The sequence below is a fragment of the Arachis ipaensis genome, chromosome B8, assembly GCF_059453495.1.
Source record: "Arachis ipaensis isolate K30076 ecotype BB chromosome B8, ASM5945349v1, whole genome shotgun sequence".
In the NCBI taxonomy this organism is placed as follows: domain Eukaryota; kingdom Viridiplantae; phylum Streptophyta; class Magnoliopsida; order Fabales; family Fabaceae; genus Arachis; species Arachis ipaensis.
In genome coordinates, this window is record NC_142443.1 from 17864174 (window position 1) to 17936262 (window position 72089).

General features: G+C 34.0%; 4 protein-coding genes and 1 pseudogene across 4 annotated transcripts; 1 reads left to right on the plus strand and 4 right to left on the minus strand.

Moving 5' to 3' along the window:
• Window positions 1-284: 284 nt before the first annotated feature.
• LOC107610607 (uncharacterized) lies at window positions 285-1900 on the minus strand. The gene is made up of 4 exons (XM_088495394.1): window positions 1897-1900; window positions 1052-1813; window positions 840-936; window positions 285-729 (listed from the first exon to the last, which is right to left on the minus strand). The coding sequence occupies exons 1-4, from the start codon at window positions 1898-1900 to the stop codon at window positions 285-287; spliced, it is 1308 nt and encodes a 435-aa protein (XP_088351520.1).
• A 25316-nt stretch (window positions 1901-27216) lies between these two features.
• On the plus strand, window positions 27217-30967 carry LOC107610610 (putative sesquiterpene synthase). Its single transcript, XM_088495395.1, has 7 exons — window positions 27217-27360; window positions 27860-28142; window positions 28545-28620; window positions 28720-28938; window positions 29509-29650; window positions 29749-29943; window positions 30845-30967. Exons 1-7 carry the CDS (start codon window positions 27217-27219, stop codon window positions 30965-30967), a joined length of 1182 nt encoding a protein of 393 aa, XP_088351521.1.
• Window positions 30968-59195: 28228 nt separating this feature from the next.
• On the minus strand, window positions 59196-62483 carry LOC107612626 (uncharacterized). The gene is made up of 6 exons (XM_088497289.1): window positions 62217-62483; window positions 60232-60623; window positions 59881-60116; window positions 59589-59804; window positions 59392-59484; window positions 59196-59292 (listed from the first exon to the last, which is right to left on the minus strand). The coding sequence occupies exons 2-5, from the start codon at window positions 60602-60604 to the stop codon at window positions 59455-59457; spliced, it is 855 nt and encodes a 284-aa protein (XP_088353415.1). The 5' UTR covers window positions 60605-60623; window positions 62217-62483; the 3' UTR covers window positions 59196-59292; window positions 59392-59454.
• A 1214-nt stretch (window positions 62484-63697) lies between these two features.
• Window positions 63698-65344, minus strand: LOC107612629 (uncharacterized). Its single transcript, XM_021109005.2, has 4 exons — window positions 65273-65344; window positions 65080-65181; window positions 64056-64149; window positions 63698-63951 (listed from the first exon to the last, which is right to left on the minus strand). Exons 1-4 carry the CDS (start codon window positions 65342-65344, stop codon window positions 63698-63700), a joined length of 522 nt encoding a protein of 173 aa, XP_020964664.1.
• Window positions 65345-65792: 448 nt separating this feature from the next.
• Window positions 65793-69332, minus strand: LOC148547341 (uncharacterized; annotated as a pseudogene).
• Window positions 69333-72089: the final 2757 nt, after the last annotated feature.

Consider the following 72089-nt stretch of genomic DNA (forward strand, 5'->3'; position numbering starts at 1 on the left):
CATTCTGCACTACTAAGTACCTTGGTGGAATGCTGGAGGCCGGAGACTCACACATTTCATCTTCCAGTCGGTGAAGTGACAGTGACGCTGGAAGATGTAACCTATATTCATGGCCTCCCGATTAATGGGGATCCCGTTATGGGTAGGTCAGACAGCAATCACCAACTTTTGGTGGAGAACTGCATTGCGTGTTTCGTTCAGGAGCCCGGCCCGCAAGATCACGTGCAGGGGAAGGTTAATCTTGCATGGGTTCGGCGGTGCAGAGACATCAAGCCATGTGACACTCAGTCGAAGTATCGTTGCACAAGGTTAACAGTGTAAATGGAACCATCTTGCATTTCGCGAACCTCAAACATCTCCTTCCGCCTGTCGAACTGGTTGACCACAATATTTCCTGTATGTCGAAAGCTTTCTTCAACTCTCTTCGTTGCAAATTCTGAATACGTGAATCCATTGCGGACACGCTCATGAGCCTCGGCGCTCTTTCGAGTAAACAATTCATTCAGCTGATAGAAAGTAGATCTAACAATGGCAGTCACAGGAAGGTTGCGTGCACCCTTTAGGACAAAATTTATGCACTCTACCAAGTTTGTCGTCATATGTCTCCAACGATGACCCCCATCGAATGCCAACACCCATCTCTTAACACCGATGTCATCGCACCATTGAGTATATGTCTCACCCCGCTTTTTAAGCCTCTGGTAGTTTTTTTTGTACTCCTGTTCCGTCCTAGAATAGCCCGTTCAACAATTCATTTAATCTTAAGCAGAAACCACAAAATTACTATACCATAACAGCAAAATGAAATACCTGTGTTAACCACCAGTTTATGCAAATACGGAGCCTTGAACCTCCTTAAAAAGTTAGACCCGATGTGCTTGATGCAGTACATGTGCCACACTCTTGGTGGTGACCATGCACCATTACTGCGAGCAACTGCAGCGTCAATAGAGGTATGGAGGTCAGAAAAAATGCCCATGCCATCAATCGTAACAACATATCTCTGCAAATTGATAAAAAAAAAAAAACTCCCACGCATCTGCCATCTCACCCTCGACTATCGCAAATGCAATGGGCACAATATTTTGGTTCCCATCTTGTGCAACCGCAACCAGAAGTGCACCTTTATATTTACCATAAAGGTGCGTGCCATCAACCTGCACCAGTAGCTTGAAGTGTCTGAATGCTATAATACATGGATAGAAGCTCCAAAAAATGCGGTGCAGTACTCTTACACCTTGAACCTCCTCACTCTCACGGTAAACAAGGAGCATTTTAATTTGCACACGAGACCTTGGCATCTTTACAATCATTGCTTTCGACCATATTGGTAGAGTCTGGTAAGAAACTTCCCAATCATCGAAAACTTTTGCGACAGATTTCTCCTTTGCCATCCAAGCTTTGCGGTAACTTACAGTGTAGTTGAACCTGGATTGAACTTTAGCAATAATAGACTTCACCTTTATCGACGGGTCTGCTTCGACCAACGGTCTAATAGCCTCTGCAATTGTGTCTGAGTCCAACTTGGCATGATCTTGTGAAATTGTTCCCATGGTGCACGTGTGTTTGCCATTATATCTTCTGATCTCCCAACAAGCTTTCTTTCGAATCAAGCTAGCTCGGATAAGCGAATCACAACCTGCACCATAACCCTTGCATTTCGCATAGAATGTCTGCGGCTCAGACTCATACACAGTGTAATCAAGTCCTCTAGAGATAGTGTAGCTTTTGATTGCAGATATCATCGACTCTCTCGAACCAAATTCCATTCCGACACTAAACTCACCATCTTCTGCCGCAGCGTTCCCTTCACCTACGACATGCGCACCACCATCAGTCAGACAAGGCAAATAAAATAAACACCGTAGGTAACTTGAATTAATAATCATAACATACCCATGTTCGCATACTCAGGAAATACTGGGACATGCATGGCTTCGAGATCTAGAGTCCGCATAAAAAATGGAACACCAAACGGATGCTGGCTTACAATTGCATCCCTTCATTCTACACTGCTGGATTGCCTGCTAAGTCTCCATCATCATTTTCATCATCGAATTCATAGTTGGCTTCGAACTCCTCTTCACTGTCATTATTATCTTCTTCCCAATCTATATCCCTGAGCTCATCAACATTGACCTCCTCGCGAACCGCACCCGACCCCGACTGCTGTTTGAACTCAACGTATAGCTCTATCATCGGCATGTGAAATCGAGTTTGTTGATAAATATATAACATCTGCTGCATGCTGCCATCGTCAGTGATGGGAATCATTTGAAACTGTATCAGCCCACCAAATACTTGTATAAGATTCTTGTATAAATGTTGCTCACCCTTTTCGAAATGTGGCTTTGAATGTTATTATAAAGCCCATTTTACAACTCTACAAAACTCATAGTACATGGAATAGCAAATGACAACGAACATTCACAAACAAAAGTCACTCCTTAATATGTGTTTGGTATAATTGAACCGTTATAATACACTCGCAATTTACAATACTTTCCATAACTTCAACCTCACCTAATCCGACTTTTTTGACACAACTTACTACCAAAAAAATTTTAAACTACCACATATGTGCAAGAAAGAAGAATAGGAGGAGTAGAAGTGGAGTGAGGCATTTTGAACGAGTGTTGCTTTGTATTTATAGGGAGGACTCTCGAATAAAATATTTTTTTATACAAAATGTAACCTGCGTTTTATGTTTTCCACAAAAAAAATCTGACATCTTCAAAACGCAACCCGCGTTTTGGGTCTTCTAAAAATAAAGCTAGCGCAAAAAAGAAAACGCATCCTGCATTTTGTTATGTCCAAAAAAAAAATAAAAAAATGCCCATCACTAAACACAGACTGCATTTGGGCTTCAACAAATAAAAAAAAATTAAAAAGCTTCCAACAAACAAAATGCACCCTGCGTTTGTTTTATATGTTGAAAAAAAATCAAAAAATAAAGAAAAAGTAAAACGCAGGCTGCGTTTTGAACTGACACCATAGCAGTGAAAATGTTGTCCATACGTTCATTTTAATGCATTTCACCAATGTGTTTTCCATAACGAAAAAAATGAGCCAAAAAAAGATCACACCTTTCCAGGATCATTCAAATAAATATAATATATAGTAGGGGTTAGTTTGAAATTATTTTTGATAGAGCATAAGGACATCAATCCCATGCCCAAAGCACCATCGTATATTACTATTTATTTACTATCACAGAAATCGTCTTTGCAAACGACACATGTGCTTGTGGAATAATTTATTAGCAGCCACTAAGATATAAAGACTTCTAAAACGTCCTTTTTCAAGATAATTTTTTAGTTAAAATTTAATATATATATATATATATATATATATATATATATATATATATATATAATTGATTAAATTGTGTTATTTTTATCAAAATTAGATCAGATAAATTGATTTGGCCAAAAAATCGGTGAACTAAATCTTAAACCGGTCTAAATTAATATTTTTTTTTATAAAAAATGGGTATAATACTCTTATTATAGAAAATAACTAAAATATTCTTATTATACATTTATATATATATATAGCTGAATTCTATTATACCCTTTGTAAAGTAACATGTAACTTACCCTGTGTGATGTGTCACTTTTTAATTGGTTATTAGGTTAATCATGGTTAGACTATTTTATAATTAAATTAGTTTTTAAAATGGGTAATTATCACTACAACATTTTGGGTCTATATGGCCACGTTTTTTTTGTCACAGTAAAAAACCATGACCATAAACCCTCTATAGTCACGATTTTTTACCGTGACAAAAAAAAAAGCTATGATCACAGTTTTTAGAAAAAGAGTGACCATAGAGTACCTATGGTCATGGTTTTTTAAAAAAGAGTAGTCTAAAATGGTCTATGGTCACGGCTTTGGGGGTGACCTAAAGGGGTCTATAGTCATAGTTTTTCAAAAAAATGTGACCTAAAAAGGTCTATGGTCACAGTTTTGTGGGTGACTTAAAGGGGTCTATGATCACGGTTTTAGAGAGTGGCCTAAAAGCGTCTATGGTCACAGTTTTGGGGGAGACCTAAAGGGGTCTATGGTCACAATTTTTTACAGTGACCAAAAAGGGTCTATGGTCACAGTTTTTCAAAAAAGGGTGACCTAAAAGGGTCTATGGTCACAATTTTGAGGGGTGACCTAAAGGGTCTATGATCACGGTTTTGAGGAGTGGCCTAAAAGGGTCTATGGGCACAATTTTGGGAGGTGACCTAAAGGGGTCCATGGTCACGGTTTTGGGAGTGACCTAAAAGGGTCTATGGTCACGATTTTTCGAAAGATACACGACTTGGTCACGTTAGTCCTTCCGTCAGTTGGACGATGACGTGTCATGTTAAGTGCCACGTGGCAGATCAGTGACACATGGCACGCCACCTGGCAGGCCAGTGACACGTGGCATCACTTGACATATAAAAAAGTTTTTTATAATCAAAATAGTCCTTGAAAGTCCAATCATAAATCATTTTCATCCCTCAAATTCTAAAAATTAGTCAAACTAGTCCTTAATAGGATCCTCTTAAGAGCACTATTCATAAACAACGATTCCGAAGGTTCATCTCCTAAAAATTCAGTATCAATAGCAGCATTAGCCATCAAAAGGTGAAGTTAAAAAATTGAACTCCGAGCTGAAACACTACTACATAATAATATCTACCCATTCAATCAATCCAAATCAAAACACCATTACATTTCAACAGAAAATCCTGCTATTTCTGAGGAAGAGTGGAAGTTACAGACCATCTATTTGTAAAAAGTACTGACTGAAAATGGATATTGATCCTCTTATCCGCACTCTGCACTCTGCACTCCGCACAATGCTTTCGGTGGCAGTTTCTTCTTATCCGCACTCGGTGCCCTTTCACTTTCACTTCTCCACTTACTTCACTTCTCAGCCTCAACACTCATAGGTGTATAACATTGTAACTTTTCAAGGTAAGTAAACTGCTAACTAAACACCTCAGTAAGACAAGCTTTAGAGAAAAAAGGTGGATTCTAGAACAACATTTAGATGTGAAACAAGTGACTATGAAGTATGAACTTAATTGAAGTGACAAATGTTAACCTTAGAAATCTTGATATAATTGAAGGGTTGTTAACTGATCATACCATATTTGAACAAGTCTTGAGGGAGTGGCTGGAAATTGCTGGCAATGGCATATATAATTCCGAGTACAGCAGCAGTTGTGATGTGATGCTGCCAAAATAATTAACTCAGAACCAAAGTTATAAAAGCAAATAAGTGAGAGGTAGGTATTTGGTATTAGCATACCCCTGATCTAAAAAGAGTAACTCTGCTTTCTCATCCATACTAAGCACCTCAGGTCGAATTCCCAGATATGGAAGAGCTGTGGCCTCAACCAAACCTGTCAAAACAAAACTGCCTGGGAATAAATTGGTGGATTAAAATTAAAATCCTATTATTAGGATGTGGTTAGTTCCACGATAAGGTTTTGAAAACACACCCTAATCCACAAGCGAGAGAGGTTAGTGTAACGGTTTGCCATTCCCAAGGTACCTCCCATCGGCTGAGAAGAGGCCAATTGGTATTGGGTTTGTTAGGTGCGTTGAAGAAGCAAACAGAATGAAGATTCCGTGGAGTAGGTGGAGAAGTGAAAGTGAAAGGGCGCCGATGAGTGTTGAGGCTGAGAAGTGAAGGGGAGTGGAAGAGGGAGGAAGAGAGAGAAGAAGAAGAATCTGCCACCGAAAGCATTGTGCGGAGTGCGGAGTGCGGATAAGAGGATCAACTGCCAGCCGCAGCCGAGGGAACCTCTGATGCTGTGATTGGGATTGAGCCGGAGAACGAGCTGCCCAGAGCATGTGCCGTCGAGAAAGGGTGCGAAGAAGGCGGCGATGAGGTGAAGGTCTTTGGTGGTAGCAGCTGCAAAGTGGAGGAGGTTGTGGACGAAATTGTGGTTGGAGAAGGAGCTAAATTGGGGGAAGGTGAAGAAGAACCTTGCATTGATGAATTGCAATGTTTGGGAATTGAAGATGATGCAAAGAAGAATAAGAAGAAAAACTGTGAAGAAGAAGAGAAGAACGGCGACGTTTCAAGGCTAGGAGAGCCTTCTACCAAAACGGTGTCGTCTTGGTTGTCTGCCACGTTGGCAGTTAACGGCCCACGTCAGTGGCCGTTTGCCAACTCAGCTACGGAGATGACGGAAGGACTAACGTGACCAAGTCGTGTATCTTTCGAGGACGATTTTGATTAATTTTATCTTTCGAGAACCAAAATGGAGATCGGGGTATCTTTCAGGGACGATTTTGACTATTAACTCTATAACAAAAGTATGGTATTTGACCTTTTCAAAAAAAATTTCCAATATATTTAAAAAATAAACTATGGACTTTTCGAATCTTTTTATAAAAACTTCAGAGGACGATGACAATCTAGTGCTAAGCTTGTTCTAGGATTCTTTTTATTTCCAAATTGCAGTATAAAACTCTATAATCGTGGCTGCTCGCAGCAATAATAATTAGGGCTACATATTCGAATTTCCTACCAAACAAATTTAAATTAAAATATAGAGTAGTAAATCATTGAAAATGTACTCGAAAAATTCAAGTGTCTAAAAAAATAATTTTAAAAGGTAGAAAAAAAGGTAAAAGAGCTATAAAAAATTTGAAAATTTTGACAAAAAAAATAATGAATTAATCATCAAATAACTGTTTTCATTGATTAAAAATACTGCATAATATCTTATAAAATTTACATATAAACATTGTACTTGTCATGTCAATACTTTTTTTTCAACAAAGACAGAGTTATTTATATTTAGTTTTTTTCAATATCTAAAATTTTCGTAAGTTCTTTTTAATTTTTATCTTTCAAAATTATTTTTGTTAGTCGTAAATTTTTGGAGGAATTTTTTATAGTTTCTTCCTAAATTATTCTAATAATTATTTGTGTGTTCTATTCTATCAATTTTAAGTTTTTTTTTATGAAAAGTAGTTTTATAATATAGTGTAAAATCTTCTATGACTTAAAAATTTAGAATTTGACCTTTGTTAATATAAAAAAAAAAATCAGCATAAGACTAATAAAAAAATCTCAAAAGTATTTACACAATTTCAAGAGATACTTACTTAAAAAAATATATTAACTAAAAATATAACCATTTATATCAATTTTTTGTTATCAATTCAATTTTAAAAAGAATGGATTCATGATACAAATATATTACATTCAGCTTTCCACTTGTAATATTTTAATCTGCATTTCAATTGGGTATTTATAATATTTAGGACTGTGGTATATTTGTGATATTTAAATCCCGTTTACTTTATCTTTAGTTTACTAATTGTATGTTTTCTGCCCAAATATCAATTGCAAAAAGAAATTCTTTATCTATCAGAATACAAAATTAAAGAGGGGATAACAAAAGTTTGGCATTCTCCGTCATTTCATTAATTACTAACACAAGGGTAGAGTATACGTAGTACAAAAGCAAGTATAAAGAATTAAACTAAATTAAAGCGGTAGTATTTTGTAAGTATAATTATATCTGAACAAAAATACAGAAACATTAAATTGAGAGAGAAATAAAATAAAAAAACAATACTTCACATTTTTTAATCATTGAGATTTTATTGAGATTTTTTAATCATTGTTTAAGATATAGTTTTTGTTTGGAGAACGATATTGTCGACACTTTTGAATTTGATAATACCACGTCTTTCTTATGTATATTTTAAATTATTATTTATTTTATTAATTTATTTTTATGATAATTTAAAAATAATATATAATAAAAAAATAATGATATTATGACAGAATGTACTCTACACTTTTTTATATATTATCTTGCGCCAGTAGTAGCCAGCTACATACATATATTAATAAATATAATAAAAATGCTATTCGTATACTAAAATTTTAGTCAACACTATTTATGCAAAGACTGATTATTAGTTTGATATCTTCCAGACTGAAGTCCCGACAATGTGTGACTAGATCAATAGGATGAAGTATGACAAGTGGACTCATCACTAAAATGAGGGTCGTAGATTCAGCCATATAACTACAAATATTCTGAGTCTGTTAATTCGGTGCTCAAAGGTGTCAGAAACTTTTTAGTTTGCTCTTTGGTAAAGTTAACTTATAGGAGATTGGCAAAACTCTTTGTTCTTAAGAGAAGAGAGGCTGAGATACAGTTGGTAACAGATCAACAATTTTGTCAATCACTTGTGAAAATAATAAAGACAAACCTAAAGGTATCGAGATGTTTCATGATGACACTATATGATACAAATAATTCAGAATTTAACGTAGCCGAGACTATTTCAACAGATAATTTCTCACACGGTATTTACAGAGTCTTGTTGAAAAATCAAACTTGCGATTACGGGTATTTTCAGGTCTTTCATTATCTATATCACTATGCAGTTACTTGTTGTTTCATATTTCCACCTGAGTTACGTAACATATGTCCATGAGGTTTTTTAGATCTTTTATATTTTTATTTTTATTTTTCAGATAGGATATTTCTTGCATTGAAGAGTAAAGTATCGTTTTTGTCCCCAAGGTTTGGGGTAAGTCCCAAACGTTTGGGGTAAGTCCCAAAGTTATCCCTAACGTTTTAATCATTCTATTTAAGTCTCTAACGTTTTAAAATTGACTCAATGTTGTCCTGCCTTTAGGGATCCGTTAACAGAATTATTGATGGTGGGACAAAATTGAGACGATTTTGAAACGTTAGGGACTTAAATAGAATGAAAACGTTAGGGACAAAAACGATACATAAAAATAAATTTTAATTTAATTTTATCTTTCAATAATATTAATTTTTTTACTGTATATAGTATTCAATTATTTTTTAATTGCATCTAAATAAATTACACTTAATCACATTACTTTCATTTTAAATAAATTTATTTTTTTATAATTTTAAAGAATTTTGATACATTAGAGACAAAAGGTATAATTTATATTTTATTGTATATATATTATTTTTTTTCTTTTCTGCAAGTTTATATACTAATCATTCTACAAACATTTCATGATAACTAAAAATCTTTAAGAGTAAAATTATAAAAAAATTAATTTATTTAAAATGAAAGTAATATGATTAAGTGTAATTTACTTAGATGTGATTAAAAAATAATTGAATACTATGTATAGTAAAAAATGATATTATTGAAAGATAAAATTTAAATTTATTTCTATATATCATTTTTGTCCCCAACGTTTTCATCCTATTTAAGTTTCTAAAGTTTCAAAATCGTCTCAATTTTGTCCCGCCGTTAATTCTATTAACGGATCCCTAATGGCAAGATACACAACTAGAAAATGGATTAATACAGACAGATTTACAGACAGATTTAGTCTTTATTACAGACGAATTTTTGGTTACCGACGAAATTACCGATGGATTTTGTCCCTCTGTAAAAACCCCGTCGGAAATTATTTACCGACAAATTTTTTTTCCGTCGGAAAATTACAGACGGATTTTTACCAGTTACCGACGGATTTTCCCTCTGTAAATTCTCCATCCATTTCCTGAAGGCGACGAACTTTCAGACGGATTTTTTGTCTGTAATTACAGACAGATTTTTAGACGGATTTTTTGTCTGTAATTACAGACGGATTTTCTGACAGATTTTTCGTCTGTAATTTAAACCTTGAAAAATCATCTCACACTCTGATTACAGACAGAAAATCTGTCTTTAAATCTGTCAGTAAGGTAAAATAGAATTTTTTTAGATTTTTTCATTGCAAAATAAACTTGTTTTCAAATAAAATAAATATAAATTTAAAATACTATAATAAACAAGCAAGTCAATATAATTCAAAACATAAAGAAAATGTATTGATACATCAACTATAATTCTCAATGTATTTTTCAACCATACTAAAAGCTGTGTTATTCTCCATACTAAAACAGAAATTGGAAAATGCCAAAAATCTCCATATCAGTTTAGACCTCAGTTACAACAATCTCTCAAGTGAAAACTCAGCTTCTCTTGGGAATCTATTGAAATTAGATGCACTTGATCTTTCCCACAATCAACTCACTGGAGAAGTCCCTCTATGAGTTGGTGACATGAGCAGCTTGGGAGTGCTTGATCTCTCCTACAACCACCTTCAAGAAAAATTGGAGAATTTTAAATGAGTTTAGAAGAGAGACAAAATAACTGAAACAGATCCCTACATCGGGAACACAAAATAGCATGAACAATAGAGAATTTTAAATGAGTTTAGAAATTAAAAGCCATGGTTAATTGGTTTTTCCAGATAAGCTAGGCTTCAATTCAAATGATGATCATATACTAATACCTAGAGCTAGTAAGCTACTAATGTTGTCAAATTGTCTCTGATATTTACGGTGCATGCCGGCCGGACAAGTCGAACTCAGACAAGTGCATTGCTGTTGCCGAAGATTTGCATGGATTGGTACAAGTCTTGAACCAACTCCATAGGCAGCAGGACAAGACCATTGTTCTCCAGCAGCTGACTGGCAGATGCAGGATTCTCTTCAAGAAGTTTCCCCATCATCTCTTCAAGTGGTTCATTCAGCTTCTGCTGGTCAATATAATGCCCATAACCCTGCTAATCAAACAAAACAAGATATTCAGTCCATGAATTTGGCACTCTGGAGGGGCAGATATTTGATATTTCTATGGGGCAGAATTTGGGCTAGCACATGAATTCATAATGATTTTGTGTACATTATTATCTTCTAAGGTTAAGGACAAGACATATACCTCATGGAAAACCAGTGGTATAGCAGTTGATTCAGCTTGTAGTCTACTTCCACTTAGTTCCTGTAAGGAACATATGCTATGTTTTAATTTTCAAGTTGACAAATCAAGTTAAGTCTATATACTTGACCAAACCCGTTGTTAGTAAACACTGCAAAATGGTCCTTTGCTTTAATTTAATGTTCTCCACTTTGGTCTGATGGTATGGCCCCAATTTATTATTTTTCCTAAATGAAGGATAATTCTTTCAAGGGGAAAGAAATCACTGAACCTCATTTTGTGTTCACATGCAGCCAAACTTCTAGTTTGTTCATTCTGACATCATGTTAATGCATTTGATATGATAGTACGATAATAATTATAAGCAAAACTGTTATATATGTATGAGAATGATTGAGGCTGAGAAAATTGAGACAATCCAGAGTTAATAGGTACCTTTAATTGAAGCTGCAAATATTTAACATGGTCGATAATGTCGTCCAGTATATAAGCTTGACTACCCTACAGATTAAAAATCAATTGTCCATAGAAATGTGATGGCATTAAATATATATGATCAGCCAAAGTATTACTCACAGATAAGAATGGTAAGATATTTTTGAAAGACCCGTTTTGTTTTCATGCATGCAAGAATCAAGATGTTATACTTTCCAAGATTATCTATTCAATGTTAGGAGTATTCCATGTTCTTAAAGCAGAACCTACCAATAAAGGATGATAGATTAATACATACCATGTCAATGTTTCTGCAAATACTTGCAACACTTGAAAGAGTTTTTGTTTACATTTTTAAAATTAGTTTAAGGAGTCAAAGGGAACATCACACTGATTAATGTTGCATTGACAACTTACTACAAATTACCTCTGCTTGATTTGGAAGCAAGTCGTGTAGTGCTTTCAGAATATCAGCAATCCATGGAGCTGGTTCATTGTCACATCTAACGAACAAATATCTAGAACCATACTGCCAGATGAAATGGCATCTAAAACACACAGGCACCAAATAAGTAAAAGTGAAACTAATAGGATTTCGAGCAGAGCCAAGATCTAGAACCATACTGCCAGAATGATCTACAAGATCAAATTCTGTAGATGCATCATTTGCAACATTATTATCATCCAATGGCCAGCAAACATCAGGACTCTTCTGAGACTTGAGAAGTCTCATCACAGGGCGATATATCAAGAAAGCAACCTATGTCCAGGAAAATAACAAGCAATAAAAAATAAACAAGTTCAAGCATAATAAATTAATAAATGTTGCAGGTGAAGGGATATAAACAGTTTTCGTGATAAAATCAAGCAGTAGTTATCATGAAATCATGCCCTAAGTTTACAAGACAAAAGTATATAGAATGAGAACACAGACCTCAGGGTCCAGGTGGTAAAGGTGGACCAGGTCATTAAGCGATGGAATGAGTGCAGCATAATTTCAATTTTTTAGGAAAGTATGAAAACCTGCAATAAAACAAGCTCAATTCCTTGCTCAACAAATATCATTTGCTCATGAAAACATTCCCCATCTAGTCCCTTTGGAGAATAAGTCAAATACGTCATAATGTTCTACACTACAAGAATCAAGTCGAATCACTACATGTTAAGGAAGAGAGCATATTATAACTCTGAGCAATAAAACTGAAGTGAAGACAGCAACCAATACCTGCTACCATTATGTGGCACCATTGATTTGCATGCTTGATCATCTCCGGTGCAACCATTTGCAATTGACACTAGACCTGCCACTGATGGTAGTGCCAAACTTCAAAGAGTCACTAGACCTTGAAGATAATGCCACCCATGAAAAGGACAGACCTACTAGGGAGGAGAGACTATTTCTTCCTGATTTGCATATAGAACAAAGCCCACAATATGCCACAAATTTATTACTTTGACATTTCTAGTAATTAATCGCTAACTAGCATACAAGTCTATAGAAAAAAAATCAACTGCTCATGGCTAGTCACATTACTTAAAGGAGTTCAAAATGGAAATTAGAATGTATTTACCTGCTCCATTTCGTAAATTAGAATGTTGCCAATCCATTACTGAGTTAATTTTGGCTCTTCTAGACAGCTCAGTTGGATACCTGATGAATCAAAATGGAAGATGTTATAATTTATTAAGTTATTTATTCTAATCTCTGTCACCCTAATCTGTCCTTTCAATGAACATACAGAAATGAGGGAAATGAACCCAAAATCGTGTTTTACTAATGGACAAAGTAATGGTTCAATTGTGAAATCTACAAGTTCCCAAGTAATGAGTACTCTATAAAGATTGGAACAATAGCAGTTCATCAGGTCACAAGAAGCATATGAGATGGTTCTACTAACAAATAGAGATAGATAGATAGATAAGTACCCATGGAAGTTAGTAGCACAACAAAGAATAAAATCAAATGCAGCAGAAACCCACCATCATTATTGCTGCTTCATTGACAAGGTTTCTTATATCTGCTCCTGAGAATCCAACAGTTCAAAAGACAAGCTGTTGATGTAAGAAATCAATGTATGAGTTCAATGGAAAAGAGAGAAGTGAATTTGAATAGATAAGCAATATACCTTTTCAAAATCAACATCCTCTGCAAGTTGCTTTCCAGAACTATGCACACCAAAAATTTAGACTCTTTGCTTGGCATCAGGCAAACCAATGTACAGTCTTTGATCAATTAAGTAATCAAGAACTGTCATTGAGTTGAGGAAGAGAAGAGGCTTCAATTCACAAAAATTATATGAACATGAAAATGCAGTGTCTGAAGAGAAAATTTGAAAAAAAGAAAACAGTAAGAATTGAAGTAGAAGATGATGATGGAGAAGGAAGAATACCTCTTCCTTATGTCTGATAATTAAATTATGGCTCAACATTTGAAGTTAATGGAATAAATATTAGAATAATAAATTTAAAAAAATAAAATTCTGCAAACATAAAACCTAAATAAACTCCATTTATTCTACTTTTAAATTTTGGCAAAGTGAAATTGGCCTAACATAACATCCCTCATTCCCTCCAAACTTAAAGGTATTAGATCCTTTAAGCTGTAGTGTTTTTCTTTTCTTCCCCCAATTTGATTACTCCGTTAACACTTTCCAAATTCTTTTTCTCTTTATGATAAATTTTAACTGAAAAAAGCTTCGAGATAAAAATAGATAAAAAGTATTGGTTCATTAAATACTGATCATTGAAGCTTCTTATAGCTATGTAAAGTTATATTAACTATGAAGTACCCTTTGCAACAAAAGATAAGAAATTTGAAGTAGGAAGAGCGTGAGGAACAAACCTTGAAATTGGGTGACTGAAGTTCTTGCTCTAATTGTGCAAGCCTAACTCTACTATTCGCCAATTGCTGCACATATGCCTATTGAAAAACCAACACATATCAATCATTCAATGGTTGGGGGCTTAAGTTTAGGTTCAATTGAGCAATCTAACATATCAGGTTGGGAGCAATTAATTTACTTTCTTCCTCAATGTTTATATAAAAATGTAAAAATCAGTACTACCAATGAAACAGAAATTGAAATAGTAAGCACAAGCAGTAGCACACAAACAATGAAACAAACCTTCTGATCCTCATGTTTAAGCTTAGTTTGATCATTGGAGTCTACAACTACAAGTTCCCCATTCTCAGTCCTATTATTTGATAAATAGGAGAGTGAGTGAGTGAGAGATAAGGTATATTTGATAAATAAGAGAGTGAGTGAGTGAGAGATAAGAGAGTGAGAAAGAGAGTAACTTGAGGTTAAATCAAAGGCATGATGATAGTGCTGTTGTTGAAAGACAAGAGCAACGGCAAGATCAGAATCAATTAAACGCGTTGTTGTCTTTGGAGTTGTGTTAGTGTCATCTTCCCTGTTTCAAAAACACTGAAAAGAATGAGTTATCTGTCTGTAATTCAGCAGATTCAGACAAGGACAAAAAGGAGGAGCCAAAATCAAGTCATAACAAGAACAGGAAGGAACAAGAATATGCATGCAAACTCCAGATAAAATATCTCAGCAATTCAAATATATAGTTCATAAACAAACTTCATTCTATACTACAATCATAAAAATTATGTTTCAGATTACACAAATTACAGGAATATACAAAATTCATACCTTAGAATTTAGAAACTCCGTTCTCTGCAGCAGCAACAGCTGATTTGCAAATATAAGAGCTCTCCTCGATCGTATTCTTTGATTTTCAACTTCAATCAAAATAGGGAAGGGATAGGATTAGGGCTAGGGATCATGAAATCGGAACAGAATCACAATGGAAGGGTTAGGGCTAGGGATGAGAAGGAGGCGGAGGCATACCTGAACTAACAGCGATGATAAGAGACGATGACAAACCTCCGACGAGGAGAGAAGAAGCAGCGTGAGAGTGGCAGCGGAGGGAGCTCGTAAGACAAGAGCACGGCCGAGAGAGCTCGTGTGACGACGAAAGGAGCAACCGCATTAAGAGCGGTAGTGGAAGGAGCTCGTGCGTCGCGAGCGGCGGCGGCGGCGACAGTGGAGGAAGTCACATCTTCAATGGAGAGAGAGAAAGCATTGGAGTAATTCAAGGAGAACGGGGAAAAAAGTGAACTGAGGGATTGGGAGTAAAGTGACCCATCTCTTTATTTTAATATTTCCGACGGAAAAGTTTAAATTACAGACAGATTTTCTGTCTATAATAATTTAATAAAATGCAGCATTTTTGTTCATTTAATTACAAACAGATTTTTTGTCTGTACTTATTTTTCACGAAAAAAAATTAATTTTTCCGACAGAATTATCGATGGATTCTCTTTTCCATCTGTAATTTAGGCTAATTCATTTTTTTTGTTTTCCGACAAAAAATTCCTCTGAAATTCCGTCTGTATTTCTGTGGATAAAATTCGTCTGAAATATCCGCCTGTAATAACTAATTTTTTAGTAGTGATAACATTGAGTCAGTTTTAAAACGTTATGAACTTAAATAGGACGATTAAAACGGCAGAAACAACTTTAAAACTTACCCCAAATATTGAGGGTAAAAACGATACTTTACTCTTTCATTGAATAATCTCTTCTGGAGTGCTTTGAAATCATATGTTTTCAATACGATTGTGGAATGCTCGATGAAAACAAAGGTTTTCATGAATGATGTCGGTGGAGACTCAAACTTAGTATTGCAACATGTTAAACAAGCCATAAGCTTTCATTAATTACACTTATTATTAGTTTATTAATAATTATTTTAATTAATAATCACTTTAATTAATTAAATAACTTCCTATTATATATACTTGCAATTTTCTAATTAAATAACTGGTTTTATTTCAGTTTTTGATTTTTTTTCTTTAATTTTATGGTTGAAATTGATTGATAAATCGAATGATTTGAAAAAAAGTTTAAAATTACATATTAAAATTTATTTAAATATTTTTTAATTTGCAAAAAGAATTTATCATAGTTTAGTGGTTTGAATTAACTAGTTTATAAGATTAAAAATAATTAATATCAATCAAGATAATACAATTAAATTCCTCCATTCAAAATTGAACAACTCATAAAGGATATACAATTCTCTAATTGAGGAATGGCTAGAGAATTCACTCACTTTTTAACAAGACAAAATAAAAAGGAATCTTGTTTGGTACATAGCTGTCCACTTGGCCACACATTTTTCACATTTGAAAATGGGCATCCAGCTAGGGACATTATTAACTCATCTCCCTTTATTTGCATGCATGAGTGAACCATATTCTATATATAGTTATTGGTTCTTAACTCATTATTATCGTTGATTAACTAGTACCATACATGTCTTTTTTGGCTTCGGTTCCAGTGATGCCTTCGACTCAACATGCCCCTTCTAACTCAAAGCGGCGCTATGTAAATTTTGCTCCTAGCATTTGGCATGATACTTTCTTGAAATATGCTAATTCCGAATCTTTGGTATGTTATTTAATTTTGTATATGCATATATACATATATGATAAAATATGAGTATTGATATATCTATATTATCGTGGTATATCTTTTTGAATTTTTACATATATTCAAAATATGGATTAGTATCTGATCTAATACTTCTATGCAACAGACTCAAAATAATGCTTGGATAAGTGTTGTATTAGAAGGGTGTAAAGTGAATAAATTATAAGTAGTTTTAAGTTTAACAAGAATAATAATCCCTAGTTATATAGAAGTAGTTATTTATAATTTTTTTTGTTATTAAAGTTATCTATAATCCTAGATGGTATTTCTAACGGAAAAGAAAAAAAAAATTTACAGGCAAAACCATGTGTGAGATAGCCCAAGAACAATTATAAATTGAATTTTGTTATACATTTAAATATTTTTATCAACCAAATCTAATTAAATTGACTCAAACCCAATAAAAATTATTCATACAAAGTGCGCATGAATCACGCACTTCTTCTTACCATGATTTTTTCTCATTGTCGTTTTTCTATTGTTACTGCTATTGTTGCGTCTTTTTTTTTATATTTCTTCTCCTTTTACTATTGTTGCAGCATTTTTTATTTTCTTCTTTGTTTAATTTTTTATTTTTTTATTTTTATTTTTTAAGGGGGTAAAAACAAAAAAAATTATGAAAAGATGAAATAAGAAGGAGAAAATGAAAAAGAAAAAGAAGAAGATGATAACGATGATGAAGAAGAGGAAGCGAGGAGTTTCAAATTGTATAGAATTTATTAAAAAAATAGCATTAAAACTTTTTAAGTATGATATAAAAAATTTCTTAATAGTGATACAAAAAATTTCTTAACTAATTAGAAATTATCAAAACAAAAATAGCACCAAAATATTTCAACCGTGACACCGAAATTTCTCTCGGCATATCTTTTTCTTATGCTTCTTTTTCTTCATATTTTATCTTCTTTTTCTTTCTTTCAACATATTCTTCATTTTTTTCCATGTTTTGTTATTGATATAAATTTTTTTCTATATCTTCTTATATTTTACTTCAAAAATGAATGATTTTATTTAAATAAAATTATTTTAAAGTTGAATTATATACTCCTAAATCTTAAACAATAAATTGTCTAGCAATGTAGCATGAAGATCAACTCAAGTGATGTGTTTATCATGGAAAAATTTATGTGTTATATATAACAAAATTTTCATTACCATTTTTATTTTATTTTTGTATTTTATATAAAAATTTTAATATTTTTTTATTATCATCATCATTATTATTTTTTTAATTCTTTTCTTTCATAAAATTTTTAAAATACACAAACAAAAAAAGATAAATAAAAATAATAAAATAAATTAGAAGAAGAAGAAAATGATGTGGACGATGACGTTGATGATAATAAAAAAAGAGGAGAACGATATGAAAAAAGAAGAAAAAAAAAAGAAAGTATGAGAAGGAGGATGAAAGCAAATGAAAAAGAAAAAAAAAAAAAAATATATATATATATATATATATATATATATATATATATATATATATATATATATATATATTATGATTTAATTAGATTTGATCACATAAAAACTTTGATAGTTTAAAATTATTATTATAAATTAAGTTATAATGATAGTAATATTCAAATTCAATTCAATTCACTCCAAATAGAAAGACCAATACAAATGCAGCAATTTAAATTGAATAATCTCATTTTTATAAATCATATAAGATGAAACAAACTTTGGATCTAATTTTTAGAATCAATTTAATCAAATTTGTAAGACTCCTAAATTTTTAAAAGTTATTAATAAATTATTTATGATTTATTTAAGACTATATTTTTAGAGATTTTTATATAAAAGTTGAGTAAACCCTTATTTATTATTTAGAGTTCTTATAACTAAAAAAATAATGAATAGTTTGTATGCTTTAATTTTAATATATAGATTTTTAACCTTATTTTATAAATAAAAGAGAATTAATTTACTTATCTCTAATTTTTACTAAATTAGTATTTAACTGAAAATTATTTAAAAAATTACTAATTAAAAGGTATTTTTAAAGATGGATATTTTATATTTAATTTGATTTCTATTATTATCCTACTTTTTATTTAAATCATAAATAGCTTGTTTCATAAAACTTTATTCAACCGTAAGAAAATTATTTGAATGCTTTAATGCTGATGCTTTGGAAATATAAACAAGACACAGCACTTCATTTTATTTAATAATTGTTATGATAACTAGATTTAGCAATTCTAGTTCTGATTTTAACTAAGAAAAGATTGGGAGTTAATTATCACTTACTTCTTCCCTTTTCCTTTTCACGCTAAACAGCTTTAAACCCTTTCTCATTCTCTCTGCATTTCACTGACTCATAAACAAAACAAGCACACTCACATGCACGGAGAAGAAATCTAAGAAAGAGAGGCAGCGTCGATGGAAGAGGAAGACGCGCTAGAACTGGTAGGTTGCGCTGCTGCTGTCGCCGCGATCTACCCAGCCGTCGTCGCCGTTATGTGGGGCCGCCGCCATCCCTGAGCTTGCCACCGTTGCCCTTGTTGCCGAGCAAAAGGGAAAAAAAAGCCACGCGGCAGAAGAGAGAAGGAGGGAAGCTCACCGCGTCACAGTCGTCGCTCCCACCATGTCGCGCCGCCGCAGGTCCACCTTGGAGCCTCCGTCGAAGCAGAGCCGCGAAGAGAGACGAGTTCGCGTAGGGAAGAGAGAAATGCGTCCGAGAGAGAGAACGAGCACGAGAGGAAGGAGACAGCCGTTCTCATCACTGCTAGAGGTTCCACCGCCGTTGTTGGTGCCAACCGAAGTCACCGCCGCCTTTGCAAGCTTTTTCCCAGCTGTTTTGGTTCTGTTCCTGCTGCAACTCGCCAATGTTCCTACTCATTTCTGACATTTGTTCAGCCTTTGCCAGAGCTCGCCGTCGCCGGAGAAACACTTCTAAAACTTCTCAGATCCGCTGGTAACACTACCTTAGTACCAATCTGGTTTTTGGCTTTTCCTTTCTTGAATTTGTCTTGCTTCTATTTTGTTCCGTTGTTTTGATTATGAGCTTTTGCTTTAACTTGGAATTTCCAGTACCATTCTTGTTGCGCTCTGATCGATTTGAATCCACCGCTTTTCTTGGTGTTGTGGTCATTGTCGTTATAACGGGGAGTTCATGTTGTTGCTACTGTTGCAGTTCCAGTTGCTGCAGTTTCAATTTCTGAGTTTCAATACTAAGGTAGGGGTTTTCTTAAAACTTATCTTATATTACAGAGTTGTTATAAATAGATATTACTGGAAAAAACATACTTCTGTGATTATGTTTGTCTTGTGGATGTGGTTGTTTGCTGGACTGAGTTACTGGTTGCTTGATTGATTGAGTGGTGTACGGTTGTAACTAAGAAATTGATTTGAAAGGTTATTTAGTTAATTATTATGAAAGGTGGTTTCGTTTTGGTTTTGAAGTTAATTTGATAATGTAAATGAATCGGCTTTGGAAATGATTTGAGATATGAAAAATGAATTGATTTTGGAAGCTGGTTTGATTTTAAAAAAGATTTATTATTGACATTGATTCGATTTGAAAATAATTTGATATTGGAACCGGTTGAATTTTGGAAAGTGATTGGGATTTGGAAATGGTTGAGAAAGAGTTTGAGAAATATTTGGATGGGACCCGAAAAGGGTGGCAGAGTCCGAGTTTTAGAAGAAATGCTGCCGAAATTTTATAAAATTGGAAGTTTTGTTTGAAGTAATTATTTAAAAAGATTTGGTTTTAAACGTTATATGTTTTAATATTGATTTATTTAAAAGAAGGAATTATGTCTTGAATTGGAATCGTTAATGAACGGAATGGAAAGAAGGATGATGAGGATTTTCTTTGAAATATGGTTTCTGATAGAAATTGAAAATGAGATTTGAGTTGATGAATGATGATAATGTTGAGAATGTTGAGATATGATCTTTGAATTATTCATATGGCTTATAAACTTAATTTTATCTGAGATACGAGGTTCCCTGGATAAAGTACCATGGCTTGCCACTACGTGTACCAGGTTGAAAACTCGATACTCTGTTGACCCTACGACGTAAGTGTGACCGGGCACTATATAAATTCCCGGGAATGTTACCCCCATTGAGCAATATTGATTATTTGAGAAAAAGCTATGCATAGACTCTTGGGGATGCACGTCGGGGGACAGTCTAAGGACAATTCAGACCTGTCGGGTTGGCTGGATAACCGACAGATGAGACTCATCAGCCATAGGACAGGCATGCATCATATGCATTTGTATGCTTTGTTTGAGTTTGAACTTGTTTTGGTTTGCCTAATTGTTAAACTGTTCTTAACTGCTACTTGAACTATTTGCTGTAACTGCTACCTACTTGTGTTTTCCTTGTTTGTCTTGCCTGTGTTTGTCCTGGCGTGCTACGTTTGAGAATGAACTTTGGTGCTGAATTAATGACTGTGTTATTTGATTGCGTGGTGGGTTTCTGATTGAGATTTTCTTATAAGAAAGGAAAGGTTTTGGATTTCTGAAAGATTGAACATTATTTCTTTGAAAAGGTTCTGAACAATTACCTATTGGCTTTTAAAAGATTCATAAGGCAATGATAGTCACTGAGCTTGAAAACAATTTTCTTGTTAAATATCTTCTTATGACAACTTTGAAACTCTGTGGTGAGACCATGTGGTTAGGTTCTCACCTCCCTACAGTTTTACCTTTTCAGGAACTAGATGAAGAGGCATTAAGAAGAGTTATACTGCGTTTGGTTTATATGCTGTTGTGTTAATTAGATTATTTTCTTCCATCGTCTTTGTTATTACAATTTTGTAAGAGGGATAGGAGTTATATATATAAGAAGTCTTGTATATGAATCTATACCTGCTTGTTGTTTTAAGATAAAATATTTATTTCCGGTTTTCAAAAAAATCAGCGATACAGTGTCGAGTCACAGGCTTCTATTTTAATATTAAGTATATAAAGTAGTCATAATACTTCTTGCTATCAGAGTGGCGCAGCCGGAAGCGTAACACTCTGGTAGTGAGGGTGTTACAAAATTCAAATCATAAAATATCACATAATATACTATTTTCAAGAATAATGTCTTTTCCTTTTTCTTATGTATGTTCAATTCATTACAAAATTTGTGTTAAACATGTATGAACTTTTATAAATATAAAAAGAGTTAGTTTTAGCACCTATTATATTTATAAATTTAATCAGAAAATTAATTTTTTTTAGCTAATATTTATCAGTAAAATTTTTGGATATTGCTCTTTTATGATAAATCCTAAATTTTAAAATTTTAATCTTCAAGGTTAAATTTTAAATTTTAAATTTTAAATATTATTTTTTTAAAAAAATAAATATTAAAAATAATTTTTAATAAAAATTAACTACTGTTAACTATTTTTTAAATTTAGTAATTATCTACATCCAAGCAATTTTACATTTAAGTTGATCTAAGTGATTTGAGTTTATGCATTTTTTTTCCGTTCCCCCCCCCCCTTACACTGCTGCTTCTTCTTCTTCTTGTTTTTTATTCACGCTTCTTCTTCTTCTTCACCCCGAATGCTACGTCTTCTTCTTCTTCTCCTACTTTTTTTTATTATTTTTTAATTTCGTTACCGTCGTTACCAACAACACCTCTTTTTCCACTACTAAAAAAATTACTTTTAGCAACCATTTATTTTGCTTTTAGCGGCAATAAAAATAGTCGCTAATACATTTACTGGCAATTAAACATTAGCCGTCTTATGCTTTGCCGCTAAAAGGTTTTAGCGGCAATTATAACATTTGCCGGTAAAGACCTTTTTAATGGCCGCAAAAAGTATATAACTTTTAGCGGCCATTTTCTTGGCAATTTATATGGCCACAAAAAATAATTCTAAGATTGCAATATTATTCACTTTTAGTGGCTATTACTATTGGCGCCAAAACCCATTTTACCGGCAATTTATATGGCCACTAAAAATATTATAATATTATTCACCTTTAGTTGCCATTACTATTGCACTAAAACCTTAATAATTTTTTAGTCATATTATATTCATTTTCTTAGAAGTAATGAACTATCTTTTTTCTAGAATTTTAAAATTATTTTTGCCAATAATTATTATTATTGTGCATAATATAAATATATTGAAATTAATTACTACAAAATAAAATTTTTTTATTAAATTTAAAATATTGATACACAAATTTCTCTTGAAAAGTAATAAATCATACAAATCTAAACAACAAAAAATATTACTAACCTATAACTATGTTATATCAATGTAGCAATACGAGTGTATGTTAGCAATGATCTAAAGTTGTAACTTTAAAAGTAGCCTGGTTTTCGGTTTTCACAATTGATCTAATCATCTAAGAGTTTAAAAGTAAATGAGGAAGAAAAATCATGAATCATAAATATACTAAAAAATTCAAAACCATAAACCTTTGACTGCTCTTCAAAAAATTGATAACTTGACATTATTTTTGCCTTGACACCAATGACACGGTTCTCCTAGCTTTGAAGTTGGTCTTTGCTTTTGCTTATTTGATGCGACAATTTTTTTCTCTTGAATTTACTGAATAGTTATCAAAATGAATTGGCACTTTGTTCGAACCGCAACTCACAGCTACTCACAGCACTATCATCCCATTCTTCTTGAACAACTTGCTAGCCCCTGTAACAAAATAAAGAAATATCAAATCAAATAAAAAAACTTCATTTATTTTATAATCTTTGTGCATATTAGAGTCAAGGCTGCTAAGATATTATAATAATCTATGTGAATGAATTGAAGGATTTATCTTAAAAAAGACAAATAAATAAAATTAGGATAGTCAAGATGAAAATATTATTTGAAATTTGGAATTGATTCTTCATTACTAGTCTCTTCCAATCAGAAGTTTCTTACGTGCAATTCCTAGATAGAGTGCATGTTTCTGAGAAACAGTTAAGATCAAAGAGATTATGGGAAGTTCCACACCCTTGGCTCAACCTTCTAATAATCCCAAGGACTCACATTCATGACTTTGCTCAAGAGGTCTTTGGCAATATCCTCAAAGACATAAGCAATAGCCCTGATCTTGCTGGTATTACCAATTCATAATCATAATTGCAGTTTGAAGCAGCATACCATTAAAGGGAAGCTCCCATTCTTGAATAATGAAAGTGCCTTTGTATGATCATGTTGTGCTTTGTCTCCCTGTATGGACACAACCTTCCAACCTCTGAAAAGAATTTATCATGTCACAAGTAGCTAATGTCAACAACAAATACTACATGTGTACACACACAGTATACCCTTGTTGAAGCATCCTTTCAACTCGTGTGGTTTTCATTTTGTACAAAACAAAAATCAATACTCGATTTCTGATAAAAGATACACACTCTTATCAATATGTAGAACAAAATAGTTAAGTCTGAAGATATCAACTATCAATATGCTTCATGGTAACTCGTCCTTTTTAGGCTACAAAAATACATGTATATGTTCATTGAAAACCAAATGAACACTGGAAAATGTTAGGAATTAAGGATAGCAACAACTTGATCCAATCTATTAACTATTCACTGCTTCCTGGGAAGATATCTCTAGTTCTAAGGATTAATTATCATGGAGAGAGACCTCTGAGATTTGTGGTATTTTTCCGGTAAAGCAACCAGTCGCTTATCACGCGCACGGTCATCCAAGACCTATGAATGCAACAACATTTTTTTGCTAGTCAACAAAGGCATTTAAAACAAACAAATGTAGACTAGATTTGGTCAATACAGACCTCAACTATCTGCATGACATCATGATTCGCGGCTAAGTTTTCTGAACCTACAACAAACGGACTCCACACCACAAGACTTACCAGCATCACACATAACATCTGAAATTTACAATACAAATATATTGAACTCATCATAGTATATCTTGTCTGAAAATTTATGTTTAAAATCAATAGTAGAGTGATAAGTAGCCAATATAAGAATTAATCACCTAGATTTGTTTATATTTTCTATTTTCAGCATCTGATCTTTGTCTTAGTATATCTTGAGATAATTATACTAATCAAACAAATTTCAAAAGACATTGGTTAAGGCTTCCAATAAAATGAATAGGTAAGACCTTAATATTTATTCCAAATGCAGACTTTTATGTTCAAATACTAACTGATGTCCATAGTACTTTTTTAGGATTTTGCAAACAAATATTAAAAGTAAAACTGTTATAATGAAAAAATATATATTTAAAACTTCTAAGGATAGGTACATTTATTTATTTATTTTAAAATCCTTCCACTTTTAATTTTGTTAGCAAAAAGACCGTCGTTAGCAAAAGCTCTATAGTTTTCTCTAATAAGTCCATTTAAGAATAATAATAATTAAATAAAAAAATATTAATTATTAAGCTTATTCTTATTTGGTACATGATACAAACAACTAATTCAACACATATAAAAATATTATTTAACAATCATGCTTGGTGTATGTGAAGATTTAAGAAATAAACGTACCTTGAGGTGATCTTGAGGTTGGTAGCATGCAAAAATCAACGAGGTTTCTCTGATGTGGAACCAGCTCCCTTCTTCTGCAACTCAAGGGGAAAAAAGACACATTTGAAACAAATTGATTATTGCAAAATAACTAACAAGAATACTTATTTGAGTTTTTTGACATTGTGAAATTTCTTTGAGTAAACTATTTACTGAATTTAGGAATAATATATCCTAATTTTGATAGGTTGATCGATTTCAGATTTAGTAATTTTTTTTGTTAAAATTAAAGAAATGATTTCCCTTGAAATGATTCCCTCACGCTGGCCTTCTAATCACTTCTACTATATAGCTGCGACTTCATTGCCTCTAAATATTAATATTGAACAAAGATTGGGCCAGATTTAAGCATACTTTATTAGATTAGGTTCAACAAAGAAAGCAAATTACATTATTAGAAAATGTATTTGGAAACAAAGAGGTATAGAAAAGAATTCACCATTAGTAGTTCCATGAGGAAGGCTCCCACTAGAAGTTCTTGTAACCTTTTCCTTCCCTTTTTGCTTTCGGACACAGAAGAAAAGAGCAAGTATCAAAATAACAGCCACCAATATTGAACCTATAATAATGCCTATAATAGCCCCTGTGGTCAAGCCATTATTGCTATCAGAACTTTCATTATCAGAAACCCATGTTTTGTTATGGGAACCAGATCCAGAGCGACGGTGACTATTGTGAGACCTGCTGGGTGGAGGAAATTACAGGGTGGATACCAGGACTGTGATGAATTTCAAAGAAGTTTGAAATATCAAAGGAAAAAATGATATCGCCAAAAAAAATCAAATTACCAAAATCTGAAACCGATAACGTCATTGGGCGAAGAAAACACTCGAAACTTTGATTCTAAATCAATGAATTACGAGTTCAACCTACAATAAGTGCATGCGATAGGAATCGGAACTAAGAAAAGCGGAATCCAATGTGGGAGAAAAATTAACTCAAATAAAACTAAAAATTGATAAGAGATATGGGAAAAGGATGCAATAGAACACAAATTGGGACCACAAAAATCAGAATTGAGAGAGAATTAACTCATACCTGATTACTAGAGCGCAATTGAGTTCAATCGAAATCAGCACAACCTTGTCCGAGAAAAAGGATTTAGAGCGTGATTAAAATTAAGATAAAAACTGGAAAGAGATTTGAGCGATGAAGAACCTGGAATGATGGAGAGCGAGAGCGAGAGCGAAATCGAGAAGAAGAAGAAGGAGAAGAATATTGGTGTGCGGTTCTCACTTCTCATTAAGAATAAGGCACTGAGAGTTGTTATGTGTGAGGAGAGTGGCGAGGCAGAGAGTCATGTTTTTGAGTTTCACGGTTTAGGGTCCTTTTATTTATTTATTTATTTTTGTTATTTTTAAAATTTTAGCTTTCTTTTAGTGGCAATAGATGAAATGGCCATTATAATTTATAGTATTAATAGTAAATATATAATTGCCACTAATCAATAGTTTTAAAAAGAGAAATTGTGGCAATAATATTATTGCCGCTAAAAATTTGTCGCTAAAAATCTTTTTTCTTGTAGTGTTCTTTCTCCTCCTCCTCCTCCTATTGGAATTTCGTCTCTTCCTTCCTTTTTATCATTCTCCTCCATCATCATCGTTATCATCATTGTCTTCTTTTAATATGTATTGTTGTTATCAAATTATCATCGAATTCGAATTTATATAATGGACAATTTTCGGTTCATTTGGTATTATACAATGGTTTCGTTTTGAGCTAATTTTCAGTTTATTTGAGATGCAAGTGTTTCTAAATTCGAATTTATATAATGGACAATTTTTGGTTCATTTGATATTATACAATCGTTTCATTTTAATAATATTTTCGGTTCATTCAAGACGCAGGTGTTTCTGAATTTGAATTTATATAATGAACCATTTTCAGTTTATTTGGTATTATACAATGGTTTTATTTTGATAATATTTTTGGTTCATTCGATCACCACAGAGAATCAGAATCAATAAAAATGATAGCAAAATGTTAGTATTGTTGGTGATGATGATAATGATGACGGAGGAGGAAGAAAAAAATGAAGGAGAAAATAAAAGAAATTCAAATAAAAAATAAACATGAGGAGGAAGAGAAGGAGATGGATGTGGTATGATGGTGGTGAGAATGGCAATAACGAAGAAAAGATGAAGAAAAAAGAGGAGGAGGAGGAAGAAGAAGACGACGAAGTCCTGCAGCGTAAACTAAATGACTTAGATGAACTTGTATATAGAATTGTTTGGATGTGTAGTGAGACTCTTTTTAATTTTAGTCTTTTAATGTTTTATAACAACAAAAATAATGTAAATTTGTTGATAACATTTATCAAATAATACTACTTTTTTATTTTTCTTGATTTAAAATACGGTTTACTAAAATTTGGCCTCCCCTTTAATTTATCAACAGGGTGGGCAGGTCGGGGTAATTTCTTAAAAAAAAAAAAGACATCGTTTTCTTTACTTTATAAAATTGAAAACTTAAAAAACTTATTTATCGATCCTGAATCGAATTATTATATACTTAATTGAAACATAAAGCATTATTTGTACCAGTTTGATTTATATTAGATTAAATCAAATCCACAAATTCTGCAATAAATTATCATATAATAATCTTGATTGGGTTGATCATATATAGAGACATTAGATGAGTGACATACTCTAATTTGTTAATTTTTCAATCTTTTAAACTAACATATATATATTAAATCAAAAACATTTACAGGGAGTCAACGAAACCATGAAACAAGAAGTTCAAATGCATAAAAAGAAGGTGAAGATGTATTTGTCTTCTAATGACAATAATATCTTACAAAAGTTATGTTTAATAGATTCAATTCAACATTTAAGTATATCTTATCATTTTGAACATGAAATTGATGAAATATTAGCCCAAATCCACAATGATTTTACCAACAATAATGGCCTTGTTACAAAAGAGTGTGACCTTCACTTTATTGCATTACTTTTCCGTTTATTTCGACAAAAGGGATATTTCATTTCATCAGGTATGTCTAAAACTCATTTTTCTATCTTATATATAATTATATTACCAAAAAAATATCATACCAATTGTTAATTATGGATTCACACTAGTTAGTATATATGTGAATTACATAGATGTTTTCAACAAATTCAAGAATAGAAGGGGAGAATTCGATGAAATAACTGATGTTCAAGGAATGTGAAGCTTGTATGAAGCTGCACAATTAAAAGTTCATGGAGAAGATATATTAGAGGAAGCACATGAATTCACATACAATAAACTTAAGTCTATCACCAATCAACTGAGTCCATCTCTTGCTAATCAAGTCAATCAAAGCTTAGTACAACCTTTTCAAAAGGCAATTCCAAGAATAATGGCAAGGTCATATATGTCTTTTTACGAAAAAGTTCTACGCATGATGAAGTTCTTCTAAAGTTTGCAAAACTAGATTTCAATATGCTCCAGAAATGGTATCAGAAAGAAGTTGATAGTGTTATCAAGTAAGTATTTTATATTTAGTTAAACACTTCTTATTAGAATTCTTTTTTTAAAGAGAAGTTCCTATAATCAACAAGATATAACTTTTTGTACGATTACAGGTGGTGGGAAAAGTTAAAATTTTCGAAAATGGTCCCTTATGCAAGAGAGAGGATGGCTGAGTTATACTTCTGGCCATTTGCTATGAACTCTGAGCCTAAATATACTACTTTTAGAAGGGTGGTGGCCAAAATGGTTCAATGGATGACTATATTTGATGATACTTATGATGTCTATGGAACAATCGAAGAACTTGAGCTCCTCACACAGACTATCCAAAGGTTTTTTATTTTACTGAACTAAGAATTGGCCAATTTTACATTATGCTACATATCTAAATTAAAAAGGACCTATACATGTGTAGCATCCACTAGCAGAATAATTATAAAAACTTTTAAAATAGTATTAACTCATAAGAATAAAGTCTGATAAATTAAACTAGTATCTTAACATATATTGGGTGAATACTAAGAAAAAAATTTCAGCAACAAAAGTACATAGACCAAATAATACTCAAAAGAAAAGAGATAAGTATAACCAAGAGTTTATGATCAAATAGAAAGGGAAAAACAGGTAAGAAGCAAAAACACCGTCAACTTCCAAGTTACACTTGAAATTGGCAAAGAAATTTGTATTATTGCTAGAAAGGAGGAAGAAGAAGCATTTCCAAAATTAGGAATTAAGAGTCATACCAGTCATAATGTCAACATACATGTGCCTTTTTTTATCTTATAGATTTCAATTACATAATTCCTCAATTGAAAAATAGTCCTCTTTTATCATTATCTTGATAATTCAATTCCATGATCATGTTTCTTTCTTAATTAGTTTTTAACCCTTTTGTGTTTCAGATGGGATATTAGTTACATTGCATCTCTTCCAGAGTGCTTTAAGGCAATTTTTAATGTAATTGTAGAACTTGTTGATGAAATAATAGAGTTAAGTGCTGGGAGTGGGGAATCAGACTTGGTGTTGCAATGTCTCAAACAAGCTGTAGACTTTATTCCTGACTTTTTTAATTTTAAATTAATTATTATATTCATTAATCATCATTTTAATGAAGTTATATTCATTAATTAATTTATCTGCAGCTGTCTCATTATGTACAAGGTTACATTGACGAAGCAAGATGGTGCCATGAGGGATATATTCCAACATATGATGAGCGTAAGGTTATTGGTGCTGCTACTACACCATATCAAATGCTTACAATAATGTTTATTGCTTTGGGAGAATTTGCAACCAAAGAAACTCTTCATTGGATTTCTAATAATATTCCACTTATTGTACAAGCTTCATCACTTGTTTCGAGACTGACAAATGATTTAGCTTCACATAAGCTATATGATAGATATATAATTATTTATATACTTCTTCTTATTAGTTTAAATTAAAAAAAATTATTAATATGGTGTTAGAACTTTTATGATAAAAAAATATAGAATTTGATTTTTATTGTCCTTAAAAAATAATATAAAATAAATAAAAGAAAAAAAAGAATCTATACAAAAAATTTTTAAATAAAATCCAAAATCAAAAATACTTTTATTAAAAAATCGCATTAAAAAAGTTGTTTCATGACATATATATATATATATAATTTTAACTACATATATATATATATATATATATAAGAGAAGAGAGCTTCTCATAAAATTATTTATTTTGGTAAAATAATATGAATTATTATATATTTAAAATATGTTTTTTAACGCAAGAGTTTCTTTTATCAATTATGAAATAACTTTTCATAGATGGTTATATTACTATTAATAAAGTTTAATTTTAATCAGTTATATAATTGAAGTATTGATAATTTTATAAGGGTGTAAAGAAGCAACTACTAGTTGTAATAAAAAAAACTTAATAATTAAGTTTGACTTTTTTATTTATTAACTTTCACATAATAGTATGATAATATAATTAAGTTAATAGATATAAATTAAATCCATTTACTAAGATATTATTAGTTTATGTTTAGGTGTTAAATAATGTGAAATATTTTCTAAATCATGGGCCTATATTATTATTTCCCTAAATAATTGAATCAATAATAATTTAACAAAGTCATGATTAATTCTACACTCACTGAAACACACACATATATATAGTTGGTTTATTTTAATAATTTTTGACAATGATATGCATAAATCAACTTTTAATTTGGATTTGATCAATTGTTTGTAGTTTGAGCAGCAAAGAGAACATGGTGCTTCGGCCGTAGAATGTTACATGAAGCAATATGGCTTTTCACAAGAGGAGGCCTATGAATTCATAAAAAAGATATCAATAATTGTTGGAAGGATATGAATGAAGAGTACCTCAAATTAATTGACAATATTCCAAGGCCAGTCCTTGATTGCATTGTTAACAAGGCACGCGTATGTGAGTTTTTATATTCGAACTTTGAGGATAAAATTACAAATTGTGCAATCATGAAAGACCACATTGTGGCACTACTTTTGGATCCCGTGTTCGTGTAGCAGTTTATGGTCCAAATAAACTTTTGAGTGTTTGGCCTTAATTATATGTATGTTGTTCTGGTTCTGTTGTTATTGTTTGTTTGTATTGTCTTGTAATTAAGGATACCAAATTCTTTGTCAACGGTTAGTTTTTTATCGAGTTAAATTTAAAAGTGATTTACACACTTAATAATTTTCGAAATCCTAATTACATCAGTAATAATGTGTTTGAGATCATTAAAAATGTGTATTACTTTAGTTTCAGATTCTTTATTTGTAAATAGCTTTCTAATGTGATTTGATGACATAAATTTTTAGTAACACATTACACTATAGTTTAATCATATATAATAATGTAATAATGAATTTATGAGTAACATATGACATGCTTGTGATAATATCATATTTCATAATTTTATTTGCCTGCATGTTAGTTTGGTGTCGTGTGGTAATATAATTTAGGTGATTGCTATACTATTTAAAAGTATTTGTCTAACTTACTAAAAATAATTAAAAATTAATATTTAATATTTAAAAATATAAAAATAAATAATTATTAAATATTTAAAATTTATTATAAAAAATAAGTTAAACAAAAATTAAACACCAAATAATAGATATTATAAAATTTACCTGTAATTTATCCATAAGTCATCTAGTAGGATTTGGCTCCTCTGAAGTTGTTCATTTATTTTAGAAGAAAAAGTAACGTAATCTAAACCCTTAATAATATGGATTTGGCTCCTCTGAAATTGTTCATTTACTTTAGAAGAAAAAGTAACGTAATTTAAACCCTTAATAATATAAATGGTTCTAATTCTCTTAGATAAATAAATACATTAAATGTAGACTCTTTAATAGAATTCGTTGAAAATCGTGCGACAACTGCAGCAACTTCCAAGACTGCGTAATTTCTTCTTTTTATTTATCTTCTCTCTCTTTTATTTAGTTTTTTCTTTCTTTTTCTTCAACAAAAAAATATTTTCGATTCTATTATTTCACAACATTTAATTTTCTTTTTATGTTTTATTATCATGTTCTTCTATGATATTATTATTGTTTTGGTTATTTTTTTCTTTTTTATTTTTGTCTTCTGTAACTTACATTTAAAGTTTTGTCATGAAAGAGATTAACAGTGATCACTAATAATTTTTCATCTTTTTTAAATCTTGAACAATTTTTTGAAAAATCTGATAAAAAGTATAAAATAAATTAATTTAAAATGGATCAAGAAATGTTTTTTTTTTTATTTTAATAATAAAAAATACTCATATAAATGTACTCAATCTTTTTTAGATAAATGTACTCAATTTTTTTTGTTTATACTTGAAATAAGAATGTAACTGAGAACAAATTAAAGAATGTTTAGAGTAACTAATGATATGATGTTGATTTAATAGATCTCTAATAAATTGATATTGATATACATTAAATTAATTTATTTATATTTTTATGTGTTGTTATGTGTTTATGATGCTTGTTTCATGTCTAATGTTATAGTTTAAATTTAAATGTGTGAATGGTTAAAGAAAATATAGTAACTAAATGATAGAATGAAATTATTTTTTTTGTTGAAAAAAAAAGAAAAAACTAAATAAAAGAGAGAGAAGATAAATAAAAAGAAGAAATCACGCGGTCTTGGAAGTTGCTGCAGTATTTTCAACGAATCCTATTAAACAGTCTACATTTAATGTATTTATTTATCTAAGAGAATCAGAACCATTTATATTATTAAGGATTTAGATTGCGTTACTTTTTTCTCTGAAGTAAATGAACAACTTTAGAGGAGCCAAATCCCATCTAGTATGTTAGTGTTGCAGATGTACTAAATTGATCACTGACTTTACATTAAGTAATTCATTTTAGTCATTGAATTGAATGTCATAAACCTAATCAATTCCTAATGATGACATGTCACCATGTCATATTTTTCTATACTTTTTCATATAAGAAATTGATGATTTGTGCTTAAATATTGCATTATTTTGTGCTTAAAAGGTATATTTCCTTGATCTTTTAATTTTATAAATCTTGAAGGAAATAAGGAGAAAAAGAAGCAAAAAAGCACAAAATAAGCTAAAAAGGAGAAAAAAAGAGCTTTGGGGCACACTTTGAAGTTGGAGCACACTTTGGAGGCTTAGGCCACGCTTTTAAAAGCGTGGCCCATGACCAAATCAAGGAAGAGAAGCGTGGCCCAAAGGAAGAAAAGCGTGGCTCAAAACAAGAAGCAAGAACACAAAGCTCTTGCCAAGAGCTTAGAGCTCTTGTGGAGAGCTTTACTTCAAATAATCAAAAGCCAAGCTCTTGCCAAGAGCTTAAAAGCTCTTGCCAAGAGCTTTATCAAAAGCACATGGAAGAAGGAAGCAAGGCAAGCTCACATGCAAAGCTCTTGCCAAGAACTTTGCCCAAGAGCTTTTTCGGGCTGCTTCAAGGAAAAATCAAGGGAAAAAGAGCTCAACAATGCACTCACCAAGGCTTGAACCCAAGACCAAGGGGGAGGGAGGCAAGAATTTTCGCTAAGTTAAAATCTGAGCGTTCACAGCATGACCATGCCTCCTTCAAAAGGCTATAACTTGAGCTACAGATGTCCGATTGATGTGCTTTCAGTTGCGTTGGAAAGCTGACATTCAGAGCTTTCCAACGACATATGGTAATCCATATTTGGCATGAAATTGAGGTACGAGTGAAAGGCATCTTTAAGAACCAAAAATAAGCAAAAATGAATCAAAGTGGCTTCACCAGGATTCGAAGAGGGAGACCAAGGGAAGCAAGGAAGTAGCGCTCTCCTCATGAAGATGTAAGAAAAAGGGCTCACAAAATGCTTCCATCATGGTTCGAACATGGAGTTTCTCTCCAAAACAAAGGGGTGCTTCTAATAGAGCTCTTACGGAGAGCTTTGCCCTGGGAGTGTGACCTATGGTACAAAAATCAAATTAATTCAATCCTGCACCAAAATTTAAAAGCCCATGGACATCACTTCAAGGCACAAGAACAAGTTAGCTTAGGAATTTATTTTTAATTGTAATTTGTTTAGAATTTTATTTTTTATTTTTATTTTCATTTTGTGAAAAGCCTATAAAAAGGCATTTGCTTCATTTCGTTAGGAAGCCAGCCCCATTAGAGAGCATAGAGGTTGGCTCCACTAGAGAGCATTAGGATTAGAGAGCTCTCTCTTCTAGTTTTTCTTTCTTTGAATTTGAATCTTGGATTGAGGAGTGAAGGAATTTTGTTTCCCTCTTGGTCTAAGATTTCTCTTGGTTGTTCTTCTGCATAATTTCAGAGAATTAAAGAAGTGAATCTGAGTTTTCATTTATTGCTTCCATCTTTAATTTTCCTGCATCTTGTTCTCTGTTGGATCTAGGAAGGGAGTGAGATCTAGACTTGTTTTCTAGTCTCTTGATTCCATGAGATCTTCAATTTTATTTTGCAATTGAGTTGAGCTCTTGGCTGCTCTTCTGTTTTTACTGTTTCATTGAAATTGTTAATTCCTCTTTGAGATTTCAGATTGCTGATTTACTTTTCTGCTGCAATTTCCTTCTCTGTGATTTTTGCTTTCTGTTCTCATTGTTCTCAAATTACTTTCCTGTACTTTTGTTCATCTACACTTTACATTTGAGCTACTGTGATCTGAATTTAAATTTTCTTGCACTTTAAATTTCCTGTTACTTGTTCTCAAGATCTCTTCAATTGCTTGCTCTATTGCTCTCTTTAATTTCCAGCACCCCAGCCCCCTTTTATATTTCATGCAATTTACATTTCTTGTCATTTAAGTTTCTGCAATTTACATTTCTTGCTCTTTAAGATTTTGCTCATTTACTTTCTGCAACTTTTAATTCACTGCCATTTACTTTCTGTTGGCTACATTCCATCAAATTTCACTTCAATGTTAGCTTGACTAAACTAATCACCCACTAAAGTTGCTTGATCCATCAATCCCTGTGGGATCGACCTCACTCTAAGTGAGTTATTACTACTTGATGTGACCCTGTATACTTGCTGGTGAGTTTGGTGTTTGGAATTTATTTTCCAAATTATCCATCACCTAATTTTAACAAGACAAAATAAAAAAGAATCTTGTTTGGTACATAGCTGTCACTATGCCACGCATAATTCAACTTTCGCTTTTTAAATTTAATCAAATGTGTAGTTTGAATAACAAAGGAAACATGTTGCTTCCGCAGTAGAAAGTTGCTTGAAGTAATATGACAGAAGAGGAGGCCTATGAATTCATTAAAAAGGATATCAGTGACTCTTGGAAGGATATGTACAAAGAGTATCTCAAGTTAACCGAAGAAATCCCAAGACCCATCCTTGATTGCATTGTTAATTTGGCACGCATATGTGAGTTTCTATATGCAAACTTTGAAGATATAAATACACCAACTGTGAACTTCTGAACGATCACATCATGGCACTGTTTTTGGACCCATCGTCGTTGTTGGGAATAATACACCATTTTCCCTTGAGAAAACACCTTTGACAGAGAAATAAAATAGACACAATCACAACACAAGAATTTAACGTGGAAACTCTAATTACCGGAGAAAAAACTACGGCCGTTGTCAAATGACAACCAGAGAATATCACTATGTGAAAATTATTACAACACATAGACTTCTTTCTCTCACCGGCACCCCAGTACACCCACACTCTTTCAAAGCAAATATCTAACTACACCTCATAACACTCTCTAATCAAAGAGTACAGAGGAAAAGAAAAAATCAGATACAAGCTTAAAGTGTTTCTAACTGGTGCAAAAACAAATAGAGAACTTAGCCTCATATTTATAGCCTAGGCCACCCACTCCATTTGCTATCATGAGCAATGTGGGACTAATTCAACCAAATCCTAACAATCTCCACCTTGATTGAAATAGTCACACATCTTCAACTTCCATTGTCAACACCGACAATTCTTTGCTGCCATTGTCTATACCGACAATCATAGTTCAGAGAACTATCATACTCCACCATGAAAGTATACTCACTTGGAATTAGACCACTCCAAGCATTTCACCTTGGTACAGATCGAAACCTTGCTGAAAATTCATGATGCAACTTTCAAATTGGCTTTTCCTGGAAGTTCTTCAGCCATCGACCTAACTCCGCCACACACCTTGCATCTCAACGCCAACCAATGCCCGTGTGCAATTGTGGACCCGATTGCCACAACTCATCCTTATCCATGGCAGTGCGGTAATACCATGAGGATACTTCTTGTCTTCTAGAGAACATCATCTTCTCTCATAGAGAGAGCAACCAGAGATCTTCTCCTTCAACGCCTTGTGCAAACCTGATTGTATCAACACATCCTTGACTTGTATTTGCCACAAGCCAAAATTGATTCTTCCATCAAATTTCTCTATTTCAAGCTTCACAGCACTTGAATATCCTGACATTGTTGCAACCGTATACTGGAATAGTATAACTCAACCGTGCACTAGGAAGGGTCCCCAGGAAAGAGAGGTGGGTCACAATGGACACACTTAAATACCAAGTCTTTCCTTAGCCAGAACCTTTCCAAACTGCACTCTCACAGTGTCACACTGCCTTCCAGCAACAACAACAGCAACCAAAGATCAACCTCAAGTCACAGGACAAAATTCTTTTCTGATGTGGAAGGTCAGACTAAGCTGCAACCACAGAGCATACTAAGAATAAATCCCACCAAACCGAAGCTCTGATACCACTTGTTGGGAATAATACACCATTCCCCCTTGAGAAAACACCTTTGACAGAGAAATAAAATAGACACAATCACAACACAAGAATTTAACATGGAAACTCCAATTACCGGAGAAAAAACTACGGCCGTTGTCAAAAGACAACCAGAGAATATCATTATGTGAAAATTGTTACAACACATAGACTTCTTTCTCTCACCGGTACCCCAGTACACCCACACTCTCTCAAAGCAAATATCTAACTACACCTCATAACACTCTCTAATCAAAGAGTACAGAGGAAAAAAAAATCAGATACAAGCTTAAAGTGTTTCTGACTGGTGCAAAAATAAATAGAGAACTTAGCCTCATATTTATAGCCTAGGCCACCCACTCCATTTGCTATCATGAGCAATGTGGGACTAATTCAACCAAATCCTAACAGTCGTGTAGCAGTTTCCTCAAGAAATAAATCGTTTAACATTTGTTCTAAATAAATAACTCCGACAAATTTTAGAGTTGGGCTCAAATTTTAAAATAATTCTTAAAGTTAATAATTATTTAAATTTGGCTTTAAAATTATTTTCTGAAATTTATAATAATTTCTAAAATAATTTCTATTTATTTTTACTATTGGAGACCACTGAAATAACGTTATTTTATATTTATTTTTTTTTTAAAAAATCTGAACCTCTCCTCCTTTCTTTTCTTTTTTTTTTCCTTTCCTTTTCTTTTCTTTCTTTCTAAATTATATTTAATTCACAAATTTATCTCTACTATTCAATTGTAACACACTAACACTGAAGATTCAAGTACAATAATTAAATCAAATTGACTAAAACTTGTGATGATTATGAAAAAAATAGCACATGCAAGATTCACATGAATAAAACAAAATTTACCTCATCATGGAATAGAGCCTGAAAATTAGAAACATTGCAGAAAGCTAAAAGTGCATCATTTTATTCCTTATTTATTGGGAGAGAAGGCAATAAAACCTCACAAAAAAAGTCATAACTTGCATTTGAAAGAAAGATAAGTCATAGCTGTAACCTTTCATTCTTCTGTTATCTCTTTTTAGAAGAGGGTGACAATTCTTTCTATCTTTCGTTATTTCTCTTTGTGAATTAACAAATTATTATTTTTTTTTTGAGTTACTTAAACAGTTATAAAATACTACTTTTTATTAGCAGCGATTACGGAAAGAGAAAGGGATAGGGAGACTGGAGATGGGTTGGAGAAGGAGAAGGAAAACGTGAAAGAGAAAGAGAGAAAAAAACTAAAAAAGGGTTGGAAAAGGGGAAATGGACCGTGGAAGAAAAAGAGAAAGGAGAACTGGAAACGGAAAAGAGAAAGAGGAGTAGTAAAAGGAAAAGTGAAAGGAAAACTGAAAAAAGTTGGAGAAGAAGAAAGGGAGTATAAAAGGGAAAGAAAAAAGGGATTAGGAAAGGGGGTGATTTTCTTTTATTTTTTAAAATAAATATAAAACGACGTCGTTTTTAGTGTTTTAATGAACTGAAAACGTTTTGAAAACTAGTAGGAGTCTCGGAGTACAAATTTAGGGATAAAATTAAATAACTATTAACTTTAAGGACCACTTTAAGATTTGAGTGTAATTTTAAAAACTACTTTAACACTTAATTCCAAATTTTATTATAATATAATTAAGAAACTGAGACTAAAATCTTTTGTCTCGATCTCATTATATTGCGTCTGACATATATGTTGTTTAATTTCTCTTTGTTGATTGTTTGTGTTATACTATATTGTTTGCTATTTGCAATAAGTTAAGTAAGGTTATACTTTGTTCTTTGTTGTTTAATTATTTTTCTTAGTGTTTTGAAGCTTCTAATATACTCCAAGATTAGCCGTTAATGAGATCATTTTTCTTGTTCTAGAAAAAGATCACACCTTTTCAGAGTCTTTTAAATAAATATAATATAAAATAAGAGTAAGTTTGAAATTATTTTTGATAGGGAATAAGGACATCAATTCCATGCCCAAAGCACCATCGTATATTACTATTTATTATCACAAAAATCGTCTTTGCAAACGACGCATGTGCTTGTGGAATAATTTATTAACCATCTCAAAATGGAGGATTAACTACCAAAAATATTCTCACATTATTTAAATATTGACAAAAATATATTTAAATTCTATTATCGACAAAAAATACCTTTAAATAATTTAAAAATACAACAAAAAAATCTAATAGTAAATATATATTTTCAAAAAAATATATATTTAGAAAAAATTACTAAATTTTAATAATAATAATATCTTATTTTTTGAATTTTTTAAGATATTTTTTAAAAATATATACTTACGGTTAAATATTTTTATCATATTTTTAAATTATTTAAAAATATTTTTTTATAATAAAATTCGAATATATTTTTATCCGTGTTTAAATAATTCAAAAGCATTTTTGTTGATTAACCCTAAAATAAAAGTGCACCAAAACCACCATATAGTCGAATTCATTAATTGGATCCCGGCCCATATAACAAAAGTCTTGTATTTGACCTTTTCAAAAAAAAAATTTCAATATATTTAAAAAAATAAACTATGGACTTTTCGAATCTTATTATAAAAGTTGAGAGGATGATGACATTATGACAATCTAGTGCCAAGCTTGCCCTATGATTCTTGTTATTTCCAAATTGCAGTATAAAACTCTATAATCGTGGCTGCTCGCGCAATAATAATTAGGGCTATATATTTGGATTTCCTACCAAACAAATTTAAATTAAAATAGAGAATAAATCATTGAAAATGTACTCAAAAAATTCAGGTGTCTAAAAAGGTAATTTTAAAAGGTAAAAGAAAAGGTTAAAGAGCTATAAAAAATTTGAAAATTTTGACAAAAATAATAAATTAATCATCAAATAACTGTTTTTATTGATTAAAAATACTGCATAATATCTTATAAAATTGACATATAAACATTGTACTTGTCATCTCAATACTTTTTATTCAACAATGACAGAGTTATTTATAATTAGTTTCTTTTTTTAATATCTAAAATTTTCATAATTTATTTTTAAATTTTATCTTTTAAAATTATTTTTGGTAGTCGTAAATTTTTGGAGGAATTTTTCATAGTTTCTTTTTAAATTATTAAAATATAATTATCATGGGTTCTATTCTATTAATTTTAAGGTTTTACGAGAAATAATTTTATAATATAATATAAAATCTTCTATGACTTAAAACTTTAGAATTTGACTTTTGTTAATTAAAAAAAATTAAAGTATAAGACTAATAAAAAAATTTCAAAAATATTCATACAATTTCAAAAAAAATACTTACTTAAAAAATATACTAACTAGAGATATAATTATTTTTATAATTTTTTTTATTAATTTAAAATTTTAAAAAGAATGAATTCATGATACAAATATATTACGTTCAGCTTCCCATTGTAACATTTTAGTTAGTCTGCATTTCAATTGGGTACTTATAATATTTAGTGCTGTGGTATACTTGTGATATTTAAATCCCGTTTACTTTATCTTTAGTTTACTAATTGTATGTGTTCTATCCGAATATCAAATTATCAATTGCGGAAACAAATTCTTTATCTATTAGAATACAAACAAATATAGGATTTTGCTAAGTAGATAATAGTTTTTGTGAATAATGTGAATAATGGGTTCTAAAATTGATCCAATAAAATAAAAATACATTACACTCCTAAATTATCTATCTAAATATTAATATTAAGATAACTATTTGCATTTCTAGTGAATTGAACATCTGATATATTCATTATTCACATTGTTTAATATTTTCATTGTCTACCTATACTTTTATATTTCAATATATTAAAGAGGGAATAACAAAAGTTTGGTATTCTCCATCATTTCATTAATTACTAACGCAAGGGTAGAGTAGTACAAAAGCAAGTATAAATAATTAAACCAAATTAAAGCTATATGTGAAGGTATCAGAAACCTTTCAGAGATGAAGAAAGAAAAATAAGTTAAGAGAGAAAAGAAGAAAACAGAAGATTCTAGAAGAGGACTTTCATTATTGTAATTGAAAGAGTGACTAAAAATCAAGTCACTTACACATAGGGGTGGCAATGGATAGGGTAGGGTAGGGTTTGAATCCAACCCTAACCCTACCCGCGGGTTGAGATTTTTATATAAACTCAACCATATCCTACCCGTGGGTTGAGAATATCCCAACCCTAACCCTACCCGCTCTTAACCCGCGGGTATCCGACCCTACCCACGGGTTACAAAAAATATACAACATTATTATATAACTTGATGATAATTTAAAATAGAACTGATTTTTATGTAAAAAAAAATATTAAATTATCAATTAATGATTTTCTTTTAGTGGTTAAGCATCTTTTGCATTTAGTGAGAGGTCTTTGATTCAACATCCGCTTAAAACATATTTTTATATAAATATATAATATAAACATATATAGAGTGCGAGTTGGTCGGGTAGGGTTGAGGCTTAACCCGCACCCTACCCGACCCGCACGAGAACCCTACCCGCATCCTACCCTACCCGCTGCGGATCGGGTTGGCAACCCTACCTGATCAGGTGGGGTCAAATTGGGTACCCACGGGTAGGGTACATATTGCCACCCCTACTTACACAGACTTCATGTCTTATATAGCAATTCTAATAGCTAATAAGAAACCAGCTAACTTCTAACAAAATAACTACTTTGCCAGCTCAACTGATTAGCATAAGCATAACTATCATTTATCCCTAACATCCCCCTCAAACTGAGGAGGGTTGCGAAACCAGCCTCAATTTGGTCCTGAAATGAACAAAGGCATCATGGGATAAGGACTTTGTAAGTACATCAGCAATTTGATCAAAAGAAGAAATGTGCACATAACTACAAGAAAAATCACTTTTAGCGGCCATTTATTTTGCTTTTAGCGGCAATAAAAATAGCCACTAATACATTTACCGGCAATTAAACATTAGCCGTCTTATGCTTTGCCGCTAAAAGGCTTTAGCGGCAATTATAACATTTGCCGGTAATGACCTTTTTAATGGCCGCAAAAAGTATATAATTTTTAGTGGCTATTTTCTTGGCAATTTATATAGCCACCAAAAATAATTCTAAGATTGTAATGTTATTCACTTTTAGTATCCATTACTATTGCCGCCAAAATCTATTTTACCGGCAATTTATATGGCCACTAAAAATTATTCTAAAATTATAATGTTATTCACTTTTAGTTGCCATTACTATTGCCGCTAAAATCTTAAGACTTTTTTTAGTTATAATATACTGAAATTAATTACTACAAAATGAGATATTTTATTAAACTCAAATATTAATACATAAATTTCTCTTGAAAAGTAATAAATTATGTTACAAATCTAAATAATAAAAAATGCTACAAACCTATAATTATGCTAAAAGTAATATTATGACAAAGGAATATATCTTAAGACTTTTATTTTTACTAGTGATTATTCAATAGAAATGGAAATGAACTATAATTCTAATATATCTTGTTCAATGAATATATCTGTACTAATTTATCAAAGAAGAACAAAAAGAATTTGACCAAAGACGATCAATCCTCATAAAATCCACATACAACAATAATAAAATGTAACGTGTTATTAAAAAAAAGCTAGGGAATAAATCTAGAAAAGAGACCAAAAACCAAAATAAAGTGAAAATGATAGCTTTGCTCAGCTTGAATCATAAAGTTGGATCATTTTTCCAAACTAATTCAGCCATGGTTTACTTAACCATGAATTTATTCGGAGATAATAATCATGGTTAACTACAAACATATCACTGGCTAAATCAGTTTAGCAAATGATTAATCATATGCAGAGATAGTAATGTCCAATTATGGTCCAAATTGAACAATAGTACAGAACTATCATTTCATTTTACTAACAGAAAAAGAATAAAATAAGGCCTACAAATTTACTAAGCTTCCATGTCTAATGCCGAGAACAATAGAAATCATTCAGTCTTCATGGACATGAGTCTTACTGTCGTAGTATCTCTTCTCACTCTCCCCTTTTTTTTCATTCCGTTTCTGAATCAAAGATAAAATAAAATAAAGCGGGTCAAAATAACTGAGAGTGCATTAACTAGGAAATCATGGCCAAAGGAACAAGAAAATGTAAAAGAAAACCAGCTAACCATAACAGACATTCCACTAGATAATTTTCTTCCTATTCTTTATATATTATGTCCTCTCATCCAAGGTTGAGTTTAGAATGTCCACTTTTATGTTCAAATAAATTTTGTTTTCTTGAACCAATCAAGGATCTAACACTAGCTTCTTTTATGTTCAATCACAATTATTAATCCATAAACACATAACATCTTAATTAGTGACATAGATTATTACGTTAACGGTTAACACTTTACCATCTTTGAGAGGGCTTTCCACAATTGTAAACACATTTTGAGTCATCATATTCGCCGCGATAATCGCATGGGTCATCGCTGCAACCATCTTCGCCGGCCAAGTAACTCGGCCAGATGCGGCCGATGTTATTGCCGTTAACCTAAGCATAGCCTTTGCCCATACCTTGCAGGTCCACCACAACAGGGTCTGTCCCCAGAGGAGCCTTGAAAGTTGTCTAGTAATTAAATAAACACAAGATCACCACAATTAGTATGTTAAATGCTAACTAATCACATGAAGATAATAGATGAGAATCGTAATTACCTTGTACCAAGTTAACATTCTGTTAGTGGGAAGACTTTGAGATTCCCATTTGGAAGGAGAAGCGAAGAGTGAGTCACTACTAAAGAATTTGTGATCCCCACCATGAAATCCAACCGTGTACAACCATTTGTGTTGAGAGATATACTTGATTATGGTCTCATCACCCTTTCTACTAATCAACTTAATTGGTCCAACAAGTCCAGCATGCCATTTGTCAAAGTTACCCCCATAGTTCTGAAGTCCAACAGTGACACTAAGGGCCCGTTTGGATAGGTTCATAAGTGACTTTTTTTAACTTTTAACTTATGAAAAGGTGTAGTATTAATGTCTAGTATAATTTTCAAAACAAAATTGTAACTTTCTAAAAAGCTATTTTGGTGCTTAAGGAGAAGTTAAAAAAATGACTTCTCTCATAATAAAAAGCTTTTTATCACTTTTCTCTTAAAATAAGTATTTTTAGAACTAAAAAACCAAACACAAAATAACTTATTTATTACTTTTAATATAAGCATTTATTGTTTAAGCTATTTCTTTAAAAGTAACTTAATTAAGTTATTTACCCAAACTGTGCCTAAGCAAGCTGATAGTGTTCTTTCCAGGCTGCAACTTTAACTTTGTCTCAAACTTGTCATTGTGAATTCCATAAGTGGCCCAATGAGACCCTATCCACATAACAAACAAAGGATATGAAATGTTATTTAATTGATCAATTAATTCATTAGGGTTATTATGGTGTGAAACATTGTTTACCAATATGTTGTCCATTGACGAATGCATGGATGTTGGCCACTGCCATTGATTCTGAGGGACATATCATCACTCCAAACAAGATCATCTTGATCAAGCTGGAGCCTTGTAATGTACCAAAGATAGTCACTAGCATCATCAGCAGCATCTTTCTGGTCAATGAGTTCATGTGCTGACTCCGAGGCATTGACTTTAGCAAGAAGAGCATGGTCAACGTTCTCAGCCCTCCATGTCCAATTCAAAGACATTGGCTCATCTTCAGCTTTGTTGCTTACTTTAACCATCACAGAAGTTTGCACATTCACCTTTTATAACAATAACAAAATATACAAGTTTATTAATAATTAATAATAAATTAAATTTAAAATATTTAATTAATTATGTTATATGATACCTTGGCTTTGTTATACTCTTCATTTTGACAATTAGGTAGAAGGCTCGACCATGCTGGAACTACATAGGTTCTTCCTCTAAATGAAACAGTAGCATCAGTGGTAGTGTTAGCATTGGTCAAGAAGCAACTTGATGATTTATCTGAGGCATACACAGTGGCCTGAAATAATTATTGTTGAAAAGTAATTATTCATTATTGCTCTAATTCAATCAGAGGAAAAAAATAATGAAAAATTGTAATTTTGTTTTCATGTATTTTTGTACCGTGACAGAGTTGCCAAAATCAATTTGGAAAACGTTCCCATTTGTAAGACTCTCTTCCATAGACTTCAAAATCCTGTGGAGTTCTTTGAGGTGACCCCATTTTGGTTGAGCTTTGTTGCCTACATACAATAATTAATTAATTACTCAAGGATCATTCATGGAAAAATATTAAAAAATGAGATTCTTGATCAATGTAATTTTACCATATTCATCAAGAGGAACATCATAATCGTATGAAGTGGCAATGTAATTTTACCATATTCAAGCTCTAATTTTCACATGTAGGAGAAATATTTTTTATGCCATTATTATTTGTTCAACTGTTTTGCTCAAGTTAATTACTAGCTTGACAACATAAAATTCAACAAGCCATATAAAAAATATACTACGTCAAACAAGAACCCATATATATAGAACCTTGAATATGGATCATCTGATTGATCTCGGTAACCACAGACCAGAGCACAACATTTCTTTTAATTCTCAAAGTTCTTCACACATCAAATTTAGATTTAGTTAAATCTGATACTTAATCTTGAATTTAGTCAATTTCGAAGAAGAATATAATGCACAACTAAAATTGAATTCTTCCTTTAGCATGTCATATAGAGATCATTGAACAAAAGGATAAATTTAGTTTAATTGTTGAACATAAAAGACACATGAAAAATAACTTACCTTTTCTGTCTTGGCAGCAGCTTTCGTAGCATTGCCATATAATTCTTCTCTGACAGATAGCTGATGCTTGAGATTCCTATCTTTCAAATCCTACAAATTAAGATTAAGAGATAATATAATTGGATGCCAACGTATTGATTCTAGAAACCATAATAATACTATATACCTCAAAAGAAGCATCTTCTCCTCTGAGATACTTCTTTATTTTCAGATCTAACTCATCAATGTGCTGAAAAGAAAAACATAATGTATAGTGTAAAGAATAAAATTAGATAACAAAATTCAAAACAAACACCACGGTGATATGTAACACAGAAATAAGCTTTTTTAAATTGCTATATTGCCAATACATTCGGGAAATAATGCTTAAATAGTATAACCCAGTGTTACACGAAAATGATAATACCAATTCGGTGTAACAATTCCTAATTTCAAAATTCAGAGTTCAAAATTGTAATGAAATCAAGTTTAGCTAAACCTAACTAATGGATATTTTCAAATTTATGCAGAATTTCACATCAAGTCAAACGAATCACATTGATCAATAAAGCTTATTATGCAGAGAAGCTATGATAATCAAGCCAATCACCAAGAAGAAGTGGATGACGATGGCTAGCACTCTATCATGAAAACGACGAACAATTGTGATGATGATCTCCACCGCTTTCGACCTCCTGGTTTCTGAAGTTCTGAATCCCCGAGTCCACAGCTACAAGTCGGAAGCAATTTCAATTGGAAGAGTAGATCTGAGGATGACGCAGCAACGGTGGCTCTAGAACTGGCAGACCTTGGCAACGGTGGATCCGAGACATCAACGCAGATCTGAGGTGGAGGAATAGAGATGCGGTTTGAATGAGTGTAGGACGATGGACGGCGGCTATCAGCGGTGGCAAGGCCTACGGCGGCGATGGTTGATGGTGGAGGGAAGTGAGTTCTGTTAAGGTGGAGACGGAGGGAAGTGAGTGTTTATTCTGAAGAACCAAACCCCAACACAGGAACAGTTCTTTTTCTTTTTCTTTTTCAATCAATTTAGTTTAGAAAATTGGAATACTTTTACCGGCAATAATAACAATTGCCGTTATTAATTTATAAAAGATAAAAATAATAGTAAAAGAAGTAATAATTTAGTGGCAATAATAATAATTTCCATTATAACATATATTAATAATAGCAAATGTATAATGGCCACAAAAATATAAGTTAAATAAAGGAAATAGTGACCATTGTATTATTGTCGCTCAAAATTTGCCACTAAAAATGAATTTTGTTGTAGTGACAACATGAGCTTGCTGCTGAACAACCCTGTTTCGGATAAAGTGAAGATCAATCTCAAAGTGTTTCGACCTGCTGTGAAGAATGGGATTGCGACTCATCAGCACAGTACTTTGATTATCACAAAATAAGGTGGGAGATGGATCTTGAGGAAGATGCATTTCAAAAGGAGCTTTTGTAACCATATTGTATCGGTCATGGCATCAGCCAACGCTCTGAATTCTTCCTCGGTACTGGACCTGGACACTGAAACCTGCTTCCTACTAGATCAGCAGATGAGATTTGACCCCAGAAACACACAGTACCCAGTGGTGGATTTGCGGTCAACTGGATCTGCTGCCCAGTCAGAGTCACTGAATGCCAAAATTTGGAAGTCTTCACTCTTGTTGAACTCAAGTCCCATATCTGATGTGCCTGCCAGGTAGCGCAGAATGCGCTTCACAGCCTTCCAATGCTGTTCGAGAGGAGTGTGGAGAAACTGGGAGACCTTGTTCACTGCAAAGGCAATGTCCTGCCTCGTGATGGTGGCATATTGTAGTCCCCCTACGATAGATCTGTACAGTGAGGGCTCATAAAAAAACAGCTCCAGATGTAGTCAGCTTGAGACTACTCATCATAGGAGTGGGCATTGCTTTAGCACTCACCATATCTGCCCGCTTGAGCAAGTCCCTGATATACTTAGTTTGCTTGAGCACTAGGGAACCCATGACCATTCTCTCAGCTTCAATACCAAGAAAGAAACTCATTTCTCCCAAGTCCTTGAGAGTAAACACCTTATTCAGATTCACTATCAGCCTATTTATTTCATCCGAAGCAGATCCAGTGACAAGAATATTATCGACATATGCCAAGAAGTAAATGGTGGAGAGAGGGCTATGTTTGACAAACAAATAAGGGTTGGAAGTGGTGTTGGTGAACCCAAACTGTTCCAAAGTGATCTTCAGTTTTAAAAACCAGGCACGCGGAGCTTGTTTCAGGCCATACAACGCCTTCTCAAGCTTGCACACAAGGTTGGAACCAAGGCGGTAGCCTTCAGGCTATAACATATATACATTTCTCGGGCAAATCGCCATTGAGAAAGGCACTATTGAAATCAAACTGACATATCTTCCACTACCTTGACAACGCCACTGCTAGGAATGCACGCACCGTAGCGGGTTTGGCAACTGGACTAAAAACATCGCCATAGTCAAGACCTTCCCTTTGATGGAACCCTTTCGCCACCAGCCGCGCTTTATACTTCTGAATGCTCCCATCCGGATGCCGTTTAATGCGAAAGACCCAGCGACAGCCAATAGGCTCTTCTGCAGCTGCTGTATTAACCAAGGTCCAGGTCTTGCACTTCATAAAAGCAGCATACTCTTCATCCATTGCCGCCTTCCACTGGGGTGAGGCAATGGCTTGAGACACAGAAGTTGGCTCTTCTTGTGTAAGGTCTGGTGGTGAGCCGATTAGCACAGAAGTGAACACTCTTGGCTTAAAAATACCGGCCCTACTTCTGGTGACCATTGGATGAGTGTTGCCAGCTGGCACCACAGGGTCGGGAGCAGCAGCAGTAGAAGATTGAGTGGTAAACCCTGAATTACTCAAGGAAAACTCAGAAGAAGAATTAGAGATACAAATGTCAGCAGATAATGGACAAGAATCAGCATAAGTAGTATTGGCAATAGGGGCAGATAGAGAGGAATAGGCAGGGGCTATTGCGGTTAAGGCAGGTTCACTTGATTAGGAAGAGGAAGCTGAAGAATTTGGTGTTACAACGGGTGGGGAGGCTGGACCCTGATTGAGGGAAGGTGGGGAAGGTGACGTAGGTAAGGTAGTAATAGTGATAGGAATTAATGAAGGCTGAGATGTGTGGGGCACAGAGGCTGGTAGCATTGAATGTTTGTTGAAGAACAGTGTTTGATAAGGGAACTCAGACTCATCAAAAATCACATGCCTTGACACAAAGATTTTTCCAGAAGGGCAAAGACACCTATATCCTTTATGCTGGGGTGAATACCCAAGAAACAAACACTTGTGCAATTTAAAATCAAATTTGTGTGGCTGATAATGTCTGAGTTGAGGGAAACAGGTGCAACCAAATATTTTGAGGAACTTATAGTCTGTGACTCGATTGTTGAGAAATTCATATGGGGACGTGAACTGAGTGGTAGCAGAGGGCAGTAGGTTAATGAGGTGTGTGGCAATTAGGCATGCTTCATCCCAAAACTTTAGAGGCATGGACGCCTGGGATAAAAGGGTCAGGGCAGTTTTGGTCACATGTCTGTATTTGCGCTCGTCCTTTCCATTTTGTTGATGTGTGTAGGGACAACTGAGCCTGTGTGCAATTCCATTTTCAATCAGAAACTGTGTAAAAGAACGGGATGTATATTCCTTTCCGTTGTCTGTTTGGAGAGTTTTAATTTTACACCCAATTCGATTCTCTATCAGCAACTTATACTGAGTGAACGCTTGAAGGCCCTGTCTTCGGTTGTGGAGCAGGTAAAGACAAGTGTACCGAGTTTTTGCATCAATGAAAATGATGTAATATCAAAATCCTGAACTGCTAATGATTGGGGAAGGACCCCATATGTCTGAAAACACTAAGTCTAGAGGGTTGCTATAAATTGTTTGAGAGTCTAAGAAAGGGAGATTGTGCAGTTTTCCTTGACAACAAGCATTGCATAAGGAATCAAATGATGAAAATTTGTTTTTGTTTTTATTTACGCTACCAGCATTACAAAGTTGCAGCACGCGTTCAACAATTCTAGGGGAGGGGTGACCTAACCTCTTATGCCACAAATCAAATTCACTCAATGGACTATCATTACAGACAGTAATTGAAGCAGTAGTATATCCTACATTTACAGATTTCGAACTCAGAGGACTGAGATTACATACTCTATTTATTTGTAAAAGGGGAGGGTGAACTGTTCCCTGAGTACATTGCTTATTGTTACCCTGCCTAGGTGTTGCAGCTGAATGTGCCACTTTTGCAAGCACTCCAACATTCTCAAAGTGATATAATCCTCCTTTAAGAGACCCCTTTAACAGTGTTTCCTTGGTTCCCTGGCATTTGACAAAGCAGTTAAATGGATGGAATTCGAAGAACACATGATTGTCCAAAGCGAACTTGGCTACACTTATGAGGTTCTTTGTAATTGAAGGGACATGTAATAGATTCATAAGTTTGAAATATTGAGGGCTGGACTTAGTAAATAAAATGGTTTTGTCAATACTATTTATGCTCATACCTTGGCCATTACCTGTTAGCACCTGATCTGTGCCTTCATACTCCGAGCCCGCAATAAGGTTGTTCGCATCAAAGGTCAGATGGTGAGATGCTCCAGTGTACAGGTACCAAGCTTTGTCGGTGAGAGGAGTCGATGAAGGTGCAGCAGTCAAGAATGCTTGAGCTTGAGGATTAGCTTGTGGTTGGTGGAAGGAAGAGGAGGGAGGTGGTGGTGCATTGGTTGCAGCTCCATGAGGATTTTGAAAGGCTTGGTCGAACCTGTGGTAGCACTCCCACACTGTATGTCCAAATCTGCCGCACAACTGACACTGTGGTCTGGAGTTTCCAAAGAAGCTCGTTCTTCCACCTCTGAAGCTGCCTCGTCCTCTAAATCTTCCTCTAAAATTCCTACCTCTATTTTGAAACTACTGCTGATGGTGAAAATTTGGCTGATATATAGGATAATTTGGCTGCTGCACAGAAGACTTCAGATCTGAACTCTGAGCTAGGTTTACTTGCATCGTTCCTAAAACAATTTTCTTAAATCGTTCTACTAGTTCTTCTTGACTCACCAGTAGCGATTCTACCTCACTTTCAGTTATGTCATTAGCTCTAGCATTAATCATAGTGATAAACGCACTATAATCCTCATTTAACCCTTGCGACACAGCCTCAACAAATTCTTCATTTGAAATTGGTGCACCTAGGGCAGAGAGAGCATTTGTTACCTTCTTGAGTTTGGATATGTAATCTGCTACGGATCCTTGCAATTTGATGGTTTTGAGTTGAGTTTTGAGCTATTTCACCTTCGACTTCAGCCGTTTTGCAAAGTACTCTTCCAATTTGTGCCATACCTCACACGCGAACTCGCAATTTGCTACCTGACTTGTGAAGCCTGGATCGATTGAGGCAAACAGCCACGACACTAAGAACTGATCATTCTGTTCCCAATCTAATAACTCCTGAGTCTCAATTTCATCTTCACGATCTGCATCTGTTTTGTATCGCTTTGGTATTTCTTCAAATCAAGGTGCTTTTTTGAGTCGATTGGACTTGATGAACGTCAAAGCTTGACGCCTCCAAGGCACAAAGTTGTCTTCATCCAGCTTGAATGAAATCGTGTTTATTGTTGCTTGCGCATTTGAGATTGTAGAAGCTTGTGGTTTGTTTGGTGCAGCCATGGATCAGAACCTGAAAGCTCTGATACCATGTGAAGGTATCAGAAACCTTTCAGGGATGAAGAAGGAAAAGAAGTTGAGAGAGAAAGGAAGAAAACAGAAGATTCTAGAAGAGGGCTTTCATTATTGTAATTGAAAGATTGCCTAAAAATCAAGTCACTTACACAGACTTCATGTCTTATATAGCAATTCTAATAGTTAATAAGAAACCAACTAACTTCTAACAGAATAACTACTTTACTAGCTTAGCTAATTAGCATAAGCATAACTATCATTTATCCCTAACACTATACTATTTTATAAGTATATCTGAACAAAAATATAGAAAATTAAATTGAGAGAGAAATAAAATAAAAAACAATACTTCACCTTTTTTAATTATTGAGATTTTTATTGAATAAAAAATGAACAAATTTTATTTTTAAGATATAAATATAGCATTTGTTTGGAGAACGGTATTGTCGACACGTTTAAATTTGATAATACCATTCTTTTTTTATATATATTTTAAATCATTATTTATTTTATTATTTTATCTTTTATAATAATTTAAAAATATATAAAATAAAAAATAATGATATTACGATAAAATCTATTCTACATTTGTTTATATTTTATCTTGCGCCAGCGGTAGTAACGACTACGTGCATATATTAAATATATTAAAAATATTATGTGTGCATTAAAATTAATTATTAATATATTTATAATTTAATTTATTTTTAAAATATATTTATATTTAAATATATATTTTTATTAATAACTAATTTTAGTAACTACCAATAAATTATAATTTAAATAGCATAATCCTTCCATATTTACTTAAGAGATCGTAAATTTGAATTTCTTTATTTTTGATTAAAAAAAAACTAATTTTAATAACTAATTTTAGTATACATATAATATAATCCTAACTATATAAATCTCTCGTTACATCAATCATACTCAATAAATTGATTCATGCCCTTAACATTTTCCATTGTCGAAAATTAATTAAGAAGAAATTTTCCATTTCCATATCCATCTCAAAGTCATTAATAAAAAAAATGGGATAAAACTATTAATAAAAAAATTGAAAGATATTTTGAGTTTAAGAGTCTAATTATGTGTAAGAAATAGTAAAAATTTAATTTCACTGCATCTTTAATAGATAACATCTATTTGAATTTTGAAAACAGTTATCTTTAAGTATATTATGTAAATTATTATAATTTAAATAATATTTATATTTTTTATAATAACATCTATTTGAAAACAGTTCTCTTTAGGTATATTATGTAAATTATTATAATTTAAATAATATTTATATTTTTTATAATAAGTTAGATTTAAAATGGTATGACTTACAAAGACGATAAATAAAGATATTTTTTTAAAAAAAAATTAATTCTTTTATGTTTAACATGTATCCCGATATATATCTCTTTAAATAAAATAAAAAAATTCAAAACTAAATACAGTTATTTTAAAAATAAAAAATAAATAAATAAAATTGTGTTGTTTAATCATAAACTGAATTTTTTTTACCTATTTTTCTGAATTTTTTTTATCTTAGCTCATAAGAAAAAAAAAAGAATTGTAATCAAAGGAACATATATAGCACGTTAAGGATGTAAGACCCAGAATCTTTGAAAAGTCTTATTATGATCAAGTCTCAAATCATACGGTTATTTATAGCCTTAATTTCGGAAATCACTCTATTAAAGATAATTAAGGCAAGTTTTGACTTATGGAATTTGAGATAAGTTATGATTATTATCCAATTTCACAATTATTGGATTATTTTCTATATTCAGAGTATAAAGTTGGTAGTTGTGAAATAATAAAGATTTCTATATGATTTGAATTAAATAAGTAATATTTTCAATATTAATACTGCTACTTTGGAAAATAAGGGATTTAATTATATTTCTCCTAATTATTTGATTTGGATATTTTATTGAAAATAATTTGTGAAATTGGTGAGCAAATAGTATTTTCTATATATAATTAGTGTTGGATTTAAATTGGATTTCAATTGCTATATTACCCTATTTTTAAGTAAAATTACTAATTTGCCCCTAACCCTAATTTACACACACCTCACCAAAAGCAACACTCAGCCACCGAAACCCTAATCCAGCTACCCTCTCCCCCAAGACTCAGCAGCAGCTGCGCAGCCCTATGCTAAACACACACACACTATTCCTCGAGAAATAAAGAAGGAAACAAACAAAGAAAGAAAGAGCGATCTGAGGGAGAGGAGGAGGGAAGGGCGGGCCTTTACCGCTGTCCAACCCGCCGCGCCTCGCCGCCTTTGCCGTCGCGGAGGACAGAACACAGGGAAGAGACTGCGCCGCGCGCTGGGCTTCACCACCGCCATCGCGCCGTCGTCTGGCCGAGGAGGAAGAAGAGTGTCGCGCCACATCGTCGCGTCGCGCCCCGCTATCGCCGCCTGTGCTGCAGCCCTTCGCGTTTCGCGCCGCCGTGAGTCGCGACCAGAGGGGAGAGAGAGACCATGAGAGGGACGTGGAGTCGGCGTCGCGCAGGGAGGCACTCGCCGCTGCCATCGCGCTCTGTCGTGTGCCGTCACTACTGTCTGAGCAGTCATCATCCCCTCCGTCCTGTTGCTCTGGTCTGCCGCTGCCACTGCTGGAGGTCCGCCCGATCTGATCCAAAGGGAAGAAAGAGGTCCAGGCCGCCGCTGCTACTTGCGTTGTAAGCTGCTGCACCGCCACCGCCGCAGGTGTCGCCGCTGGAGAAGGGAGCTGCGCCTCTGTGTTCTTGGGAGCCGGGAGTGGTTCCGTGACTTCTGGGACCACCGCCGAAGCCTCTGGCTGTTTCTGCCGTCACCGGAGAATCCTGCCGGTAAGGTTTTAAGTATTAGGTTTCGTTTCTCCTGAGTTTTTGGAAACGTTACAATCACTGTATATTGATTTCAGTCGCCGGAGTCTGATCACCGTTGCCGCCTAGGATGGCTTCTGAGGCTGCCGCCGAACCGGTTCGGAGACCGCCGCTGTTTCTGTTTAGCCGTTCCTTCGGTTCGGTAAGCGTTTCGATCTGAAAGCCCTCTAGTTACTGCTCTATTATACGTTGAGGAGTTGTAGCATTTGTTGTTATGAGAGTTAATCTCGGTTATTATATATTGCGATTAGAGTCGTTGTGGTTGCTGAGAAAACGGTTTGGAGCTGAGGTGTTGGTAGCCGGGATTTTGATTGTTGATTTCGGGTCGAGGCGGAAAGGACTCTGTGACGCGTTTGAGTTATGGAATTTGCGTTTTGAGGTAGGGGCGCTTTCCGAAAACTATAGTTTATTATTGGAATTATTACATATGGATACTGATGTGAGATATGGTGTATTTAGTGATTGTATCTGCCTTATGTATTATTTGATTGACTCGAATGATTATGGATGTTGGTTTGGCTGAATTGTTGTGCGGCTTTGTGAAATGTAATGTTTTGAAGTGATTCTTTAAGGATTTGAAATCTGAGTTTAATTCGTTGAGGATTGATTTGATTTGAGTCAATTATTTGATGATGTGAAAAATAGAATGCACTCTTGAATTCAGCCTGGCTTGCTTTAAATGATCTGGTTTTTGATAAATGATTGTTACTGAACCGTTTCTTTAAAGCTTTGGAAATGAGTTTATTCGGCTGATAACGATTTGATTTTTGAAACGGTTTCCTTGAAATATGGAATTGAGATGACTGTTGGATTTGGCTTGCCTTGAACTGATTTTGGATTTTGGGCTGTTAGAAAAAGGATTGTGGAATGATTTAGTTGGGACCCGAACCGGGTGGCAAAAGTCCAAGTTTTAGGGGAGGTGCTGCTGAAATTTCTACAAAATCCTACTCTTGTTTGAAAAGTTATTTAAAAAGGGTTGGATTTGAGAAATTGTATTATTTGATTTATTAAGAGAATATTTATGTTTTCAAGCTTAATTTATTTAATGAACTTTATGCGTTGAGTTCGGCTTATTTAGAAAGGAACTATTTTTACCGTTTGAATCACTGAAGGAAATAATGATGCTCTAATATTGATTTCAATATAAAAAGGAGCTTTTAGTGATTTCAAAGGAATCTAGACTTTTGATTGAGTAATTAAGTTTGAGGCATTTTGGAAGAGTTAGAAAAATGGGTTCTAAAAAGAAACCTGAAAGTGGTTTGATTCAAATGAACCGGTTCCTTTTCAAATGAGTTGATTTTTGGACCGGGTTGGAACTTGTGATTTTGTATGGTCGGTTTCATAATAAATTCAGTTTTATTTACTTGAACCGAGAATCCATGATTTTAAGAGTTTCAATGAATTTTAAGGAATTGATATAGGTTGACCTTCCCTAAAGACTTGGGACTCTGCCGAGAAACTCTTGTTATAAAATCCCATTGTTGGATGGGTGATTTTGAATGCTTTGAAATAAATCCTTAACTTGCCATGGTTTTGGAAGTTTTGGAAAGAGAATGCCGAGAGTGGCTTTGTTTTAAAAAGGAAACTCACTTTGAGTAAATTTGGCTTATGAGCCTGAGATGATTTGAAAATGAGATCTTTAAAGCCAAGACTGAAAAGAGTTGAAACTTGATTTCAAAGTGAAATGAATTGAGAAAATGATTTATGGCTTAAATGCCGATTTCATGAATTTGATGATTTTGAATGTGGAAGTGCTGTTTTGTTGAGAGCCGGAATGGCTGTGTATGATTATACATATTGATTGGTTCTGGATTGAACCGTGAGCCGGAATGGCTGTGTATGATATGGATATTGGCTGGTTCTGGAATGAACCGTGAGCCGGATGGCTGAGATGGATGTTGATCCATGGATGAGATTGAATGCATGTTTATGCTGAATCATTGATAAATGTGAATGTTGCACTTCCACTATCGGAGATGAGAGTTTCCCTGGGAGGAAGCAGTGGCTAGCCACCACGTGCTCCAGGTTGAGACTCGAAGCTCTTTTGACCCTATGTCGTAAGTGTGGTCGGGCACTGTGAAAGCCCGGATGAGCTCACCCCCGTAAATATTCACCAGTGAAGGTGATGGATATGGATCGTGATTATGATCAAGTTTATGATGAGTATAACTCGAGTTGGGGACGCGCGACAGAGGGACAGTCCAATGGTTAGCTACCAGGACTTGTCGGGTTGGCTCTATAACCAACAGATGATATCATCAGCCACTAGGGACAGGCATGCATCATATGCATCTATGTGACATTGTTTGGGTGTGCATATTATACTTGGTTTGCCTATGTGAATAATTGCTAATTGTTCTACTTGCAATAACTGTTTGTTTGTGCTTGCATCTTCCTATTTGTGTTTGCTACTGGGACTCTGTTGGACTGTGGTGATTGGTTGATGGTTGGATTATTTGGGCCTAGGGCCATGGTTGAAATGAGATGAACCGATGGTTGATTTCAGTTTTGTGTTTCTGGTTTGGAATAAAATATGAAAGGCTATTTTGGTTCCGCACAGATAAACTATTTTGAAAGGTTTTGAGTTTTTGAAAATTGAACGGTTCTTCTCTCAGAAAAGATTTCCGACTTTACTTTTATTGTAAACCGTTGTTTTTGAAAAGAGGCATAAGACGGTTATTAATCACTGGTGCGGTTTATCTTCATGTATCCTATTACAGTAATTCCCAAAAACCCTCTACTGAGAACCCTTTCGAGGATGATGTTCTCACCCCCCCTACATTTTTCCCTTTCAGGATATGGGCGCAGAAGTTACGAAGAGCTTATTTAATTGTTGTTGTGATGCTCTGTATTGTTTTAGTTATGGTTTACCGTACCCTCGCCTTATTCTTGATATAATCTGTAAGAGGGATAGGAATTGTATTGGATTATGTTTGTAATATTATTTATATATATTTATGTATATATATGGATGTACTCTTTATGGGTTGTTGTAAGTTGAATGGTATTTATGGATGTACTTTATCGAACGAAAGTATCTTTGGGAGCGGTATTGCGGTTTAAAGTTTTAAACAGGCTCATATTTTAGTAATAAATAGTATAAGTGTCGTCGTAATATCCGAGCTATCAGAGTCGCGCAGCCGGAAGCGTGAGCTTTGGTAGTTAGGGTGTTACAAAGGAAGCCAAACATATAATACAGACCAAACTTAAAAGTTTTTTTTTCTGTAATGGAAGATACCGAACTGATATGTAATAATAATAATAATAATAATAATAATAATAATAATAATAATAATATATGTTTTAGGATATATGATAAATTTATTATTAATAAAAAATTTTAAATATTTTTATTTAATAAATATAAAATAAATATATTAAAAATTTAAATTTTTTATATTGTTAATTAAAAAATTTAATTTATAAACTTAATATGTCTTTGTAAAATACAAGATAATAATAATAATAATAAACTGTTCGGCATTGTGCATAACGCCCTCAGTTCCACTTTATTAATTCTTTTGGTGCTCCTGATATCGCACATCATCACAATGCATGTCTTCTGCAAACACATCTTCCCTGCAAAATATAGTTAAATTGATCTTTCATGTACTGCCTTTCTTTCTTCTTTTTATCTGGGTTTAGTGTTTGTCGTTGAAAACTTTTGACACACTACAAGGGAGGCGGGAATTGGCGGCGGTTTTTTCATGAATTGGCAGCGGTTTTAAACCGCCGCAAAATCATTTTCGGCGGTTTATCGGTTTGCCATGGATATGGCTGCCGCAGTTAGATTTGGCGGCGGTTTTCAGCAACCGCTGGCATAACCGCCGCTAAATCAAAATTTTGCGGCATAATAACAGAAAACCGTCGCCGAATTGTGCTGACACAATTTCCCTCATATTTACCGGCGGTTTCTTAACCGCCGCAATGTTTATCGAAATGTCTGACTGGCCACACGTTTAGCGGCGGTTTTAAAACGGCCGCTAAATGCTAATGTAGTTTCTGTCAGAGATGCCGGCGGTTACAAACCGCTGCCAGATATAAAAGTTTCTACACTCATTGAACCAAAATAGAGCTGGTTTAAAACCGCCGCTATGTAAACAGAAATTTAAAAAAAAAATTAAAAATTGGCTCTTTCAAAAAATAACGCCAAATTGGTTCAAAATATTATTTAATGATTTTTTATAATTCTTCTTATATTTTTTATTATTTTAAAGTTTGAATATTTTCAACCTTAGAATCTAAACTTGTATCAAAAACAAAATCGAGATATAAGCAAAACAGGAAATATATATATCCATGAAAATACGAACAAAAAGAAATCTCTTTCAAAGAGTTGCTCAGTCTAATTCAATAAAATGTTTGCTTCAATGCAACATATCTCCAATCCTAATATTCTAGTATTCACTCTATCATTCCACGAAACGCATTCCTGCAGCGATGTCTGGTGGCAGCTCCTCACCCTGCCGTTGAAACAGATAAATCAGAGCACTCTCCATCGCCTTCATCTTTTTCTTATCTGCTGCTGCCTCATCCTCCATCGCCTTCCTCTTCAGCTTCTCGCCTTCCAGCTGTGCCTCCAGTTCAAGCAGCTTCCTCTGAGTCTCCTCTAGTTGGACTCCGTTGCCATGCCCATGTAAATTTGGCCCGAAGAGCTGACTAGGAGTCGGTCCAAAAGCCACAGCATGTACTCTACCCGGTTTCTCTTTTCTGAAAACCTGAGCAATGGAATCATTCTGAGACAACACCCTAGATGACTCATCCTGTTGCTCAATCTCCTCAATTCTTTCCTACAGACACAAATTAGCAAATACAACAATTTTGTTGATGGGTCCATCTCATGTCAAGAACACACCAAATGATAACATAGGTAAATTAGCAATGACAATTAAAGCCTATAAACATAACAGGTAAATTAGCAATGACAATTAAAGTAAGCTGGAATATGAATTGTAAAAGTATCTTGGTCCATTTTAACATAGAGTATCAAACCATTCATCAAACAGGAAGAAAAACAAAATAACATAGAAAAATAGACTATTACCCTATTTGAAGTCATAACTTTATCGATCAATTATAAATAGTGGTACTTACACCGATTGCTCTTGCTTCATCATTCATGTAGGAGCCGTCCTTTTTTTTGTGCACTGCTATCCATAACTCCCCTCTTCCGACTATTCTCCCTTGTTGTTCCGACTGTATCAACAAATTTTATGCTATTACCATTCTCCACACAATCAAGGCAATCTCAAGTTACGAAAATAGTCCAAAGGGTGAACCAAAAAAGTAATGTACCTCTTCTTCGATCCGTCGTGCAAAGCTTTTTGAACCGCCAGTGTGGGTATATTGTTGTTTTGATCAATTCTTCGCATTTTTCTTGCACTTCTCCTATTGGTCCAATAGAGACAAAAGGCGATTATAAGATGATCTAAAAAGACTCAATGCAACAATAATTTACATAAAACTTGTGTACCAATGATATACTAGATTACCTTCGTTTCAGGTTTGGCGCGATACTCAAGGAACCATCTCCAATGCTCTCGATCGATTCCCGGCGGACGGTTCTCAATATTTTGTTCAGTCGTGAACGTTGGCTCGAAATAAGCATTATACAACCTCAGCCCTGTCTCCTTCCAGGACTTCCCCATACTTTTCAAGATATTTTTTTTGATAACTCCTTTGCTATCTTCATCAATGTGGAAAATTTGCTATACAGATAACCAAAAATTTGTCAAAAATTGTAAAAATAAGTAGATGTATTTCAAAGGGGATATAAACTTTTACCTTCACACATTCGCTATAAACTTTGTCCTTTGTGGTAATCTTACGCCAGCTTTCCTCATAGATAGGAAACTTTCCAAAGTCAAATCCTAGCAGACCAAGCACGCCACTCAACAGTCCAGCTTCATTTCCAATGGCTTGCTTTGCTCTGTTGAACCTGAGGACGATCTTTCTACCATTAGACCGTTCCATGGCCTCCCTCACGCTTAGTCTTGCCGGCTTGATTGTGCCATCGGAATCTATAAGCCAAACATAATACCTTATGTTTATCCGTAGTGGACAGCATGCGAGAATAATAAAACTTAACAAGAGTCTAAATCATATTGAACACATCAAATTTATTAGCTAAATTACCGATTATCCTGACTTCCCAAAACTCTGTAGTCTTGCGTCCTTTGCGATTCTGAGCTCTAGAATCAACAACGGACTTATCAGCTGCTTGATCAACAGAATCTACATCATTAGCATTATCTGCCGAGTTTACATGGCTTGGCTCCGAGTTCTGAATGTTAGTTGTGCTCGTTTGTGGAGCCGGCCTTGGTACACTGCGCAGCGGAAGGAACGGGCGTGAAGTTGGAGGGACACTATCACCACTGTCCGGGAGAATTTCAGAGTCATCGCGGTGGGAAGCCGAGGCCGGAGGCGGGACCGGAGGCGGAGCCGTTTGTGGTTGCTGACATCCTGGTCCTACTTTCGGTTTTCTTGTGAAACGACCTTTTCTAGCCATTTTAGAAGGTATAGGGTGCCTGTTTCAACCAAAAAAGAAATTAAAATAAAAAAAGTCAAAGCACATTCATGCTGTTTTGGTAAATTTGTTACAATCAAAATTGATATATAATCCACATTAACTAGTTCATATAGAAAACACAAGTCTGAATATGGATATAAGATTACATATGTGGAAATATAATTTCTGCCTGGGAATCTAAGATACTCCCAAACATTTCACGGGAAAAGATCCACATACATTCACGAGTGTAGCACATGCAAACGGCAACTCCAAATTTCATACTGTGTTCCATATATAGCTTTGGGCTTCAAATATCACATACACTATATCCAATAATAATATTATTTTATTCAATCTCTCCTTTTAATGCCATGAATAGTCTAACGGTAATAAATGGTGTAGGTTAATATATTTATTTAAGGCTAAGTGACTAAATAATTTATATGAACATATTGCACCAATCACACAGGAAATAGTTGAAATATATATAATGCAATGCGTATAGGTAAGTATCACCAAACCATTAACGCTACTGTAGACAACACTAATAAAGAACACCAAGCACAATTTAAAATAACATCCAAGTGGTTATATATATATATAAATGTGCCTTTTCAGGTACAGGTTTAAACAAGGAAGAGCCTATAAATTACTCATCCCCTCCCCCAATTTAATTAGCTCCTTGCTTTAATTATTTTATGCATGTCCTAGAGTATGAGCTATAATAATTGCAACGAGTATATGATACCAAAAAGGATGTTATTTTATAATAATCATCGAATAATAATCAAATTTGAACAGCAAGACAATAAGAAAACTATGCTGCTCTGAGGATTACATATAAATATTAAGGATGAGATAAAGTAGGAAAGAAACAAACAATTGTATTGTAAATCGAATGGAATTATGTAATTAAGCATGGCAGCACAACAGCAAGCTAAGAATGTATTGAATCTTACTAAGTTTTGGGTGAAAATAAGACAAAACTATGCTAAACGGCCACGCTGGTGACTGCAAACGGGGGTAACATCTAACTAAAAGCTCTCATAAGTTCCTGAATTAGTCAACGCATTTTTAATACCAAGTCAAGTATACTTCTAAAAGAGTGGTGCATTTTAAACTACCAAATCTAAAACCTGTATCCCCTTCCGATACACAAACTCCTAAGTCCCACTCCTCCGTTCCCAACTTTACATTGGATATACCTCTTCATAAGATTCCTACTTCCGCATCAAATTAATCCTTTTCAAGTGATATTTGCATTTCAGTGGTTCAAATTATACAACCCAAATTAGCCCATACATAACGCGGATGTCAATCTATGAATTTTAAACAAGGATATTGCAGAGCAGGATATAATAGTGTAGCCTCAAGTAAGCAACAAACTGAATCAAAATAAATCCTCTTAGTTCATTAAAATTCATAAGTCATTATTGTATTACGGGACTATACACCTTCATATTAATATTCTATTATGTTCACCTCTTACCCAGAAGAATTTAGGCTTACGGTGAAACGAACAAAACAAATTTCAGTCATATTAAGAGCACCCACTGAAATCAACAATTTTAACATCACCCATTTCGGTGTTAGAAAGAGGGAGGGTTACCGGAGTAGAGAGGTTGGGCACCGGAAGACGACCACACGGGCGGAGAGACCTGAGCGACCGGCAGCTTCTCGAGACAACAAGGATCCGACGCAGGTTATAGATTTCTCCTTGGAGCCCGAGATGTCAGAGCTTCTATGGGTTGGGGGATGCCTTCGTTAAATGTTTTTGAGTTAGGGTTGGAGTGTATAAGGATTTGGGAGCAGATGATATGACTGCCGCATAGACTGGGGTATGAAAATTTCAATCAAAGGAGTTCAATTAAATAAATTGGCGGGTCTTTGATTTTGCCTAAAACCCAAATCCCGAACTTCTGACTTTTAAAGCAAATATATTAATAAGATAAAATAAAGCATCAGTAGCTAAATACAATTGAAAAATGCACTATGTTAGCGATGACGCAAAATTGTATAGGGGTTAGTCGATATAATAATAATAATAATAATAATAATAATAATAATAATAATAATAATAATAATAATATAGTATAGGGGTTAGTAATAATAAATAAGATTTATTATCAATCGAACAGATTAATAACTATTTAAAGGAAATATGTAGTAAATCGAACTCAATGGATTTGACTTAGGTGAAAATATTATTGAATAAAAGTAGTATCAAGTATATAGTCGAATTAGATGTATGTTTAAAATGCTAATAAATCGAATGAATTGGCTTTGATTTACATGTTTACTTTAATTAAATTCATTTTTAAAGGAAAATATCATTATAAATGTTTAAAATTTATTTTTCATAAATCAAACTAAAAATAATTTTCAATGGGCATAATTAATAATAATTATATTCCACAAAATAATTTTTTAAAGTTAAAAATATTATAATAAATATAAATATTTAATGTTTAACTAAATTTATTCATTTATTGATACATAAAGTTATGCTAAAGATTTTAATTTTCACAAGAAAAATTACTGGTTTGCCGAAGAACCATTCACGGTTTATCACAAAATTTTAAGTCCTGGCGAATGAAAATTTAGTTCCGTGTCACATTCCCTAAGTTCTCCAACATGAAACATTATATATTTATATTTATTATAATAACTTCGCAGTTAATAGATTATTTATTTAATATAAATATTATTAGTTGTGCTTACCGAAAATTATTTTTAAAGTTTAATTTATCAAACTTACATACAATAAAGTTTATTTAAAATTTATCTTTTAAAAACTTTAAACAACAACTAATGAAATATGTATAAAAGTAGACTCGATGGCCTTCATTGTGGCACAGAATAGTGATAAATCCAATTCATTAATTAATCGACTCTAAAAAATAATAACTGTACCAATCTTGACTAAATATCGCATTCCCCAAGTTCTCTAACATGATAATACTTTTCAACAAGAACAATCTCAATATAACAATGTGAGAAGTTATAAAGTCACGACAAAACCAATGAACAAGGTTCGACTTTCCTAAATAACCTGAATTGAAAATCTTCAAATAACCTAAAGCACTGTCCTCACGGATTCAAGTACCGTGTTGCCCAGTTAGCCAAGTGCCATGCATTCTTCTTTCCAGGAGACATTCCACTGTAAGGATATTCATTCTCATTTGCTATTTTGTTGAGGTCATATGACAGCATGGAGCAATTTCTTCCTGCAGAAGTGGCCTCATCAGACCCATCAGAGGAGACAACGTCCTCTTTCTCCATTGAGTCTGGAACCACCTCTCCTGGTTCTTCGGATGCCTCTTGGATCTTTGGTCGAGATAACCCTGAGAGTCCAGCATCATATCCAAACACAAAGGAACAATTGATAGATTAGAGTGTGACATACAATCCTATTATATTACCATTGCATATATAATGTATTTCTTACTGTCCCGTAGTCGTTCAAGGCCATGTTCTATGAGCTTGAATTCCTCCCGTGATGCAACATCCAGTTCAACGACCAGAGTATTTTCATATCGTGTCTGTACAAAGTATTTATTATTAGTACTATGAATAAGAAGCAGAAGAAAAATGAAAGCACACATAGACCAACTATCAATCAAAAAGATAATAAGGACAGCAAGATCTTGCCCATTATTCTTATCATTGGCATTAACAAAAAATTCTGATAATCCACCGTAAACTCTTTCTCAAGTCTTAGATTCTTATCACAAGCTTCAAATTAAGAAAGAAGACCACGAGTTTTTTTATGAGAGATAAGTCCATGCATTGGTCTCAACTTACCATTTTATCAACTACACTTTTCAAAGGCTAGCCTCTTAAACAACTCAATCTTAAGAAATCGGTCTTAAATGGGGTTTTTAACTGAGGTTGTACTATGATCCAAGTATCTATCCACCTGGATTTGTCCGAAGGGCTACTTTTCTTAATTTGAACTGCATTTTATTTGGTTTTGGTTTCAAATGGTGAGATACACAATATCACGGTCAAAATATATCATGGACCACCTGAAACTTGTAGGGATATGTTAGTAATCTTTTACAATGCTGAGTGAATTAGAAAATCACTGGCCATACTAAATAATTGGGTGCTTTCTTGAGCCAGCTCACATCATGCCAATACAAGCAATTACAAATTGAGTAAATACAGAAACCGGCACATATTTGTATGTGGTAGATACTAGCAGACAACTTAAAGCAACTAAATTTCTTCTAGCAAGGGGAAATAGAGTTTACTCTCATCTAAAAAATACAATTAAATCTCCATCCTCAATGGTGACTCGGCTTATTTAATTCTAATCCATATGAGATGACCAAAAATGCACGTATAAATGCAAATCTGTTTCACTTGTAGCAATTTTACCAAAACAGCACAATGTAGGAAATTAGCTACATAGATAGAGAGATGTGGTATAAATTAGATAAATCGAAAGGTAAAATTGGAAGTATTACCTTCGCCTCGTCAAGTATTTTCTGTGTGAACCACAATTCCGTACTTGTTATAAACTCAAACCCAAATTTAGCCCGGTACTTTCGGTCCCAAAATAGCAATTCCTATAAATTTAACATAATCGCCTGAAATGGGTTTCAACAAAGAATATGACAAGGAAACACATACTAATTAATTAGGGATCAGCAAACAAACCCTCATCAGAGAAGCCGGCGCATCACGAATGGCTCGATAAAGGTGACTTTGTCCAGAAAAGGCATCAACCATGACTGTATACGCGACTGATTGAACCACAACTGCCTTGCAAAGGATGTTGCGTGGTCAAACGAAGAGAATGGAGACGCCTCTATCATCTTCTCTGCGAACCAAAAGCTTCTGGTAATGGGATAGAAGTCTCGGCTTTCCAATTTCCCTGATAGGCAACGGAGATAGATAGAACATATAGGGACAATTAAAAATGTGATTGGAGGAAATCTTATATGAGAGGCAACAGTTAGAAAAAAAAAGACCAATTATGTCAGAACCCAGTCAAATAATAGAGATTTATATGAGGGGATAAGTTTTAAATAACAAGAAATAACTCAATCGAGATATCTTTTCTGATAATGAAATGACTAGAATACATTCAACTATCTCTCCTAGGTGAATCATGACAGTAGTATATATGCATAAAATCTCATGAATATGAGCTACATCCATCATGGAGAAATGTATATTAGGAATCGGCGGCCTCATCACAATCATCACCCACGTCATGAGTGGATTCCTCTAAAACCTCATCTCTTGTCAACCGCAAGCCTTCGACATCAAATTCAGTCAAGCTCGTCATACATATTTGGGGGTGAAAGTCGACCTCACAATGTTCATAATCTTCGCCCATGTCAAACAAATCTCTAGGCATCACATGGACTACTACACTCCATCTGTTGTCCACCTCATCATCCACGTAGAACACAAGACGCGCCTCAGATGCTAGGATGTACGGCTCATCGTCTTCTCGATCACCGGTGTGAATCGGATTGGTAAAATTGACACAGGTATGACCCAACTAGTCTTGTCGTATGCCTCTGCCCGACGTGGTGTCTGCCTAGAGACACTTGAACAAGACTACATTGAACTGACCACTGTAATTTAGCTCGATGATGTCTACTAATCTCCCGTAGTACGATGCACCGCCGACGGCAACATTGACATCCCGTTTGCTTGCATAACTCCTAGTATCCGAAGTGACATAAATCCCGCTATTTTGTGTTTTCATCCCTTTCTCCCTCGAGATGGTTCTAAATTTAAATCCATTGACGTTGTAAGCTTGATAGCGTCTTGCCTGAGCAAGGGGTCCACAGGCAAGCCATTGCAACTCGTTCGAATGACTGGTGCTTCCAAATGGGACCTAGAATTGAACCATTAGAGGCAAGAAAGCATCAATATGGAAAGTGGAATCCTATGATATTAAGGATTACCTGATGCCTAAACCAGTTGGGGAATTCTCTGTGCACCACACTATCTATAAGAGACTGGGACCTTGTTTTGCTTCGCATTTTTCTCTTTGTGATGGCTCTGTACTCACTATGCATGGTGAAAAAAGATGTTCAATTTTACTATCGTTAAAGCTATATTGGCTCGCTGCATAAATTTAAAACTCAGGCTCTGTACTTACTCCAAGAATTTCTCAACAGCACCGCAATTGACAAGTACACGACGGTGTGCTTGAAACTTTTCGGTTGCGGTTAGAGTAAAAAATGAAGATGCCCCGACTACCTTTCCGACATCTGGGATCATGCTGGCAATCTCGCTCGGCAGAGCATCGCTCGGCCGGTCGTCAACACGCGTCGGTCGGTTGATCCTAGTCTCGACATTATCTAGGTATCTTGAACTGAATATGAGAATCTCCTCAGATAAGTAACCCTCTGCAATCGATCCTTCAGGTTGTGCCCTATTACGCACATACTGTTTGAGATGACATAGATACCTTCGGAAGGCAACAACATATAAATTACTATATGATAGCTATCCCATTAAAACAGAACGCGAAAGCTTAAGTAGATCTCTACCTCTCGATTGGGTACATCCACCGGTAATGCACTGGGCCACCAATACGTACCTCGTCGACTAAATGCACCGTTAGATGAACCATGACTGTGAAGAAGGAAGGTGGAAATATCATCTCCATGTGGCATAGAGTTTGGACCACACGATCCTGAAGGAGAGGAAGTTGTTGAGGATCCATGGATTTACTACATATTAGTCGGAAAAAGGTTGATAACTCAGCCAGGACGACGGCCACTGTGGTAGGCAATACGTGTTTTGACGCAATTGGCAATAGATGTTCCATCAAAATGTGGCAGTCATGACTCTTCAACCCGAATAACTTGCGATATTTTAAATCAACGCAGCGAGAGATATTGCTAGAGTACCCGTCAGGGAAGACCACATTCTTGATAGTCCTAAGAAAGACATCCTTCTGTGGATTGGACATGGTAAAGACTGTAGCAGGATACTTTCCACCTTCAAGTGGCCATATATCTTGCCTGATTCCCATAAATTGGAGATCTTTTCGAGCTTTTAAGTGGTCTTTGGATCTACCACTCTCGTTCAACATGGTGAAAACAATGTTGTCGCATACATTCTTCTCTATGTGCATCACGTCAAGGTTGTGACGTAATTCGTTGTTCTCCCAGTATGGCAGATCAAAGAATATACTCCTCTTTTTCTAGGGAGACTCATCTTGCATCACGGTTTGCTGTCCGCGCCTTCTTTTGCTGCCCACCGCTTGCACCTTGCCCTGTGAGACGGGCACACCGTCCAATTGTCTCAGGACATCCCTGCCAGTCAATTTGGTAGGTGGGGATCTATCCTCTACCTTGCCATCAAATCTACTCCGGTCCTGTCTATATCTGTGATCACGATTCAGAAAGCGACGATGACCCATATAACACCATTTCTGACTGAAGGTGAGTCGCCTAGTCTCGGCGTCCAAATTGCACGTGGGGCAAGCTCTCCCGCCGTACGTATTCCAGCCAGATAAATTGCCCAAGCCAGGAAAATCCCTAATAGTCCACATCAACGCGGCACGCATCTTGAATGTTTTCTTCTCACTGGCGTCGTAGGTATCAACACCGGCCCACAACTGCTTCAACTCATCGATCAGGGGCTGTAGGTATATGTCTATGTCATTGCCAGGCATTTTAGGACCGGGAATAATCATAGAGAGAATAAAGTTGCTTTGTTTCATGCAAATCCATGGGGGTAAGTTGTATGGAATAAGAATCACTGGCCATATTGAGTACTTTGAACTGAGGTTTCCATAAGGATTGAAGCCATCACTGGCCAGGGCTAAGCGAACACTGCGCGGATCACCAGAAAAGTTAGTATATCTCATGTCAAATGCTTTCCAACCCTCACCGTCTCTGGGATGCCTCAAGAAACCGTCAGAGTTGGTTCCTCTCTTGTGCCACAACATGTCTACTAATGTCTTGCTGGACATGAATAATCGCTGCAACCGTGGAATCAGAGGAAAGTAGCGGAGAATCTTCGCCGGCAGAGGTTTCCCATTCTTCTTGACAATGGCGTTGATCCTTATTATGGAATTCTTCCGGGTCTTTTGCTTCCACCTGGATGCTCCACACTGTTTGCATCTAGACAGATCCTGATCGGAGCCCCGATACAGCATGCAGTCATTTGGACATGCATCTATCTTCTTATACTCAATTCCGAGCTTCTTTATGATCCTCTTGGCATCGTGCAACGTCTTCGGAATCACTGCATGCTCAAAGGCATCCCCCAGTAGCTCTAGAATCAAACCGAAAGCCTTGTCACTCACTCCACACATGCACTTGATATGGTAAAGCCTCACCAAGAAAGACAGTTTCGAGAATTTTGAGCATCCCGGATACAATTCCTGCTCGCCATCCTCTAGCAAGTCGTGAAAGGCACGAGTCTCGCGGCTAGGTTCGTCAGATATGTACGGCAACCCCTCCGCAACGTCTTCGACGTGACCATTCATCGAGTCTTCATCGTCACTCTGCAGTCCCGGGAAGTTGAATGCGTCGTGGACCATGTCACGAATTTGATCTCCTGAATTTATGGTGGGTTCTAATTCTTCCCTACCGCTAGGTCTCTCGTCCACTATCCTCTCACCGTGATGTAACCAGAAGGTATAGTTAGGGGGAAAGGGTTTCATCAGAAGATGATCGTAGGCGTCCTCTCTAGTTTGAAAAAATCGGAACCCACACAAAGGGCATGGACAATGTATCATCCCATCGGATGATGAATTAGCAAATGCGAAGTCAAGGAATCTATTCAAACCATTCCTATACTCTACACTACCTCGAGGCTTTGTAATCCAGTTCTTGTCAATGTCTAAATAAATGAAATAGCACAGACAACTAAATGAATAGTAAAAAATTACATTAAACTAAAAAAAAGAGGAAAAAGATGGGGTGTGTGTCAAGAAGACCAGTAACAGTTTATCACAATTATGAGATGGGAGAGTACCATACGTAATAGACTAGACAATATATTGCAAGCAAAACTATGTAGCAAGCGACGGAATAACTCAAAATGGAAACAGAATTAAAATTACTTGCATCCCAAATAACATGTAGCTCACAAAAAGTATTGAGGAGGAGGCTTACTCATTGCAAAATTCTGTGCTTTCTTAAAAGAATACTTCTATAAAGAATTGCTAGTTCCAAGCCAAAAAAATGAAAAGATAAAGAAAAGCTTCCTTAAAAATTGAAAAAGAAAACAGGAAAAAATATTAAAATTAAAAAATATAATCAAAAAATATAACTAAACAATCATAATGTACATAGAATAAAATCTTCAAAATATCTTAAAAATGGAAAACATAACAGGAATGATAGACAGATTTAAAAGATAACAAAAAAAATATACAAAAACAATTATAACAGATGTAGCATAGAATCTTAAAATTGTAGATATGTTATCTTAGATATGCTTCTAAGAAAAATACCAAGTGAACTACGACAAACTCTTCTTAAAAAAATTACAACTGCGTCGATATATAACTTTTCATATATTGAAATTTAATTTGAGAATTTTTTACCATCTCCGATTAGTTTCAATTTTTTATGTACATAGATATACCTAAAATCTAATTTAACGGCATCTATATCCTACCCATGATAGAAAATATATAATCCAAATATGTCTACGTCAAGTATATAAAGATTTCTTTGATTAGATATTTTGAGTATTAGGAAAATAACTCATACAGCACAAGATTGATGAGAGAGGCCGTAAGCCTCACAATTCAAATCATACTCCCAGTGTCCAGCATGAAAGAATTCGCTAATATTATACAATCTCCGAATTAAAAAAATGAAATTATAGTGGAGCAAGAATAATGCTACAAATTAAAGAGGAAAAGCCAAAAACACACAACTTAAAATAATTGATTCAGTAAAAGACGACAAAGAGTTGGTTCAGTGAAAAAAATAAATTATTAAACCCAATAATATACAAGACTCCCAGAGTATAGCTTGTAACACTTTGATAGTACTGATAATAGGCAAAAGTTGTGGTGTTGAGAAGTTGCCAATGCTGGGTATTGCTTATAACACATTCAAAATATTATCGTATGCATCAAGCTCAATTCCTTCATATTATTTTCCTTTTTCTAACTAGGAGACTGATCAATTAAAATGCTCACATAGGCAAAAGATGAATAGAACAATATTAATAAATCCAAATTGTCATACTCATAACAATTAACAATGTTGAAAGGAAAATAACCTTGATTAGATTGTCCTCTAAAAGCTTCTCTGCTGCAAGTAACTTTGCAATTCTTACCACCTGCGAAAACAGACACACACTTGGGTTACGATGTTGCTTCCTGCACCAGAACCTTCTTCATGGAAAAGCCTATGTGCAATCTCACCTTCAAATCAATCTGCATTGGAAGAGCACAATTTCAGAGAGATTGAAAATATTACCATTTTATTTACCTTATTCAAAGATTGAGGGTTTATATAATTTTTGTTTTGTTTTCTTCCTTTTTGAATATTCGTATGTGAATTTCAGGAAAATAGCTCTTCAGAGTTTAGCACTAGCTTCAGAGGTGATAATGAAAGGGGGTTATGTTACTGTGTTAAGAATTAATGTCACTTCTTTAGATATATACATGACCATGATTTCCGTTATCTCCAACTATGCCCACTTTAAAGATAGATGAGATTAATTAAAACAGAGCTTCTAGATGAGAGATAGATGAGATTTCTCTACATTTATTCTTGAACAAAACAGATAAATCCCAAGAGCAGAGAAATTGAGACATCAAATTCAAATCCAAAAGAGACTGGAAGAACAGCTAGATGTATTTATCATTTATACAATCCAGATAGTAGTACAGTTGGTATTTTTATGCATTTATTTTTGGTATTTTTATCAAACCTTGGAAAAAAATATTATAATTTGGCATAGTTTAACTAAAAAAATTGAAAAATAAAAAATGAAACATGCTTCATAACCAATAGGTACAGAAGAAATCGCAGATGAAAATAGAGGCTCAAGGAAAGTATTTGCATGATGTGTTAGAGAAAGCTCAGAGGACACTTTCCATGAAAAGTTCAGGCAATGATCTAGAACCATCTCCAATACTCAATTGACCGAATTCAACTCTGTCTTGTCCAGTTTTATGGAAAACATGAACAACAAAGATAGCAAACAAAGTCTTAATTAAACTATTGTAGTCTTAATTTCATATAGGATACTAGCATCTAAAGTCTAAAGTAGTATTTATTTATTATGTTTATCTAAATTGAGATACTGAAAGTTTAGTTCTTATTATTTAAAATTTAATTAAACTAATCCAATTTAGTTGATGTTTTATGAAAGAAATAAGATGGTTATAACAAAGTCTTTGATTTTTCTTCCATAATTCAAATCCAAAACTTCAAAAATCAATAGATCAAAGTGACTACCAAATGGATGATGAACGGGTGCTCCCTAAACTGTTCTACATCAAAACGACCTAAGTCAACCTAGATTA

What these genes read in the sequence shown, in the direction of transcription:
- LOC107610607 (XM_088495394.1), bottom strand. An exon ending in TGCATTTGCGATAGTCGAGG is followed by an intron (nt 937 to 1,051) that starts GTGAGATGGCAG and finishes TTGACGCTGCAG; the next exon opens with TTGCTCGCAGTAATGGTGCA. An exon ending in TTAAGGAGGTTCAAGGCTCC is followed by an intron (nt 730 to 839) that starts GTATTTGCATAA and finishes GGGCTATTCTAG; the next exon opens with GACGGAACAGGAGTACAAAA.
- LOC107610610 (XM_088495395.1), top strand. Translation starts at nt 27,217, where the DNA reads ATGAGGAGGAAGAGAAGGAGATGGATGTGGTATGATGGTGGTGAGAAT. An exon ending in TAAATGACTTAGATGAACTT is followed by an intron (nt 27,361 to 27,859) that starts GTATATAGAATT and finishes AAACATTTACAG; the next exon opens with GGAGTCAACGAAACCATGAA. An exon ending in TGCAATGTCTCAAACAAGCT is followed by an intron (nt 29,651 to 29,748) that starts GTAGACTTTATT and finishes ATTTATCTGCAG; the next exon opens with CTGTCTCATTATGTACAAGG.
- LOC107612626 (XM_088497289.1), bottom strand. Translation starts at nt 60,604, where the DNA reads ATGGCTAGAAAAGGTCGTTTCACAAGAAAACCGAAAGTAGGACCAGGA. An exon ending in TTGGGAAGTCAGGATAATCG is followed by an intron (nt 60,117 to 60,231) that starts GTAATTTAGCTA and finishes TTTGGCTTATAG; the next exon opens with ATTCCGATGGCACAATCAAG. An exon ending in TTTATAGCGAATGTGTGAAG is followed by an intron (nt 59,805 to 59,880) that starts GTAAAAGTTTAT and finishes TTATCTGTATAG; the next exon opens with CAAATTTTCCACATTGATGA.
- LOC107612629 (XM_021109005.2), bottom strand. Translation starts at nt 65,344, where the DNA reads ATGGTTGATGCCTTTTCTGGACAAAGTCACCTTTATCGAGCCATTCGT. An exon ending in CGCCGGCTTCTCTGATGAGG is followed by an intron (nt 65,182 to 65,272) that starts GTTTGTTTGCTG and finishes TTAAATTTATAG; the next exon opens with GAATTGCTATTTTGGGACCG. An exon ending in AAATACTTGACGAGGCGAAG is followed by an intron (nt 64,150 to 65,079) that starts GTAATACTTCCA and finishes TACTTTGTACAG; the next exon opens with ACACGATATGAAAATACTCT.